The sequence below is a fragment of the Rhinolophus sinicus genome, chromosome 14 (assembly GCF_057876585.1).
Source record: "Rhinolophus sinicus isolate RSI-liver-muscle chromosome 14, RSI-T2T, whole genome shotgun sequence".
In the NCBI taxonomy this organism is placed as follows: Eukaryota; Metazoa; Chordata; class Mammalia; order Chiroptera; family Rhinolophidae; genus Rhinolophus; species Rhinolophus sinicus.
In genome coordinates this window covers 62,166,426-62,238,514 of record NC_142514.1, presented here as the reverse complement: position 1 = coordinate 62,238,514, position 72,089 = coordinate 62,166,426, and positions in this window count along the sequence as shown.

Sequence of the window (72,089 nt, the reverse complement as noted above, 5' to 3'; positions counted from 1 at the left end):
TCAGAATTGTACATAAGCCCACGAGTGAAGGTGTACCTGAGTATACGATACCATTGACTTCATGCAAAATTAAAGATGTTAGTTTTTTAAATCATAGAAGGACTGGAAGTACAGAATCATTAAAAGTGAACTTCCTAAATCCCTTAAAACATAGATGAAACTGTGGTGAATACAAATATTAATTGGACTTCAGTAAACTGAGGAAATAAATCCCATTCTATATAGACTGATTTCCTTATGTCACAAGTCAATTTAGAAATTATGCACAGGATAAATCTCTTTTCTCTCATTGCACCAATGTATTTAGCTTAATCATGAGCATCAGTGGAGACAGAGATTGAAAAATAAATTGTTCACTGTCTCCAAGACAAACCCCAAATCGGAAACTTGATATTCTGCATTAACTCTATCACTAGAATATGCTTTTGAAAGGCATGGTATAATTATATGTAGCATTATGGAGACTCTTATGTTTATAAATATTTTCAAAAGCCTTTGAAATTTGTTTGTAAATCCAAAGTTTATAAATGACTTACGAAATCCACAAATTTGCTAAATATATTTCTGCATTTCTGTATTATGCTCTGTAATTTTTCTTTCTCTGTGGTGTAAGTCAAAGAAAATGATATACAATATGGCTAAATGAAACTCAAATTTCCAAACAAAAGAAGCATCTGTTTTTCTAATTTAGTTTTTGAATTATGTTGGTTTCACAATTGGTTACACTGCAAACAATGTGGTTCAAATGACAATGACATTGATTACAATTCTACTTTGCACTAAGAGCAATTTTTATTCATGATTGTCAACTCCCTTCACTAGCAATAACTAAGCCTTTCAGTACCTCTGTACCTTGGGTATTGTTTTACCCAATATGAAGCAGATTGAACTGTAACTTAGCAGTTGGCTGACACAGTTTTCATAAAGCCAGAGATGAGTAGAATTTCAAAGACTGGGTTGCAATAGCTTATCTTTTGATGTACATTTAAAAATTTTAAAGCAAGCTATTTATAACTGTGGTTTCTTCACTATACTCATCTTTCCGGTACTTCTAAATGATTCTCAATTCAAGGACCACCAGCCAAGTGATCTTTGCTTCATGTTAATTCCTACTTTCTTTATGTTTCTATGCAATGTGTTCCTGCTTCCTCTCTTAGCCAGTGGAAGAGGCTATATTATACGTAGGTAACATGCCTTCAGAATATCATCCCACTATAAAGATTTTTGATTCATGAAGTGGTTTCCATCAATTGCTTTAGTCCAAAATTTCACTTTGCAGATCATCTAAACATTCATGTCTACATCTCAATTTCTTAAAAATTGTTTTTTGTGTTTTTTTTTTGTCTATGCTGTATCCAAATAGACTGTGAGTCCTTTAAAAGGGACAAATTTGCACTTCCTGTATCTTCACCCAGTCATTTGCTCATTCAGCAAGTACTTGCAGAGTAACTACTGTGTTTCAAATAGTATGCTCAGTGCCTTTTCATAGAAGCAACTGAACAGTCTCCTGGTTAAGACACTGTTTCAATAAGGTGAGAACTCTAAGAAAAACCCTTTGGAAACTGAGTTGACCAGTAGACTCTATTGTAATGTTTTCATACTGTAATTTGTATCTATAATATTAGAACATATGCATTATAAAATTTCTATAGTTACAACCTCTTATTCCTGGTGACTACCACTTTGTACTTTCACTATAGAGTGGGAATCATATTACTCTATGAACTGGAAATGGAAAACTCTGAATCATCTCCCAGGGGTTTTGCTTTTATTATGATGCCTTCAGTGGTTTTATTAGTTTTCAGTTGTACATTAAAATACTACTTTTGCCTTATAAGTAAGATAAACTTAATGGCCTTTTTAAAAATGACAAGAACAAGATGTTATCAGGCATTAACTGTAAATCGTTTTTCAACACTGAAACCAGACTGGCTTTAATGTACAATTTATCAAATGGTGTTTTCTACAACAGCAAGGAGAAATTGCCAGCTAAACTGTTTAATTGATACCTCACTGGGAGCCAAAAATGGCCTACTATTTGATTCCTTTTCATTCCTTTTCATTTTGACATTACCCTGACATGTAAACCTTACTTGATGGTCTTATAATACAGTAGATAATTGACCCAATTCTGGAATCAGGCAAACTTGAGTATAAAAGCTGCATTTGCTTCTCATGAACTGTATAATTGTGGGGAAATAATTTCGTCCTCTGTAGAACTCAGTTTTGCCATCTGGGAATTGGAATAACAAAGTAACTATTTTTATGAGTTAATGCATAGGACACTTAGAAAAGAGTCTAGTACAAAGCAATCACTCAAAAAATGTTAGTTAATGGTTTTATAATGGGTTTCAAATAAATCAAATTTGTGCAAAATTTACTGGGGACCGTTGAATCAGATAAGATCACAGATAAACTAGTAAATTTTTATTAACTGGTTAGGAAATAACGGCTACTTTTGGTGATTCTCAATCTATCATTACTATGGAGAGCTTCAGCACGTAGTTTTATTGAAGTGACTATAGAGTGACTTCTGTCAGAGATATTTAATCATCACATCATCATGACACCACTATGGCATAGGTCATATGGTATCCATATTACAAATGAGGAAACAGGGTCAGCATGAGAAAATGATTTTTCAGGATAAAACCACTGTGAAAGGGGAAGGCCTTGACTTTAGGTGTATTAACTTTTACATGTTGCACTCTTTCCAATAGCCTGCCATTCTAGTTAGCATTACTTAAATATAATCAGCACTTAGTTTTTGTCAAAAGAGTCAAATCATCACTGCTGATCTAATAATTAAATGTCTATTGCTTGCTAAACACTGTGCAACAGACTTTAGTACATATTTTTATAACATAATCCTTCAATCATTATCTATACTTGCTGGGCATCAACTCTGCTGCTGTACTAGCTACCAGGGATATTCCAAAGAAGAAACATTCCTCACCGTAATGAGCTTACAATGTCATAAAGGAAAGACACAAATAATCGCACTACTACAGAACGATATAATAAGTGTCACCACAATGGATTTTTATCCCATTATCTCCATGTTAAAGATGAAGAAACAGAGGCTTAGTGAGAAACAGAAGCTGCTCTCAGACAATGATTAATATGAGAAACTGCCTGGATTTAAACTCAAATCATTTTATCACTTATCCTTTTTAAAATTTTCAGTATAGCATACCCATAGTCATAGCCAGCAATGGGTTCCTGATGCTTAGAGACACAACTCTGTGTAGCTGCATCTTAATTGATGGTTCTAGACCTGTCTGGCTCTGACCAAAGAGACTGTTTTACAACAAACAATGAATATAAAATATGGAAGACACTGTCATTTGCCTACTAACCACCATTTCCCACCTTGTTCTTTATTAAAAATACCAATTTTGTTCAGGTATCTCATACTAGGAATTTCTGGATTGTCCCTACTTCCAGGAAGTAAATTATAATTAGTCAAAAGAACCAGTGCAAGCCCATTCTCCTGGACAGTTTTGGCTTACTAATATCGTGCAGCTCTGGCAAATAGATTGAGAAGAGACATCTGCTGAGAATCATCTGTATAAAGTCTATGAAATAAATACACAGAGGGAAAGACTCCATTTTATGCTCCTCTACATTTTGTAGCCATCTTGGTTGCACAAAATTCAAACCAAGTTACTGAGGATGACAGATCATAAAGAGAGAACAAAGTTAGGTCCTTGATGATGTCAGTACACCACTAAACTGTTCAACTCTCAAACCACTTTACTGCCAGACTTTTAATTGTGTGAAAAAATGAATTTTGCTTATGGCTTAAGTAATTTTTGCTGGATTTTCTGATTTTTTGTAGGAAAGAAGTATAAAATATATTTTTTGTGGGATTCCTCACATAAGATTTTAAACAAGATATTCTTTTTCCTTATTTGAATTTTTTCTTATGTTCCCTCCTCTTTCTAATATGATATTTTAATGCCATGCATGTCTTACAGTCATATTGAAGGGCCTACGGTGAAGTTTAAATTCTCTGATTGGGCCCAACTTTGGATATCAAACCTTGGTGGTTACTGGGCACATATGAGACACTCAAAGATACTTATGGATTGTTTGGCTTAAAAAAGACATAATCCAGAAATATGTCTTCCTAAAAGTACAGAGTAGGAGCAAGACAATAAAGCCAGTTACAATATATGAATTTTGATCATATCAAAAAATTTTGCAATCAATTTTGATGGCAAATCAATCAAAAAATTATTCGTTCTTGCTCAGTTTTATTGCAGGCAATTTTATTACAAACGTAACTGAGAGGAAGAAAAAAAAAATTCAAGAGAAATACCATGATCTTTTGCTATGCAGATGTGCTAAGCTCTACTGTTCTGATTTCAGTCAAGGTGTAGCAGTACTGGAGGAGAGGTGGCCGGAAATGAATGTGTTTTGCTATAATTCTTTTTATTCTATAACAGATATTTATATACAAAAAGAGGAATGGTAACATAATCTTTGCCTACAGAGTGGCTACCACATGGAGATGGCAACTAACTGAACATTTACAATTTACTGCCATAAGTGCTAAATAAAGAAGTGCCAGGCAGTACTTCCAGGATGCCGAACTGTCTGAGAATTGATGGCAGAGGATTTCAAGTGGGTTAGAGAAAAGACATTCCACAGAGGAGGAAGCACTTGCTCTGAATCTTAAAAGAAGACACTCAAGGAACTGTAAATAGCTTAGCATAGCTAGAATGCATCCTTCATGTGGAAGTGTGGCAGGAAATTAAGCTGGAGAGGTAGATAGGAAACAGAGTGTGAACAGAGAAAAAATAATGAGAAACTCAGCTAAGGTAGTAGGTAATGGATAGTGGAATTAGCTAATTGGTAGGGCGGATATTTAACTTATTAATTGTATCACCCAAACTGGAGTAATTTTTAGAGTAAAGGGGAGCACAATTCGTAATTATGATGGATAACAGGTACAATGGGAACTGTTTTGGGTAAACTAGGGTGCATAGACAGCCTAGTCAATTTTAAATATATTCAAGAGCTCTTTATTTGACAGAATTAACAGTACATAGTGGCTAATCTCTTCTGAAGGTGGTGAGTACAGACAAAAACCATAGGATCACTCTCAGGCTTCTGATGTAGGCAAGACTGATGGTAATTACTTCACTATGATAAGAAATATGGAAGAAAGATGAGGATTTCAGGGAAAGAACATGAGTTATGTTTCAGATATGTGGAGTTTGAGATGCTTGTAGGGTATTTAAGTAGCCATGTCTATACAAACCTGAAGTGTTTCAACAGAAAGATGGAAATCAACAGAGAGCTGTTCAGTACTAAGATAAAAAAATTGACAATCATTAAAATCAGATGGGAGTTGAAGCTCTAGTGAGAGTTACTTTCGCTTTCTTGTCTCACTATATATAGTGAAAGAAGATAACAAAAGAAAGAATTCTCACAAAAAAAATGTGTCATATGAAAGAAGAGAATCCCATGGAGGAAATTGAAAAAAGTAATCAAAGAGACGGAAAAAACAAACAGTGGTGTAATGGAAGAAGAGGTGAGAGTTATTTCAGGAAGGGTGTTGGATGGGCATCTATAATTTTGCCTATGTACCTTTTCCTTTATCTCGTAACAAAGCTCCTTTCTCTGTGTGAACCCCATCTGTTGTGCTCCCTGTCTGCACACACACACACACACACACACACACACACACACACACACACACACACACACTTCAAGTCAAGGTTGATCATTTGATGCCAGTTATTGCAGCCCATCCTTCTAAGATAGTGACAATCAATTCAAAGGAATTGATTCAAAGGTAGTCACATGACTTACATCTATTTCTTACAGGTATTTTAATGTTTATTGAATTGGCAATGGAAACATGGTGGTGGGAAGTGTTCCAATAACATGGTTCAAAAAATACTGTCCATGACATCCTGACTCAGATCTACGACTCGACCCCAGTTCCTGTACTTCATAAACCCTGTTATTCTCTTTCCTTAGATTCTGTGAGTTAAAATAAACTTCCTTTTTCTAAGTTATCTAGAATTTGTTTCTGTTGTTTGCAATCAAAGAACTGCAAATGATGTTAAAATTGGTGACTGGAAGTAGAGTGTTCATGTAATGGTATCTAACAAATTGTTGGTTGAGTGGAGTGAGGGGTGGAGGACATTTAAGTTTCCTCTTCCAGAAACTATGGCAGACTAGTTAAAATACAGTAAATCCTCCAATTAACATATGCTTATTATTAATTTCGGGTATATGAAACAACATAATGATTAGACATTTACACCCCTTACAAAGTGATAACCCCAACAAGTCTACTACCCATCTGACACAGTAGATAGTTATTACAATACCATTGACTATGTTCCCTATGATTAACATATTATCTGTTGTGTTTTGTGAATCAGACCATGTGCTAATGAAGTTTGATCATTTGTGTACTTGGTATCAAAAATGTCAGAATGTTGAAATGTGTAAGCCTCTTTGTGTAGTCTTCAACGTGGTTCTTTAAAAAAAAAAAAAATTAAGTCTGAGCTGGTTCATGTAGAAGTAGAGAAGTAAGGTTATTCAGCCTGCCCATGGGAGGTCATTCATGACTTTGCCTAGCAGTTCAAGATACTTGAATGTTTGCTAATCATTTCCCTTGTTAAGTGGAAGAGTCAGATTCCTTCCTTTGCTAAAATTAACGTGAACCTAAGCAGGAGCAAGACATGGTGATAGATGCATTTGGGAATGAAAAGGAGCTAAAGAAGGTGGTAGGGCAAACTGATGACCTAGTCTTCTACCACAGACCTCCTGCTGTGAATCTTCTGCCTGATAAATGAAAATTATTATCGCTGATGTAAGAGGGAAAAAAATACACTCATGTATGGAGAAGTGGCAAGTGGGAAGATTAGATTAATGGTGTTTTACAATTGCTGCCTTTTGCTTGGTATCCCCCTGACTCCCCACCCCAGGAAGATAGAACATAGAGCTCAGGCTCATAGAGCTTGACTTATCAAAACTTCTGAGTTTGGTTACTAACCAAGAATTCACCAAAATACAAACAACCCAGCAGTTGTCTAAAATCGTAAGGAAGTTATAGAGCCAAGGAATCCCCAAACCTGGCAAATGGAGACTTATTGTTCACTCAGTGCTTACCATATCTTTTTTTCTAAACCCCAGTCACCTGAAATTGGTCTGCAAAAAACAGATGTCTACAAACAAACAAACAAATGACACATTTCCATTTTCCCTATTTTATGGGGCACTAGAAGGCAATGGATAAGGAGACGCCTCCTATGGAGCTAAACTGCAGCCAGGTCAATCGAGCAAGGAGCTCATTCCTCTGCAGGGCAGAGAGGCTTTGCTTTCCTTGACCTTTAGAACATGCTGTATGTCCTCACCCATTTCCTCAAATACTATACCTCACTATCTCTTTTGCATCTAAACCTTTGTATACTCCATTCCCTTCCCCTGCCTGAATCCTCAGCCATCTCTGTGCTCTGCTGCAGCTAGCGCTCTCCTGTACTTGCATAACATTTTGTTTGTTTGTTTGTTTTGGCTATGTGGGCCTTCTCTTTGTCGTGAAACTATACATCACTTTAGGTCAGAGTAAGTTGCATTGCCCTTTGTTTTTCCAAAGCTTAGTCCAACATCTGCCTTTAAAATTGCATATTATTAATATTATTAAGAGCTCAACAAATGCTCATTGAAAACATGAAGAAATCAATCAGTGTAGGCTACTGCTCAAGAAGCTTTTCTGTGAAAGAAATTAGTGTAAATTAAGGACTCAAAAATTAATGTGAACATTAATTAAGCTCTACGTCTTAGGTACTCCTTTATGGGATTTGTATTTTATTACTTATCGAATTTTCAAAACAATCTTTCTTTAAAGTAACTACAATTACTATTCCTTTTTTTTTTTTTTTTTTTACTGATAAGGAAACTGAAGAATGGAGAAAGGTAAATAACTTACTCTAAATTATACAATAGTGTCAGCGCAGAATTTAGTCCCAGGTAGCCTGACTTCTTCTCTCTCTCTCTCTTTCTCTATGTATATATATATATATATGTATATGTATATGTATATGTATATGTATATGTATATGTATATGTATATGTATGTATATGTATATATATACGTATATATGCATATGTGTATATATACGTATATATGCATATATACATATGTATATGCATGTGTGTATATATATATATATGTATTACAATTGACATTCAATATTATTTTATAATAGTTTCAGGTGTACTGCATACTTTACCCACTTCTATTAACCACTACTTTATGCTGTCTTTCTTGAACACAAGGAAACTAGATACAAAGTTAATTTCTTTAAAAATGTTTATTTAAATGTTTGTATGCTATACAGAAAAAAAAAATCAAACCAGCAGGTTGCTTGACTTTATCCAACTTGTTTTTTTTTATACTATCTAGACAACCTATTTATACTAACCCAGTGATTATAATCTATAAGACCAAAAGTGTCTTTTGTATTCTGCCTGACATAAAAGAAAATGTCCAAATAAATCAACTTATATGTCAAGCAAATATTGTCATAAACACTTATGTAAAGTTAATGATTTTTGAATATGTCAGAAGTATTTCAACAGCAATTACATAGACATTTTTTCATGATAATAGCACTGGTGGTTCTTCAGAATTAAGTAAACTTGGCTATGTTAACTTGTTATTGAGTCTTTTGACTGAACTTTTGATTAAGTAATAAAAAAAACAACTAAAGGTTTGTATATTTTCAAAGTAAACCAAATTAATTTGAATTTACTGGTTGGGTTCAACTGACTAGTTAATTACTGTCATTTACTTTCTGATTTTATAGTTCTCTAGAACTTGCCTTACTCTCAGCATCATTTTAAACTAATATTTTTTTGTCTCTTACATTGTAAAAGAATTATGTATCTTCATTGTCGATAACTATAATGTAAATAAGAAGTGACATTTTGCAATGCTTTCTTCCAATTTTTAATTTTGTAAATTTAAAAGTATATGTACATTAATGAGTAAATGTATTTAGATAGACATAATGTAAGTATCTGCTTTTAGACATCTTCAATTTTTGCTTAAAGTAAAAATTCCCCATATTATAAAATACCTTTTACAGCTATCGAGTAGAATATTGTATGGGTTTGTCTTAATTAACTATACCATTCCTCTATTGCTATACATTCATCATATTCAGGATTTATTTTTATAACCAGATAAATGATAAAATCACTATGTATAAAGCTTTGTTCACATTTTTTTATTATTACTTAAAGATTATTTTCTATAAATAGAATTACTGGGTCAAAACATGTAGAGGTTTTAAAGCTTTATTTATAAGTATTTTAAAACTGCTTTTCAGAAAGTTTGTACTAAATTGCTCTCTCACTAAGAGAGTATGTGAATGTCCATTTTATACCGTAGTCTACAATGAGAAATAGAATTTTTAAAAATTGCTAATTTGGAGAGTAAATATTTTATCACACTCATACTTTAATTTACACTTGTTTATTTGTGAGTTGAAATTTTTTACATATTTATTGAACATTTGCATCTTTCCTTTAACTTGTATCTTTTATTCATTTCATTTATGGTGTGCTTTTCATATTGATTTATGTGGGCTCTTTAGGTACTATGGCTATTAACACTTTGTTCATTATTTTTGTGACCACTATTCTTATGACTTATTATTTTAATTTCATGTATATATTTGGTGTTTCCTTTAGTCATCCCGTGCTAAATGTTTTGACTATATTGATATTTAATGAGATAAAGCCCCTGAGTTATGCCACAGAGATTGTGCTAATTATATGCCAAATAAGTTTAAACATTGGCAAATAACTGAACAGATGACTGAATATTTCATTTTTATTAGTAGTAATATCAGCTTCTAAGTTCTCACTTTAATATTTAGAATATAAGTGCTTAGAAAGTGTAAATACTGATTTAAAATTAAAGAAATTGAGCAAGTGTGCTCTTTTCTGACTTTGTATTACAAACATTCTGCTAAATACAGAGACAAAAATAAGATCTGGCCTTCAGTTTTCTGTTCTAATCATTGGCTTTATTCAAAGAATGTCCCAAGGAATTAAAATGCTAGATACAATATAAGCAAATCCTGTGGCTCTGATTTATTTGCTATTCATTTAAGGGTGTGACTTTGCTCTCAAAGAGATTCACACTTGCCAGAACATTTGCAAATCTCTAATGTTCAACCTACAGAAATTACTTTCAAATGTGCAAAATATAGCTGTTTTTGAATATTACAGAGAATTAAGTTTGATTGTATAAGCTCTTAAAATTATATTGTAAACTGGGCAATAATTTAATTAGTCTGTTACAGAGACATTTTAATAAATGACAACACTCACTATATTATAATCTAAGTAAATATTACTTAACTGCCCCAATATTCATATTTGTTGCTCTTACATCTTGTTCTTGTTTATATGTCACATGTATCATGTCATTGTACAATTGAAAAGTTATCTGGTCTAATTTAAATACCTGGTCTAACTTAAATACCTTTAAGTGCCAAGTATTTTTGACTACCTGCTTATTTTCAGTGTATACAAAAGATGTTTGAATCCAAACTTTATATTGTGTTTATCATCTCACCTTTCAGTTAGACTCACATGACAACAATCTTGGAGGAGAATATTGGAAAAGGTGTTGAGAAGGCTTATGAATACTGTCAAACCTTTTTTCACTGGAATGTTAATGTAATGTATGCTACCCTAATAGTAATACACTATGGAATATGAGAGTTGGGCCAGACAAAATACTTCATGTTCTAACAATACAAATAATATAATGTCAACATATAGAATTTGTAAACACATTATATTTATCTACTTACCATAATAATTTTATTGCAATTATGTTTAGAACCAAATGAATATAATCTCTAAAGCAGGAAAAATGCTCAAAGCATGTGCCATGCTGTGCTCAGTACGTAGTTGGTGAACCAGTACACAAACGACACAGTGATGGTATAAATGCTGGAAAGTTGGGGGCTACATTTGTTAGTACTGAACATTTCAGATGTGAGGACAATAGCCTTAATCACCTAAACCTGCTTTTCTTAGGTAATCAGGCTGGTTGGGCTGATACTCATCCCATGTGTTCATACCTCCGAGTCACATTCCCAACGCTGCACCCGTGAAGGCAGTAAATGACCTTCACTTATTCAGCAGAGTTGTTCTTCCTCTAAGATTCATCTTCTCCATTTAAATCAGCACCACTTATCTAGGTCCACGTCTTAGTTGCCCTCACCTAGATTATTGCAGCAGCTTTCTAAATTGTCACTTTATTTCCAATCTCATTTCTACTAAATACCAGATTTGTTGATTTAAAGCACAAATCCAGCCAGAGCACTCTCCAGGAAAAACTGGACTGTCATACATTACTGGTGGGGTTGTAAAATAATGTAGCTACTTTGGAAAATGGCTTGGCAGTTTCTTAAAAAGTTAAACATAAATTTACCATGTGACCCAGGAATTCTCCCCCTGAGTATCTACCCAAGAGAAATGAAAACATATGTCTATATAAAGACTTGGATGTGAATATTTATAGCAGTATTATTCAGAATAACCGAAAAAAACAACACATGCAAAAACGGTAACAATCCAAATGTCCATCAGCTGGTGAATAGATAAACAAATTATGGTATATCCATACCATGGAATACTATTTGACAATACAAAGGAATAAACGATTGACACATGTTACAACATGGGTGAACTTCAAAAACCTTAAGCTAAAGGAAAAAAAGACAGATGCAAATGACTGCATATTGTGTGATTGCATCTATGTGAAAAATCCAGAAATGGCAAGTCTATAAATACAGAAAGCAGACTAATGTTTGTCTGGGTCTGGGGGCAGCAAAGAGGAGTGACTACAAATAGGTATGAGGGATATTTTGTGGTGAGGGAAATTGTCTAAAAATAGGATTATGTTGATGATTGTACAACTCTATAAATTTAGTAAAAATCATTGAATTGTACACTTAAAACAAGTGAAATCTAAAGTATGTAAATTGTACCTTGGCATAACTATTTAAAAACAAACAAGGGGAAGTCTATGCATGTGTGGGAACAGGGGACATGTGGGAATTCTCTTTATATTCTCTTCAATTTTATTCTGAACCTAAACTGCTCTAAAAATAGTCTTAAGTTAAAAGCATAAAATAAAAAGGAATATGGGGAACTTTTTAAAAAAATAAAATAAAAGCAGAGACTCTTGGAGAAAAATTAATAATGGGAAACTGTCTAAACAAACAAATAAAATTCAATAGCAACAAACTTTTCAGGAGCTCCTGACCCCAGGATCCAGCCTGGGCTCCTACATATTATTTACAGGGTGTTCTCCACGCTTATCTCTTGCCTGCCTCTCAACTCATATCTTGTGGGCCCTGACATCACTAAATAAACTTGTGTAGTACTGCTGGTAAGCCCTTGCACATTCTAGGCTGTGTCTTAAATCTATAACTTTACTCATTAACCTGTACATGAAATGTCATTCCCACTATCCCCTGGCCCCAATTCCTTTCCCAAGCATACATTTTTTTTATGCTCTAAGCCTCAGTTCATGCCACATCTCCAAAGAAACTTGCCTTGGTCTTCATGTTTTCCCTCCAGCCACCTAACCTCAGAATGAAATACTCTTCCTAATACTCCCATAATACCTCTAAATACTGAACAATATGCATTTATATAGCTGTTTATTTATGAGTTTGCCTCCTTCTTTAGACTCTAGGTTTATCATTGTTTTTATTTTTAGTGTCTTTTAGAATCTAGTACAGTGCCTAGGACCAGATAAGTGCTCAAGATGTTTGTGGAACAATGAACTCATTTATCTATCTATCTATCTATCTATCTATCTATCTATCTATCTGTCTGTCTGTCTGTCTGTCTGTCTGTCTGTCTGTCTGTCTGTCTGTCTATCTATCTATCTATCGATATAGATATAGATTAGATATGGATATGGATATGGATATGGATATAGATATAGATATAGATATAGATATAGATAGATATAGATAGATATAGATATAGATTCAGAATCAGTATTTATGGGGCATTCCCATCCAGCCTAACATGAGCTACTTCTTCAACCATCTGGGTTTTTTGGGGGGGAGGCGGGCAGCTGAATTCCAGGAGAGATGACATAGTGACACCTACATGAGATCACAGGTTAAAATATTTCATCTATGAACTCACATCAGTTTATGTTTTCCAAAATGTGAAATGGCAATCTTTTGACCAAATCCATCACTTGCACGTAAGATGGATCAAGTGTGTGCATGTTGTGACTGGTGGCTCACAATGATGATAGATCACACTGCCTCACAGGCTGTCATTTCCTGACATGATTTACAGTTCACAGTAGAGACCACCAGGGGAGATAGATGACCACTTGGGGACCACCTGTTATAGGTGAGGAATGCAGTATCATTTTCAGTCCTTATGAAATCACCTCATCAGGAGGATTTGGGAGCTAGTCAATAGGCAGTAAGTAAACAAATAAGCCAGGTAAACTAAATACCACCAAATGACAGATTTCAGACATGGGAGTTCAGATAAAGCTAGGAGTTTCGCATGGCTTAATTTAGTATTGCTAGAACTATACAGGGAATTTTGACATTACTAAATTCTGCTGTACATTGAAATGAAGCCACAAAAATGAACACTATTTCCTGGAGCAATAATACCAAGCTGATATTCTATACAGTGTAAGTGATTTGTTTGTTTCAATGCTCTAGGGATTATGATTGAGAACAAAACACATAGCAAATGTTCTAATACAAACTGTGAGGAGAGACATGCTATTTATTTATAACCATACAAGAAAATATAATAAAATCTTTTAGAAAAGGGTAGAAGGAACAATGTGCAGCCCTATGAATTTTTGGTGTAGACTCACAGATTGTTGAGAGCAGCATTCCATGCACCCTGTAGGGCTATTTCAGATATGTGGAGAGGACAGTGATGTCTTACTAAAATGGCATGGAATTTCCTAAAAATGCTGAGACAGTCTGGCTACACAAGGAATTGCAGCTTTTATTGGTGGTAGCATGCAAGTTAAATTGTCCTTGCTATACTTTTAACTTTAAAATGTATTAAAGAATACAGGGAGCAATTAAAGAAACCAGAGTAAAAACATTCCTGCCCTGTTCTTTGAAACTAACTTAAAACCAAACCCAGAACAAAGAAACAGAAATGAAAACTTGGAGGTCGGCCAAAGTGTTGTGCAATTTATATTTAGGTGAAATGAGGGAAGCAGCAAGGAGTGTGTGACTCCATGTTTGTAGGAAGCAGGCAGAATTATTCAGACGTAAGTGCATTTTCAGATAGATCAAGTCAGTGACCTCTTCTTTGGAACGAACAACAAGGGCTCAGTTGCTCTGTGGGACGTTGGACCATCACTAACTCTGTAGGGCAGAACAGAATGATAGGAAAGATACAGCTAAGTAAAAAAAAATATAGTAATAAACCAATCAGCCTTGGTGGGTGGAAGGGAAAACATGGGTGGAAGGCAATCTTTTAGTTGATTACTTAGTACACAAAAGTAATACAAACTCCAAATCACTACTCAAAAGCTGGTGGCATACTTTGTGAAATACGGAAAGTGTATGCTAACCCACAAAAGAGTCAAAATCTTACGAGAGGCTTTTGTTGGGAGATATTTCAAGACAAGGGATCTGAATTCAAGCTACCAGAATATCCAACTCACTCTGCTGATGCTCTTTCTAACTTTATCCTGTAATGCATAGTTGGCTTTGGGAAAAACAACAACAAAGATAAACAGAAAGAAAGCACATGAGAGATGCATTAAAATAGAAAAAAGTAAGAACACATCAAAAATATTCTGTCATAAAAGACATGAAAATTATGAGAAAGCTCTTTCCTGATATTTCAAAGATAATTTTAAAATACAGTCTTGTGATATAGAATCAAGGTAACAAGAAACCTAAAAGCAGATTACATGCTTTCCAAATTACAAGACTAAAACATACACATACAAGAAACATAGACATATAGTAAAAATAAGTAAATAAAAAATAACCATTAAACTACAAAGTATAACATGAAATGAAATGTCAAAGCTAATTGTTATATGAGTAAATATAAGTGGGATAAAACCACTTATTAAAAGACCCACAACTGGATCAAAAAAGTAACACAGGTGCTGTATATGATATTCATCTAAAACTGAAATAAGGACTAGATGAAAAGTATAGGTGAACAAGTTCAAACTAAAAGCAAGTAGGGGTCATTTTATTAAAATTATACAAGGTCTAATTTTAGGAAAAACACATTAAACTATCAAAGGGAAGTTACTTAATGAAAAAATCAAAACCCACATTAAGTTTCATTATGACATTTTCATAAACTAAATAGAATAGCATCAAAATTCAAAATGTTAAAGTTTCAGCAAATATAAGCTGTAGTCAGAAATACAATAATAGGAGGAAACTTAATTAACCTTTCTCAACCCTTGACAGATGTACTAAACAAATATTAGGTAATGTTTAAAGGAAATCAATAACATAGCTAAAATAATTATTCTTGATAAAGAACAAAATTTATACCTACAATTAGAATTCAGCCTTTTTCCAATTGCCATTGAAAATTTATGGGTTGATCATGTTTCATGCCACAGAAAGAAAAACCTCAATAAATTCTACTAAGTAGATATTATACACACCACATTCATAAATCATAATAAAATAATGTCAGAAACCTGTAAGAAATATATAAAACAAACCCTAAACCTCATAGAAATTAAAATACATATTAAAACAACACTTGGGTAGAGAAATCAATTTTATACTGTAGAATAAGAATACTAATTATAAAACTTTATAACTCTGTAAGATCTTATAAAACAGGTATAGTTCCAATGCTCCAAGTAAAATATACTGCACTAAATACTCATGTTACTAAAGTAGTAAATAAATGCATTAGAAGTTTAGTATAAATACAATAAAGTCCAATAAAAGTACTAAATAAGCAGAAGGAATAAATAAATAAATGAAGGTATATAGGGTAAGACAATAAGCAGGAACTATACTAAATTAATATGTACTATGGTAATATAATAAAATAAAAAAAACAATGCATAAACTAATAGCTGTTTCTTTGGTATGAAAAGCTCATTTTAACAAAATATAGTTATCTATTAGATAAGTTAATTATGCAAAAAAGGAAAAAGCCACATTCTCAAAATATGAGCTAAAAATGAGTATAAAATCACAGATACAGAATTATAAAATAGTAAGTTTCTAAATACATAAATGATTTTTTTAAAACTTGAATGAAATAAATGATCTTCTGGGAAAATATAAATTACCAAATCTGATGCCAGAGGATTTAGAAAGTCTAAAAGGTTGATTATTTTCTAAAAGAACACCAAACTAGAGAGCCTCACAGGCAAATTTTATAAAAAGCATCAAGAAGAAGGAAAGTTATTAGAGGGGAGAGAGTGCTAGCAAGAGCAAGAGGGAGGGAGCATGAAAGGAAAAGAAGTTTCCTAATTCCTTCTGTGAAACCACCATAACCTTGATGCTAAAACTTGGCAAACAAAACACCCACACACCCCAAAACTAACAAATAGCACATATGAATAATGCCTCAAAAATCCTAAAAACTACATTAGCAAATAGAATCCAAAAGCACTTTAGAAGAATCATATATCATTACCAAGAAATGTTTTTTCCCTAGGAATGCAAAATGGTTCAATAGTGGGAAATCTCTATATATAATTTAGGTGTGGGGGAAGTCTGGTTACTTCTATAGATTGTGAAAACATATATAATAAACTTCATTTTCTATTACAAGTTTATTTTTAAAAAATCTTATAATAAAATATTAGTTGATACATGGAAATTTTCTTGACACACAGACACATGCACACACAAAATCACAAACCCATATCATCCTTACTGATGAAATACTAGAAACATTCCATTAAACTTAAGGTAAATGCAGAACCCAGAACCATGAAAAAACAGGTTATTAAATTCAAGTATTCAAATATCATGTGATCATATCAATTTAGGCAGCAAAAGTATTTGACAAAATGCAACACCCATTCATGATCAAAACTCTTAACAGGTTAGCAATAGAAGACACCTACCTTGACTTGATAAAGACCATCTACAAAAACTCTATAACTAATATAATTAACAGTGAAAGACTGAATGCTTTCTTTCTTAGATTAGAGAAATAAGATGAGAGTATCCATTTCCATCTCACAACTCTTATTCAACATGGCACTGGAAGTTCTAAACAGTGCAATTAGGCAAGAAAAATAAACAAAAGGCATACAGATACTAAATTTAAAAAAAAACAAACAGTCCTTATTATCATGATTATGTGAAAAGTCAAAAGGAATCTACAAAAACTTTTAAAAATACTTCTAGAATTAAATTGAATTCAGCAAGTTTTCAGAATACAAAACCAAAATGCAAAATTCAACTTTATTTTTATATATTAACAATACATATGTGAAAAAATTAAAAACAATATTATTTACTCCAAATACCATAATATTCCAAAGATAATGAAATATTTAACTAAAAATTTAAGAAAATATGTGCAGAATCTGTATGCTGAAAAAAACTAAAATGCTGATGAAAGAAATCAGAGAATTCCTAGAGAGATACATTGTGTCTAAGGATGGGAAGACTTCAACATATTAAATATATTATTTCCCTCCATATTGATATACAGCTTCAGCATAATTACTGTAAAAATCTTTGCAAGTTTTGTAAATGGAGACAAGGTCATTCTAAAATTTATACAGAAATGCAAAGGAACTAAAATAGCCAAAACCATTTTGAAAAAGAAGAATAGCATCGGAGAAATCAGTCTTATTATATAGCTACAATAAACAAGATGTTGTGATGTTGACAAAGGAATAAATACATAGATCAGTGGAACAGAATTGATAACCCTCAATAGAAACATATAAATATGTCCTACTGATCTGTGGAAAAGGTACAAAAACAATTCAATGGAAGAAGGATAACTTTTCAGTGAAGCAAATGTCCTCCACAGGCAAAAATTGAACCTTAATCTAAACCTTACCCCATGTAAAAAAAATTAACTCAAAATGAATAAAAGACTTAAATGTAAAACATAAAACTCATAAAATGTGTAGGAAAAAACGATAGAAGAAAAACCTTCGGAATTTATGCCTTGGCAAAATGTTCTGAAACTTGATCCCAAAAGCATGATTTATAAAAAGAAAAATAGATCAATTAGGTTGAAATTATAATTTTTTGCTCTGTGAAGAGTATGAAAAGACTAGCTGAATATTGGGAGAAAATATTTGACAATATTATAATCAACAAAGGAGTAGTATCTAAAACATAGAAAGAACTCTCAAAATACCACAGTAAGTAAAACGAATTAGAAACAATTAGAAAATGCTCAAAAGATTTGAAGACAATTTTATTGAAGTGGATATAGAGATGGCAATAAGTACATGAACACTTGTTCAAGTTCACTGGCCATAAGGAAGATGCAAATTAAAACCACAATGAGATATTACTGCATACCTATTAATAAAAATAAAACACCACGTGCTGGCAGGTACGCCAAGTAGCTGTTTCACTCAGACATTGCTGATAGGAATGTCATTCTGGAAAAGTGTCCGGTAGTTTCTTACAAAGCTAAGCATGTGCTTACTATATGACTCAGCAATTTGCACTGTTGAGTATTATCCCAGAGAAATGGAGAATTATGTTAGTGCAAAAACCTGGACATAATTGCTCCTATCAGCTTTATTTGTAATAATCCCCAACTGAACACAACCTAAATGTTCCTCAATGAGTGAATGGCTCATAACAAAGCAAAAAACGAAAAAAAAAAACAGACCGAAAAAAAACCCAAAAAATCCTCAAACATCCATACCGTGTAATATTACTCAGCAATACAAAAGAATGAACTGTTCATACACACTTGGAAGGATCTCAAGAGAATTACACTGAATGAGAAAAGGCAATCTCAAAAGATTTCATACTGTATGGTTCCATTTTGAAAATGGCCACATTATGGCGATGAAGAACGGATTTGTGATTTTCAGGGGTTAGGGAAGGGCAGAAGGAGGAAAGCAGCTAGGACTACAAAAGGATAGCAGGAAGATCCTTGAGGTGGAACTATTTTATGTCTTGACTATAGTGGTGTTCACACACATCTACATGTGATAAAATTCCATAGAACCACATGCACACACATACATGTAGAATTGGTGAAATCTGAATAAGGTTGATGAATTATATCAGTGTCAATTTCCTAGTTGTGATATTGTACTATAGTTATGCAAAATGTTACCAGTGAGGAAAACTAGGTGAAGGGCATATGGAATGTCTCTGTATCATTTCATATAACTGAATATGATCTTTTAGTAACCTCAAAATAAAAAGTTTTAAAAAATGTCATCATGGTTAGTAAAACCAAAAATAAAATTGAAAGAAAAATAACACACTGAAAAACCTATAAGACATATGACAAATGGGCTCATTGTTTCTAATGTATTAATTTTAAAAACAGTAGAAAATTGGGCCAAGATTATGGACAGATAATTCATAGAAAGGAAGACACAAAGAACTTTTAAACACATGGAAATATACTCATATTTGCGCATAATAAAACCAATGAAATTCAAACTACAATGAAATATCTCTTTTCATTATTAGATTTGGAAGGTTCAAAAGGTTTGATAATAAATGACATTGGCAGGAGGTATGGGGACTAAAGCACTTTTGTGCACTGTTGGACAGAATATAAATGGATGTATCACTTTGAACGCTATTTGGCAATATCTATCAAAATTAGAAATTTACTTGCGTTTCACAGAAGTTTCTCTTCCAGAAATTTGTCTGAGATACTAACTCATGTATAAAACACACTATATATAAACATTGTATGCAATAAAGAAGAACTGGAAATTGCATAAATGTTCATTAAAGTGATTCAATGAATTATAGGTCAATCATACAATAAAATATTCTATTAAGAAAAATGAGGTAGCTCAGCTCTCTATGTTCTGATATAGAGTAATCTCCAAATTACTGTTGACGTAAAATCACAAGATCATGACTGGTGTATATAACATATCCTTAATTGTGTGAGATTAAAAAATATGTAATATGGGTATGTGTATACAACAACATATATACATATATGTATATATATATATATATATATATATATATATATATATATATATATACACACACACATATATACATATGCATAAACACACAGAGGCACTTTCATGTACACATGTTTCTGGGAGTTCACAAGTAATAGCGGCTGCCTCCATGAAGGCAGCAGGGATCTCAGTTTGGAGAACTGTGTACATTCTCTTTTAAGCCCATTTATCTGGCTTGACATAGTTAATGTATAAGTCTGTTTTCATTATTGAGGTGTTACCCCAGAGCCTAATACTGGCTTAGTACATTGTAGTTGCTAAATTAACATTTGTTAAGTTGAATTGAACACTTCCTGTGATGTTATTCACTCTAGAGGAGTAACTCTTAACCTTTGTAACCACTGATTACTTCTATTTGTAGAAAGTTCTGTACTTTTCATGAACCTTTACTATTATATGATATTATTTGTTCCTCAAATGTTTTTCAAATTATACAAAGTATCTGTAAGTTTTACCTATGCCCATATTTCAATTACATCTTGCAGTTAAGTCATTGGTAATTCTACAACCATTGTATTCCTTTAATAAACTCTATATTCTTATTTTGTTGCTTTTTCCCATTTGCTTGACAGTTCTCTCTTCTATAATGTGTTTCATGCTTCTGACCAATTCTTCTCTTTACTCTTATACTTTCATGACCTAACACACTCTTTATTACATTTATGATTTATTATTCTTTTTTTCTGCTTTCATTTTATTTACAAAACTCTTTACAAAAAAACCCAGCAACATATTTCAGCTAGTTCTTTGTGTCCTTCAAGTATTCCTTTGAAATCTGTTTAGAAACTGTTTCAGTTGCTCCTTCCCAGCCCCACGCCCACCCAGCTTTCTACAGAGAAACAATTCCTTCTGCAGCCTAAGAATTATTGGCTCAGGCCAGCAGTTTGTCATAAAATATTCTACATGACATCCATGCTTTGTCCTCGCTCTTCTATTTCCTGCAGACTCTTAAAGATCTTTTTTAATATCCTTATTCTCAAATCCATCAATTTCCATGTTATACGGAGAAAAGGCCTTTGCAATTACTCTGTGTAATACTTTCCTGACTTCTTTTTTAAGGACCTCATCCTGTATCCCTCTTTCTACTTCATGTATTCTTAAAAAAAAAAAAAAAAAAAAAAAAAAAAAAAATAGCCTTTTCTTTAGGTCCATTTAATAGTACCACTTACACGACTGTTTCCATTTTCTGGACCTTTAATCTTTCTCCTAAATTCTTTAAAAACCTGGGTACCCCACATCTCCAAAATATGATCATACTGCATCCATTTCCAGGAAAATTCATTTTTCTTGCTTGTTTATGGAAATGAACAACTTTGTACTTTTATCTATTTAATTTTTTACTTTTGAAATAGTTTCATTAAAAAAAGAAAAACTCAAGAAAACCCAAAAGATCTTTGATCATTTGTGATTTCTCTTTACACATTATCTTGATCTGGCTGTCCATTTTTATCTCTTAGGCTCATTGCTCCAGTTTTCCTAACCACTCTAGGAGGTGTCTAGAAATATTTCAATCTTTCTTCTTCTCTCAGTTCTTTGGGTTTTCAAGGGTTTGTTTACAGTTTTCTCATTGTTTGTTTTCTGTTTCTCTAGCAATTGTTCCTGTTGATATCTCCTCTTTCTTTAGTAATCATGCTCAGATGACATCTCCAAAATTTCTATTTTGAGCTGTGGCAACTAGAATAGGTCTAGCTGCTTTATTGGCTTTGACACTGGATAACAAACCACCTTGACATGTAATGGTTTATAAAAACATGCATTTATTTTTCTTAGTCTTGTGCCTGTAGGTCAGTGGGGGCATTTCTGTTCTAGGCTGAGTATTGGCTGACCTTGGGCCCAGACTTCAGATTGGCTTTCGGTATGCTCTACACCCCTCATTTTCCTTCACTGACATGCGTCATGTCCTTCTCATGGTGAGGCACGAAGGCCCATGCAAACATGTTTAAAGTCTCTGCTCATGTCCCCTCCTCTTGCTTTCCACTGGCCAAGGCAAATCACAGGTATCTTCTGTTTCCTCTGCTCTACTGTACAGGAGGAGTGAAGATTGAGAACAAGTATGCAATTGACCACAAGTTTATATAGTCTGCTCCTCGGATACCCTATGTCTATGCACTCACTTCTTCCTCTTTGAGCAGTAAAACCCTGATGTCTCCCCTGTAGCCACTGCATCCTGCTCATAGTTCATCTGTCTGAATGACGCGCAGTCTCCTTCATTGGGTTTTGATTTAGCTCCCTACGGTTCAGTTAACTAGATACATTTGCTAGTGTAAAGATGCCAATAATCTCTCTGGTGCACAAATCTTGCTGAGCAGAAATGCTGATGGCTCCCTGCCCTGGCTGTGGAGTGAGCTTGTCAGTTTGTCCGTCTCGTAGCCCCAGGTTCTGCTCTTCAGTAAGAACTCCCTTGTCCATTTTACTTGATGGTACTTGACTGTGACCTTTGGGAGATTCTTCTTTCTCCATTAACCTGTGGCCCCATGTGAAGTGGTCCTTCAGGAACACGTCTTTCCTAAGGATCACACATCTAGAGCAAATCACTTCCTGATAGTATGAGTTCAGGATCCAGTGAATTATTTTTGAACAATAAATTATCCTTAAGAAAATAGCAGGCTTTTAGCATAGTTGCTTTTTGGTCATTTCCAAGTGTGAGTAAACACAGCCAAAGATCTTGGATAAATGGAATTTTTAAACTTGAGGACTCTGGTCTTTTATTTATAGACCCCTGTGCTCTGCCCATCCAAATAATTCTCAGCTTGCTGTCTGCTGCATTGAAGACATGTGAAATAATGCGCTATTTTTGCCAGTAGGCTCACAACCTTGTATAGTGGGACACCAGTCATATTTATGGCTAAAATTGTAATTTACAGGCACTTCTTTTAACTGCTTCAATTTGGGGTATAAACAGTTGGCTTTATAATTTGAAAACCTGAAAGTTTTCAAATTACCAGACTTTCAGTCAGCTGAGATTGCTGGTTGTAGGCAGAATGCCTCTCTTAGCAAAGATTCATGTCTTTCCATTTCAACTCTCAAACCGGCCAACTAGTTCCATTTTGAATTCATCATTCTTTTGGGATTTTGCTGACAACGCATGCCAACATTCTGCACGAACTGTACTATTTCTCCTAATACTATATATAGCCTTTATCAGCATATGGTTGGCTTTCTAATGTGTGATAGGTGAGGATTTGACTAAATACTTTGTCGATGTATAATAGTGGTCCAGACATTTTCAGCTTTCATTAGTACCTGCCCAACTCTGCTTCTGATCCAGTGCCACATTTTAGTTTCTATTACTTGAAACACATCACTTCAGGTACTAAATTAGTTGGACGAAGTTTCAAAGACGTGTAATTTGAAAAAGAACTAACAGTGAAAATGACAGGCTTAATCAACGCAGAAATTTATTTCTCTCTCATGTAAAAGAGAAGTTTATAATAAAAGGCTGCTTTGGGGGATCCCATGGTGTTACCAGGGACTAGCCTGTTTTTTTCCTGCTACTCTATTTTTAGCATAGGGCTTCCTTCTTTGAGGGCAACTCATAGTCTAAAATGGCTACTGTTGCTCTAGTCATCACTCCTGTGGTAGCAGAATGCGATGGAGAAGGGTAAAACAGTATCTCTCTAGTTTGAATACATTAACTCCCTTTAAGCAACCTCCTGAGAAGACCATATAAAATCCTAGGTTTACATCTCATTAGCCAGGACTTAGACATAAAATCTCATGTTGCTACAAGGGCTGATGGGAAGTACAGTATTTTATTTAACTAAAAAAATGAGATTTGGTTATTAAGGAAGAAGATGATCATAGGTATTGGGATTCTCCAATTAATAGTCTGTACCAGAGAATTTGCCTTCAAATTTTTATTTTTGTGTTTTTTTTTTAAACAGGTTCTGTTAAGCTTTGACATCTTGAACAGACAGAAAATATTTCCTCTTCTTTATCATCTTCATATCATAATTTAAGTCATCCCTATTATAACAGCAATATCAGTCATCCTCCATATACATATTCCACATGTCCAACCTTTGTAAAAATTAATTTCAGTCATTAGTCTAGTCTTATTTAAAAAAGTCAGAATCTTTTCATTTATATAGCACAATAATAATTGCCATACATAGATCTTGTTAACCTGACTGCCCCATTTTCTTTTCTTTGAACTACATTCCAGACTGGTACTCTGTTTATCTAAATAGAGTTGTTTTTTCAATTGGAAATCACTTTGAGATCACTTGATTTACTCCTCTTATTTTGCAGATGAGGACACTGAGGCCTCAAAAGAGTATAGTAAGCTGTTCATGTCACACAGTGAGGAATTAACAGGCAGTCTTTATGCCTATTATTCTTGGCTTTGTTTGCAATTAAGTGTGTTCACATACTCCTTTTTGGTTTTTTCCCCCAAATTTTCTTCTACTTTTTTTAGTTATGCAATTAAAAATGTCCTTCCCATCAATTTTATTATACGCAGGAGAAAAGTCATGGCCCCAAATAATATTTCCTTTTCAAATTTCTCTTATAGATGGGGATGGAGTGTAGCACATTCATAAATATGATATTTCCTCTCACTGAGGAAATCACACATTTGATCATATATCTTCCACTTCAAATCTCATATATCTTTGAGCATTTACATTTCTATGATTGGCAATCCTTTTCCCTTTATGATCCGCCCCCCCCCCCCCCCCCCGCCCCATTTTGGCCAGTGTAAAGAACCCTGAACTAGGTTCCTAGCTATGCAAAAGCAAATTCCCCTCTTGGTCCTTCTAAAACGAATTTCATCCCCTCCTCTTATTCATTTTATTTATAATTAAGTTAACAACATTTACAGAGTATATTGGACATGAAGGGAGCCAAGAAACCTACAACTTACAGTGGGAGCATGCAGCACAAATACCATGAAATCATGTATTTTGGTTGATCCCAGGAAGTTTCCTTTCAACCCTCAAATCTCTTTTCCTACTGTGATTTTCCTTCTACTGCTTCTCTTTATTGCCAGAACACAGCAATTAGTAAGTAGCTATAAATGTTTTCTTGCGCTGTGTTGAACCTCAAATTCTGCTATGGCACTGTCCCTTTCTGCTTTCTTCTTGATCCTTCAGCGTCTCTCTTGCAGCATATACACTGCTTGTAGTGGTTGCTTTGTTGGGAGATGGAAGTTTGGGTTGGGTGTGCATTATAGTATGAATTCAAAAGTAAGCATGTACACACTTATGGGTTATGTTTTTTGTATTATTGCTATTGCAATTTTGATTTTTTTAAATGTTAAATTCCACTTGACCTTGTTTACACCATATTTTCATCTTTTAATCTTTCTCTCAGAAGGTATTCTTGACCTTGAACCTGTCCTGCTGTGTTCACTTTCCGAATTCTTTCCCCTATTCAAGTCCCATGCCACTTCTCCTTTCCCCAAGGCAGCAGCATTGAATTCCTTCCAAACTGCACTACTGCTTTCTGCAACAGAGATAATCGTGAATAGAGATCCTAATATGATGGCCAACACTCAATAAATGAAAATTGTTCTTCTTATAAAGTGATCTTCTGCATGGTGGATATGACTCGCACGGAATGAATATTATACCAAAGTATAATATATTGATATGGCCAGTTAAATACTATCCAGCAAATTGTTATTATAATAAGGAAAAACAGATTTAAAATCTCCCGCATTGACTTAGACTAAGTGACTTTATTTTTGAAAATTACACTGTTTACAGAACTCTGTTCCTCTTTAGTTTTCAGTGTGTTAATGTGAGACAGAAGAAGAGGCAAGGAGATTACAATAAGACAGACACATCTGAGTTTAAGACTAAGCTCTATCAGAAACCATTATGTGAAATTGGAAAGATACTTGAACTCTTTGGTGCTCTCAGTATTGTGGGGGTGTCAATTGGGGAATATAAACCTACGTCATTGGGATGGTATGAGCATTAAATTGGAAAAAAACACGTCCAACTTGTCTGGTGCATGATGAAAATGCCACAAAAGTTAGCGCTCTTTTTTATGGCACTCAGTGGACACTAAACCAGTGGCATTTTTTGGATACTGTTCTTAAGGTTTTTATGTGTATCTTCTGTTTTTCTTTCCCATATTCATCCATAAATGTATCATTAATTTTTAATTATATTCTTAAGAGTCTGTAAATGGAAGTGTGTTCTTTCCCATTTTTCAAAAAAAAATCAAGGAAACAGAAGGTAAACTAGTAATTTGGGTAAGAAAATCTAGCTTTTAGCCTCGATGAAAACTATTGCTGGGCATACCTCTTTCCTTGAAAGTCTGAGGTAAGATATATGATTCCTAGTGGGAAAGAATTGATCTGATTTTGTTTTGAATAAGATTTGAGGGGGGAAAGCCATATTTCTTCAGCATTTTCTCATCTATATCAAATAGTAACTGATTTAGGTAAAAGTTCTTCAGGAGCTAGTCTTGTAAACATAGCTCTAATAAACTAAATGTCAATGTGATTTTTTTAAAAAAAAAATCCTTACTAAAGGAATAAAAAAATCTACTTCATTGCCATTTCTATAAAATGTGGTCTGCTGGAGCTCTGAGAAGATTTTTGATATACTCTTGGGGTCCATTTACTTACTTTTCACACAGCACAAACTTCCAGGGAGAGGTCGGTGAAATAGCCACAGTATTTCTCTCAGTTGATGGTGGCAACGATGCACAAGAAAGTTTTGTATTCATTTTACTTCTTGATGAACCCCTTTTCTTCAGAAGATCCAACTTGGGCAAATCTGTGGAAGAAGGTCTCCTGCTCATCACATTCAGAGGTGATGAGAATTCATGATCTACATTTGACAAAGAGATAACAATGGGCTGATCCAATAAAACGACACTTTACAGAGAAAAAAATGTAAGATTATTTACTTAAAGGTTAAAAATGAACTATACAGGATAGTTGAGATTTGTCTTAATAGGTGCAACCATTGGAAGAAAACACGCCTTCTATTTTGTTACTACTCCAGTTTCTTCTTGAGCCCTTCCACTGCTCAGCACCTTGTGGCTGAGCGCCTCTTTAACTGTGATTTGCCATTTTGTCTTCCATTTTGCTCTGGTGGGTTCCACTCCCATCACAATCAACTTCTCTTAGTTCCTGGAATATTTCCTGTGCTCTGATTTGACTGTGGAACATCACATGTTATTTCCTCTTTCTGGAACTTTCTTTGTCCTCTTTTTTTGCATGGGTAACTCCTCTCTATCCTTAATCAAGTCTTAGATTCAATGCCAGAGAACACTACAGGCCTCCACACCCCCACTGGTTTATTTGCTTACAGAGTATCCTCAACTTCAGCTATTATGACCAGGGCTTGCTGGTCATAATATGACCATTATATGCGGGTCTCAGTACAAAATGAAAATGCAGGGCCATAGTTGCAGCAGGAGAAATCATTCTCTCTTTCTCGTGGGCCACCATCTCCAGACACAGTAGACATGTGACCCCTACAAAATTGCAATCTCTGCCCTGGGACAGTCTTGATGGAGGGTGGATTGGAGGTACCTAACAAGTCGCCTGCTAAACCTGCTATGGCACTGTCAGCCCAAGACAGGGATTCATACCACACACACACACACACACACACACACACACCCCTACCCCTCCTCGTCAAGATGCCTTTGAGGTGTGCATCAACTGACTCTCTATCTGCTCATACACAGGCGCCCCCTGGAGGTGATGGCAGAACACAGGCCTCTCGCTCCCGTTGAGACGCGGTTACCACTCCAGCGCAGGATAGCAGTGATTGGGGCACCAGAGAGAAAGAAGCAGGGAGTTAAGAAACCTTCTGAAGAGGTGGGGAAGGTGGTGAGAGGTCAGACTGAGTGTGAGTGGACACAAGCTCCATTGTCCCACTGAATTTTATTTACAAAACACAAATTCAAAGAGAAGCGTTAAACATTTCAAGACAGCCACTGCAGGGCTTTAAACTTCAAGAGTTTGTCTCTTCTGAGCATTTGGCCCTGTGTAACTGTCCTGGCTGTGTGCCTATGAAGCAGGCTCTGTTTATAACTGACCCCACTTTATTTTTATTCTTATTAAATTGTACTCTTTCCCCCCTCCAGACTGTTTGCTTCACGAGGACAGGGATCATATCTATAATAAACATTTAATAAATATTTGTTGAATGTGTGTATGAATCCATTAATAAAGTCCTTTCAGTACGTGGTGTGTGTTGCTAATCTATGCAGAAGGTTCATGCAGCACACTAAACCTATTAATACTACTCTCGTCTTTGTTTATGCCAATTATCTTTGCATGTCTCCCCTCAGGACACCAACACTCTTGTTCAGGTACTCATCGGTTTTCTTCAGGACAACTATAAAACACTTATAATAGGTTTCTTAGTTTCCATGATCATATTCTCAACTATAGTTATGATCATTCAACTTTTCTTCTTAGAAAGTTTTGCTGGCTACCATTGTCCAAGGACTTAAATCCTGACTTCTTCTTGTTATATCTAAAACATTCCATGATAGGGTCCTAATGTATTTTGAAGGGTTAATCTCTTATTATTTCTGCTTTACATGGAAACGTATGATCTTTTCAATTCCAGGTTAAATAACTGATGACCTGTCACCTCTCATGTTAAATTTGTTTAGGTTCTACCATCAGCTTTGGAGGGCAGTATCTCCCTCTCCTTCACACATCAAAAGCCTTTTGATATACCAGGGCATTGATTGAATAAATGATCAAATTGAGCTGTACCCTGTTTTGCTCTAGACACTTAATTTCTTTTTTTAAAATCAACTTTTTTGAATGTTGCTTAATAACATTAAATTCAAGTTACGTTTTAGCTTACTAGTTGAACATGTTATATATTAAGCGTTTGTTTTTATGCATCAAGATCTGTGTTAGGTCCCAGGGAAACAAACAAAGGTGATTGTTGTGAACTCCACAATCCCCTCCCTCCGGCCGGGAGACGTGCATAATCTAATAAGAGAGATACATAAGTAAACACAAAATTTAAAACAATACGATAAGCACTGTACTAGACATAATTAAAAAGGTTATCTTTGACAGTTAATTTATTTCCAGAGTTAGAAAAATCATGATGATGAGGTGACTAGGAACTGAAAACTCTAAGTATTTTAGAAAGAATTAGTTTCTACAAAACAGACAAGACTATAGAGTAACTTGAAAACCACTCAGTTGAAAAAGAAATTTTATTTATTTTGCACATTTTTAGAGAATAGAAATAGAATAACAATAAGTGAAAGTTTTGAAGAGGTAGATTTTTGGGTCAAGGTGGAGACCTTTCTAAAATTGACAGTGTTGAAAAATAGAAGGAATTTTCTGAGGAGGTGAGAATTCCCCCATTGCTGGAGTTATTCCAGTAGTCGTGGAATGACTAACATCCCTTGTTGACTCTGTGAAGTAGAATGAATCAAGAATATTTATGATGAAATGATTTGGTATAGTAGATAGTGATGTGGAACATCAGCAAATCAGAATTTTGGTCCCAGCACTTCATTTTTCTGATCATATGACATGGTTGCTGACCTCTTTGACTCCATTTTCTCATCTGAAAAATGGAGACAATAAAATCTGCTGCAGAGGGTGGCTGAGCAATTAAATGGGATAAAACAGTTGAAGTTACTTTTAAACTGTTTAGTGCTACTTTATGAGTTATTCTTTATGTTGATAATAGGAAAAATAATACCCGTCACATGCATTATTTCAGTGTCTGTAGTCCTAGAACACAGACAAAATGATTATCTTCTCTTCTTAAACATATGAAAAGAAAAGTGTCAGATTACAAATGACCTTCCCAGAGAGACATAGCTGGTCAATGAGTGGCAGGACAGGTAGCTATGGCTTCTCCCATAAGAGCTGTAATTATTTCCCTGTGGAACACTTCCTTTATGATGAAATAGAGTCTGTGACATTTTACAGTTCCCAAAGTACTTTGGGCTGAAGTCACTCAAGCAATAATTGACTCTATGTAGACATCATTCTCTAAGTGATATGCTTATGTGATTTTTCACTTAGGGTCCTAGGATAAAAATAACAAATGTTGGATAAATCAACCCTTTCTTTAATAAACAATACTTTCCTTTAATAAATATTGACAGATTTTTTTTTTTAATAGGAGCTTTAAAAAGACATAATAAGAAATTAAGACGAACTGAATACCCACTCTGGAATAATTATATATATATGGATTAATTGTATATATTCATACATATATGAATATATATATATGAAATTATAAATGATATGCAGATCAGCTACTATTACTTTTGGTGTTACCATTATTCTGGTGACTGACTGGATCATATATCTGCTCTTGTCCTTTTCATCCACTATCCTTGTCTTGCATGTTCTCTCATTTCAATGTTCTAGTTCTTGATCCCATGGTGGCACCTGATGAACGAATTCTTTCTTTGTGACAAGGGAAATTTGCTATCTACAGAATGTTCTCAGTAATGATTCAGTGTTCAGGCATACGAATACAGGTGCTTTCTACCAAAACTATTCACAACTTAGAAACTATTTTGATACATATCCCCAATTGCTGTTACATAAATGTTTCAAGGAAGGAAATTTAGGAGATGCGACTTTCTTTGTTCTCTGTAAAAACACCAATGTTCTTTGTAAAAATTTTCTAGGGCTTCAATGGCAAGTGTTTTTTTTTATGGTTTTCCTTGCATGTAAGTGTAGAAAATGAATATTTCCTAGGCTGAGTCCTGCTTTGTATACCCTCTGCTATTACTTAAACATTCTTTCTTCCTTCGTTTCCCATTTCTTACCATGAAAACCTCCTTCCACCTCCACCCATTTAAAGAATTTGGATTAAAAGTTCTTTTGCAGCAACAAAATGTTTTCTCAATAGAACTGTGCCGCTTAACTGTTTGAAGAACACCATACGAGTTGCACTTTTATATATTTAATCTCATAAACATACACCAGAAAAATTGAGGAAGTTGTTGTATACAACCAATCCTTTGAAAAAGTGCTTCTTTTGAATTTCTTTTTCTGTTAAAAGCTTACAATTCACTGGCAAAGTAATTTGTGAATATTTTTGTATTCTTTTCATCTGTCAAAATGTACAATTTTCAAGGACTGATTAATTTTTTAATCACATGGAGTTTTAATGACAATTTTCTGTGCTGGTGTGCAGTAGCTTAAGAATTAGGTCATTAATGAAGCTTTGCTCCACCTACAATTCAAAAATCTCAGTAACTTAAGAAAATGCCCCTTCCCAGGGTCCTTCATCAGTTTTATACCTATTAGGTATTTTTATGTTGTATTTTATGTTATAATGGAATTTATAAATCCAAATGGAAATATACACGTATTTCCTAGCAATGAATCTTGTCATAGCCTTTGACGTTAGGGTAGAAAATAGGAGAAAACAAAATTCTTCTATTTCATTTAGCCTGGAAGGAAAGAAATGAAAATGGCACCAATCTCAAGGTCATTTCTCTTCTTTTGTGAAAACATCTGGACATGTCAAAAAAGACCCACTTTCCCCTCCAGGCGGCAGTGTTGTACATGTGCCACGATTTTCACTTCCACGCTTAGGGGCCATTACAAGCACTATCCACTTATAGTCCATTACAATTGATTGAACATTATACATCAAAAAGTGGAGAGAAAATGCTTAAGATTTTATGAGTGCAAGTAAAATGATTAGAGCTCACAAAAGCTTTGAATTCTGCAGCTTGGCTTCTATCTTGTCCTTACATAAGCATCTTTGATCTTCTCTTCACCCAGTTTTTTAGATGACTTTTATGTGGTCTTATGATTGTTTTATTATTTTAGGAGAATTAGTCATGTCGACTTTTTTTTTTCTATAGAAATTCATTTTTTAAAAAGGCCCATTCCATTACAAGTCAGGGGATTTCACAGAGCAGACGGGATTAGTACTTACTCTTCTCTGTGTTATAAGGAATAGAAATTGGAAGAACTAGGTTCTAATCTTGGGTCTTCCATAAAATAATGTTATGATATCGGTCATATCATTCATCTGATCTGCTTTTTTGTTTTCCGTTTTTGCAAGGGGCTACATGACACCATTTTTAGAATTAATGGAGGTACTCAATTTGGAAGACTTGAAAATTATCTTACAAATGTGAGGCATTACTAATATAAAATCCAAATTTTATGGTTAGGTTTATAATAAACATTCCTAAATAAGCACGAAGACACTTCACAAAGGACACTCAGCTTCCTTTCAAATTGTGTTGTTTTCCCATTAATAACCACCCTCATCTGTGCCTTCATGTACAATGGCAGTTTGCCAAAGCTGTACAAACTTTTCCTGTGGAGAACCCCTTAAGTGTAATCTCTCAGAATAGAGACAGGATTAGGAAACACCTGGAAGTCTTGGTTTCTGCACGTAGGCCACCACTGGAAAGTCTCCAAATGAGATAATTTTAGTTATTGTGGTTCTAGCATCATTGATTTTCTATTTGATAAATAATTGTTGAATACTTTCCCTGTGATGGACACAATTCTACACACTGGAGATACAATGGCAAACCAGAGACAAGGACCTTCTACTTTGAAAAGAAACTGGAAACAAGAGACATTTTGGTGAAGCAAGTAGCAATTACACAGAAAGTCAGGAGTATGCTCTATTTGCAATGCAGAAAAATTCTGCTCTGGTTGCACACCTCAGCTAGGCTTTCATCCCATTATAGCTTTTCAATTTTCCTAACTGGAGAGATGTAATCTGTCCCCAACCATGTAATTCCCTGTCACATCCATGTTGATCTCTGCTATGTTTTGTCAGGTGTCTTTTCTGATTCTTTGAGAAAGGCAAGAGTTTCCTAAAGTATTTGCCATGAAAACAAATCCATTAAAGGCTATGATAAGTCCTAGATTAAATAACTCTTTAACTTAGTTTAACACAGGGTTTTCCCAACTTATTTTGACCACAAATTGCTCTTCACCCTTTCAGCCATCACTTCCCTAACACTATGCCTTATTATCTGAGCATCACATTTTGGAAGCTGCTAATTAAACAATCTTTAAAACGCCTACCAGCCTCTTTCCTATAATTCTTTCTCAAAAGTTAGGTTATGATTAAATTATTCCCCATGGAATAAGATTCCAAATTTTAAAAAAACATCATGTAGTAAAACTATAACCATTCGATTATTTGTTTTAGTTACCGAAAGATAAGAAATACAATGCATCATTTTTTTCTTTAAAGATTAGCACATGCATTCAAAATAAATGGAGAATGGAATTAAACAGATCAGTAATCACTATAGTATTAGAATGTGCTGATGGGTTGAAAGAAAAAAGGTTAATTGTATGAGGAAGGTGCTAGCATGATAACGGCTATAGAATTATATAGCTAGGTGAATATAATAATATTTTTATAACTTTGAAGATACCACCTTTAGATAAAATATTATCATTATTTAGCAGATAAACTAAAACTTTTGTGGGACTCAATACATTCTTAATGTCCCACAAGTGATGGTTTGATATACACATACATTGTGGAATAATAACCAAGATCAAGGTAAGTAATACATCTATCACATCACATAGTTCTCTCTCTTTGTGAGTGTGTGTGTGTGTGTGTGTGTGTGTGTGTGTGTGTGTGTGTGGTGAGAATGCTTAAGATTTTCTCTCAGCAATTTTCAAGTATGTAATATCACATTATTAACTATAGTCACTATGCTGTACATTATATCCTCAGAATTTATTCTAACTGAAACTTTGTATCCTTTTACTTATATCACCCATTTCCCCTCTCTCCCAGTCCCTGGCAACCATTTCATTTCCTATTTCTCTCAAATCAACTTGTGTTTACTTATTTTATTTGTTTGTTTGTTTATATTCCACATATAAGTGACACTATAAAGTGTTTGTCTTTATCTGACTTATCTCATTTAACATAATGCCTTCAAGATCCACTCTCATCACAAATAGCAGAATTTCCTTTTTTCTCATGGCTGAATAATACTCCATTGTGTGTGTGTGTGTGTGTGTGTGTGTGTCTGTGTGTGTGTGTGTGTGTGTGTGTGTAATATATATTACATTTTTTTATCCATTCATCCATGAAGGACATCTCTTGTTCATTCATCTGTTGTTTTTTGTTTTCTCATTTGCTTTGATAAAAATCCTCTAAAATTGTCTCATTGGAATGACAGTTCAGTAAGTTTTCTTAACAGTATTGTGAATAGATTTTATTCAATTATTTTCCAGCATGTGTTTCTATTATAAAGCTGCTTGCAAGGTGAGGATTGATGAAAACTACCCTCTCAATCACAGATGAGGATGTCCTCTGCGAGGATGGCATCTATGCCTGTCTTCATCCCTTCCTGTTCCTTGCCTCTGCAGTCCCTCCACGTTCTGCCTTCCTTGGGTCATCTCCCTTTTTCCTCTAGACAGTCTCCCTGGGAAATCCATCTTCTCATGGCTTCAAATGATATCTACATACATTTTACTCTAACATTATGTCTCTAAGCAAGATGTTTCCCTTCAACTCAAGGTCTAAATATCTTTGTGGCCATGACCCTTCCCTGTGCCACCAATCAACTCAGTCATAGCATATTGAAACTGAACCTTTCATCTTTTACATCAACCCACCCTGATACCAAGCAAATAACACAGACCGGGTTTTATTTATGTTTCACTCCATCTTTTACAGACCTCTATCTCAGCAGCTGCAGTATTTTTTTCTTCTCCTCATCTGTTCAATAACAGTCTTCCTTTATAGTCTAACCTTCTCAAGAGCAGCAATTAAAAAAGTAGTTTTGTTTATGTATATACTTTATCCTTAGAGCATAGCATAAGACCTGGCACGTAGAAAGTTCTCAATGCTTGTTTGCATTGAGTGTATGAGACCAAGGAAAAGATGAAAGTAGTGATGTGTTGTAGGGAAGGTATAGCACTGTGGCCTGAGGAGGTATGTCATCCTGACAAGATACACCTTCGGTACAGGGTGAGTCCCAGGAAAAAACAACAGGATCCCAGTTATGCGATAAGAATGGGTGAGAGTGAGGTTAATAGCCTGCTACTGAATATAAGAGTCCGGCTGCTATAGTGCAAAGAGCCAGAGAGCTCTGCCCTTACTGGCCTAGGCCACTAAGTGTATATTAACATTATATGTTGCCTTTCTCTCTTCCCAGGCACCCTAGCATAGTCATTTGTGTGTCCATGATACTTAACTTCATCCCTAGAACATAATAAACACTTAATGAATACTGTTACATAAAGAAATGACTGAGTGAGTAAACTTTTTGAGTCTCACTTTTCTGATATGTAGCATAGAGACAGTAATAACTGCTTTAATTGTTATCTTAATGATTAAATTAAAGCATGTAGAAAACAATCACAATGATTGCTTGGACAGGACTATACAAATATGTGATTTGCTCAGATGTTTGCTCCTCTAAGACCAGGATTGTTTCAAAAGTTTTGGGGAGAGGGGAAGGAATAAAGAAATGATAAGCTTTTGCATATTTATTTCAGGGACTCTTCTCAACATTGTGAAGGAGGTAGACCATTTCCCAAGAAAGAAAACTGATGCTTCATAAAAGTAAGTGACCAGCCAAATCAGATAGATAAATGTAGCTGCAATGGGATTGAAAACTATTGCTTCTGAATCTGTCTCATGAGCTGTTTTCATTGCAAGGAGTTAAGAATTACATTTTGTCAGTGGTAGTGGGTAGGTGGGTTCAGACATGGGGTGTCAGATAGGAAGTTTATGTTTAGCTACATATAAGATAAACTGTTAATGGTAATTGTCCAGAAAGGCTATTACAGCCACAACCAAGAATTTCAGAGAAAGTAATATGAATTAATACTTAACAAATGTCTTCTTCGCAAATCACAGCTTATTTAAATGTTTCTATGCTTCCAAGAACCTCTCTGGGCCTTTTAATCGTATGTCTTTCTAATATTAATCACAGGAAGGAAGAGGTGGTATTGTGAAGAAGTGTCGATATGTAAAATCCTTTCTCTTGGGATCTATGCATGATGACTAGCGTATTTTTTTCCAATTTAATGAACATTTTATTCTATGTCTTTGTATGTGAATGACTCCGTTTTTGTGGATGATGATAAATTGATCTTTTATCACTCCCATTCTTACTCCTGCCTTCTCTTTTTCCTCTCACATTTGCTTTCAGGTCTTTTAAGTTTTTCTTCTTGACTTCATTCTTCCATAATAACAGATTTAGCAGAGCAGCTTGGAACCCCCCTGGGAACAGAAAACCACATATTTAAATGTTTACTGCAGCTGGGGGAATTATAGCTATACACGCTCGTATGCACTCTCAAAGATGACAGGGATGTCACACTGAAGGAAAGCTTAAGGGGTTTTAATGCATAGTCTTTCTTCACTTAGGTCCAAAAGACTTACATGTATCTAATGTCCCAAGTTAAATTGCATGATGGACTAGTCCTGTTAGCATATGAAATAGAGTCACATTTGATACTTTAGAGTCTAGATGGTCTTACTGTCACACATGGGTTTTTCCTGAATGATTTTATCGGTAATAATTTAGCCATGAATTATTTAGACCCAGGAAATAATCTCCTCCTTACTGATTTTTAGAGGAAACTTAGATTGTCATATGGTAAAACTGCTTCATATGTCTTTGGAACAATGAAATGTGAAGACTTTTATTTGTTTGTTCTGGTAATTAAAACTTTACATGAAACATATATCATCTTCTTATAGGATAAAATTTGTAATGAAAATATTGACTTCCTTAGAAATGCTTACTATAGTGTATGTTCTTTATTACTTTAACATAGTTTGAAAATAAGAAGTGGTTTTGGGGAGCATACATATAAAAGTGTAATGATTATATAATCACTAAGAGACCACCAACAGACAAAAATATCATTGGATGCATGGCATGATATAGACATTGTCTCCATTCTATTTAAAAGTGGAAGCAAGTATTCTTATTGCTGGGCTTTAAAAGAACACAACAAACTGAAAGCTCCATGAAAACAAAATCATTTTTTTGTAATTTCCTTCGATTTATAGCCCCATAATAACTTGGAGTTTTGGGTAGTGTTTAAAAGCTCCAGCTTCTAGAGCCTGGTTGCCAGTTGAAAGACAGACTCTTCCACTTAAGCATGACATTGGACAAGTCATGTTACCTTCTTGTGCTTTGATTTCCTTGTCAGTAACATTGAGAGACTAATAAGTACCTACTTCATATGCAGTTTGAAGGAGATAATACACCATGAGTGCTTATAACAGTGCTTAGCACACAGTAAGACCTATACATTCAATAATGATCATTAGTATTATTGATACAGTGTTTTACAATTAACTGATGGCAATTAATGTTGAGAAATAAATTCATGTATGTATCCCAACATGCATTTTTTAATTTTAATTTTTTATTTTTTGTCTTCACTTAAAAAAATAAAAACCAAAGAAAACTTTCATTACAATGTCGGGTAAGAGAGTATTATTACATTCTTATTCAACAACATTTCTGGTTAAGAGAGAAACACTGTCACTCCCTGTCCCATCCTAGTTCTAGGGAAATAAGGCTAGCAGGCTAGCAGTGGCCTTCTCCCCACTGTAGTCTCAAGACTGAAGTGTGGGAGGGTAATTAATCATCCCTCCACCTTACAAAATTTGATTTTAGAAAAGCCTGCCTGGTGTTTTCTTCCTCCTGATGCCTGTATGTCTTGGGTATTTTATCAGTTGAGATGCTTTCTACAGCAAATAAGAGAATGCCAAACTTAAACTAGCTCAATCTACAAAGGTATTTATTGCTTGCCTAACGGGAAGTCTAAAGAGGGTGTGACACAGAGTTGACTTCTTCTCGTGATGAGTCTCCTTTTCCTTTCAATTCCCTTGGCTCTCTTTCCTCAGAATGCTGGCTTCATCCTAAGGTGATAGCCAATTTCTAATCTCACATGTGACAATTAAGTTCACGAACTCATCCTAGAAAAAGTGCTACATGCCTCATTGCTGAATAACACTACAGTCACCTTCAAAGTACTCCTCTTGGGAAGCTATACATGAATGCCAGCACCTAGTCCACCCTTCAAAGAAATTTTGGAACTCGTTTTCTGGAATGGCCATCAGAGCTGTCATCATATTAACCTTGATATCATGAATGTCACCAAAATGTCTTCCTTTCAATATTTCCTTCATCTTTGGATAAAGAAAGAAGTCATTGGGGGCCAGATCAGGTGAGTAGGGAGGGTGTTCCAATACAGTGATTTGTTTACTGGCTAGAAACTCCCTCACAGACAGTGCCATGTGAGCTGGTCCATTGTGATGCAAGAACCATGAATTGTTGGCAAAAAGTTCAGGTGGTCTGACTTTTTCACAAAGGTTTTTCAGCACTTCCAAATAGTAACCTTGGTTAATTATTTGTTCAGTTGGTACAAATTCATGATGAATAATCCCTCTGACATAAAAAAAAAGTTTAGCAACATCGTTGCATCAAGTTCGCAAACTTAATTGTCACACCTCGTACACATTGCAAATTCTAGGAGAAATGTATTATCTCTTCCTGTGTTCCTCATTTAGTAATCAGAAAACATTTTCTAGGATACCCCCAAATTTCCACTTGCATTTGATTGGCCTGCATAAGGTTTCATGCTCTTTCCTTTGCCAATCCCTGTGGCTTATGTGGGAGAACTTGAGGGATCACCGCCAGCAGTTTAGGCTGATGTGGGTCTACCATCTGAGCTGAACTCAACCCCAGACTCCTGGACTGCAAGGATTGTGTATTAGCGAGTCGACTACAACACCCACCATAAGCACCTTAGATTCCTCAATTGTCCTGGCAACTTCAGGAACTGAGAACAGATCCTCATCTGGAGAGGGGCTACTTTTTCCAACCATGGTATTTTTTCCAAAGTGTTCCCAGGGACTCTCCCTAATTCTGACTTACCTTGACCTAAATTGAATACACATCTTGGATTTCACAACCTGATTAAACTGATTTTGAGCAGGATTTTTGGCATTATTTCAAACGTAGTGTTTTATGGCTATCCTAAAATACTTGGTTAGATGTTCCAATACATTAAAACATGTCCAAACCTAATTTTTCTGATTTGTTGGGTTTGACTTTCTGTGGATTGCTGTATCTCCTTTATTTTTACTTTTGTCCCCAGAGTTGCCCACAGGACAGTTCTTTTCTACTTTCTCTCTGCTTTGATTTCCCTTTAGTCTCAAACTACTCTATCATTTTTATCAAATAGCCTAACTTATCTTGTGAACTAACACTGGTTTATCATTCATATAGATTATCAAAATTTATGCAACACTTAGCCTATCTTTCTTTAATGATTTTGGAGGCAGAGACTGCAAGATTTTTTGTTGCCCAGTAAATTGTTAGGCAATGGTTATATGATTATTAACTAAACACGTGTGATTGTTAAAACACACACACACACACACGCACATACATACACACACAGAACAAAAAACACAAGCAAACAAACAAAAACAGATAGGAACCTAAAGCCTCATGGAGCTTACATTTTAGCAGCTAATCAATCCTTAAACAAGAAAGCATGTGCACACATATGTTGTGGTAAGTTCTATGATGGAAAAAAATGGATAATATGATGTAGACTAGAAGGGAGTGGGTGAGAATCTAATTTGAATTGGATTATTAGGAAAGGCCCCTCTGGGAAATTGACATTTAAGATGGTACCTGGAGGATGAATAGATGCCAGAATGTGATGAGTTAAGGAAAGATCTTTCTAGGTGATGGTAACAGCATGTGTGGAGACTCGTGATGAAGTCTGCTGGGGCCAAGTGAGTGTAGATAACAAGAGAAAAAGAAGAGGTCAGCAGGGCCAGGTCACTCAGGAACTCGGAGGTGAGTGAAGGAGAGGGAATTTTATTACATGTACAATAAGAAACTTCTGAAGAATTATAAACCAGACAATGACATTCTCATTCTCAGGGTTTAATATTTAAAAGCTCATTCTAGATAACAAAATGGAGTAGGTAAGATCAGAAGAACAACTTCAAAAACTATTGCCATATTCCAGGCCAGAGAAGACAGTATGTAGACTAGAGTGGTAACAGTGAAACATGAAAAACAAAACAACAGTGAATTGATGTTGTACATGGGAGGTTAAAGTGACCTGCTACTGAAGCATTTCATGGAGACACTGAAAGAAAATAAATCAAGGACTCTTACGTTTCTGATGTGCACAATTGTGGGGGTAATGATTCCCCAAGATGAAAAAACTGAGTAAGACAAAGGTGGTTGGGTTGTTTGAATTTGGTTTTATTCAAGTTAAATCCAAGTGGAGCTGTCAAGAAATCAATTAGATATAAAGTCTTGTGTCCAGAAAGAGGAATCTTAGCTAGAGATATGACTTTGGAAATTGTAAGCAAATAGATGGCATTTAAAACCATGAAGCTGGGTGAGATCGTTTACAGCTAGGAGTATCTAGAGAAGAGATGAGAAGATGAGTGAGGAAAAAAAATCTCTGGAAAATATGTACATTTACAGGTCAGGTGGCAGCAATCACACTGTGGGGAAGAGAATGAGAATGTGTAGTTACAAAGAGAGGCGGGAAATCTAAAAGAGTGTGAAGTCGTGGAAATGTGCTATTTCATTAAAAAAGAAGTGAATGCTTTGAATGCTGCTGAAAATTCTAGTAAGACAAGAATTGAAAAATACTCTTTAGTTTGTTATGTGTAGGTCATTTGTGATTTGGCAAAAAACAGTTTTATTGGAGCAGTAAGAGAAGACACCCAATTGAATTGCTCAAAGTTGACAAGTAGGAGAGAATTGGAGACACTGGTGGCAGACATTTGTATTTATGGAAATCAGTCTTCCTTGATTTCTAAACAAAAGTTTAATAGTAATGTAATTAGAATCATGCTGAAGAAAGCATTTATTAAACCTATGATAAGTGTTCTAAATCTTTTTTTTTTTTTTTCCATTAGAGACTCTCATCTCTCCTGTTGTCTCACATTCTCCCTCCAACAAAAAAGATATATATCAGAATTGCCATATGGTGAGAAGAAGCAGGCAGATAGAAAGATGTTTATAAAAACAAAATAAAACCCTGGAGAGACAATGTAAGCCAAAAGAAAAGGGGCAGATGGATAAGCTTACACAGAAGAATTAGCCCTTAGCCTCTGCACAATCAATAAATGTTGACTGGCTATTGACAAGAAAGGGGACAGGAGAGCAAGAAAAGCACATTGTGGGGAAAGGCATTTCTTTATAACAGCTGCTGTTGCCACCACCACGCAGCTGTTCTGGTCCACAGCTCAGAACTTTCTGCTCCCCTTACAACTCTCCTCAGGGGCCCTGGCTCACACCCTGATGCTGCAATCTTACAAGAGATGTCATATGTGATTTATATTGTATTGAGCCAGAAAATGTTAAATCACTGGGTAGGCCAGGAGCAAAGTTTGCCTATGTAATGAGTGAATGAATTTTACACTCTCCACTCTCCACACCCTGGGCTTTGGCGATCCTCAATGCCAAATGGTAATATGTGGTCAAATAGAGTTACAGCCTTTCCAGCTATAAAGAGAGAACCATAGTTTAGAGATTTAAAGGGGAACACTCATTTATCTCCTCAGTGGAAAGAGGTTTAGAATGATTAAGCTTAGGTTAGGTTTAGCTTATTGTACCCTAAATTCACCCATTCATGTCTGTTGAAAATGATGTTCTTATAGGTGCACAATCTTAGAGTATTTTACCCGTGTTTTTCTGTGACCCACATAAAGAAGCTCTTTTACTGCCTATTTACATAGTTCACGTGAGAATAATTTTTCCTTTCACCCTCAAGGAATTGACATTTTAAAAAATTCCTATTATTTTTAAAATAAGAATATTAATTTGTTAATTCCTTAGGGGTATCGTGAATGGAAGCAAGAATATTTTCATAACTAGAAAAGCATATATCTCAAAATCAAGTACCCAAACAACTACAGTAGTAACCATATATCTGCTTGGTAAATATGTGTAGTGGGCTGCTTCTTTCTAGCTGTAGGAAAGAATGAGCTGCTACTCAACCCCACTGTAGAATATACCTCTATAGATATAACAATGACTGTCCTTTGGGTACGGTTGTTGATTTCAGTATCAGAGAAAAATGACAGCACAAAATATTTTTGGTCTTTTTGGATGCAGTACAAAAATATCAGCAGCATGCTAGTATTTGGTAACAAGCATTCAGAATCTACAAAATTAAAAAAAATACTGAAAATAAGTACGTATTAAATTTTCACACAACCATTTCACCACATTAATCTGGTGTTATGTGGTGGAGGAGGGGCAAAGGGAGATGGCAGGAGGTCAACAGCTTGTAGGAGATGAATGAGAAAGAAGTTGGAGAGGTCTAGTTGAGGACATCAGAGTTGCGTGAGGGTGATTGGAAGACAGAGAAGGAGTTGAATGGGAACATTGATGAGAGAGTCAAAAAAGGGTGAACAAAACTGCTGAAAAATGTCTGAAACAATAGTATTACACATACAAAAATATTTCCATTTCGATTCTGAAAAGCACAGGATAGCAGTATTATATTTATTAAAGAAGTCAGGGGAAATTCTGACAAACATTGGCTTTTTGCTTTCCTTTCTTCAAGATTTAAAGAAGACCACCCAGCAAACTCCTTTTTATTCACAGTCTATAATTACTAGGTTTCATCTTTACTTATTGCTTCTGACAAATAAAAACATATGTGAACATGCGCTAGTCTCAATACTAGTGTTCAGCACTAATGATTTAATTACCATGGCATGCAATCTATGTACACATTTATTCTGTTCATTTCCTGCATTAAGTAAATCTTCCATGACCCAGGCTTATTTGGAAAGTAACAGTGAAGTGTAAGAAACTAATCCAAAACATTGAATGTTTCATCTGGGGGAATTGGACCATGTAGAGAACAAAAGCTGAAAAAGATGGGATTAATTTGCTCCATGTATATTTATTGAGCACTATACTAAACATGAGGGAAACAAACATAAATGAGTGCAGTTTTTGCCATCAAGGAACTTACCTTTTAATAGTAGCAGGGGAGGAGGGACTGTAATACAAAAATTAAATCAGGTGTGACAGGTATTAGGAAAAGAGTGAGAAGAAGGAAGCATTTAGGAAAAGCTTTTATTCCAGACTAGAGGGGGAGAAGGGAGAAACCACAAAAGGCCGGAAGGAATAAGTCCCAAGCTGAGGCTTGGACAAGACAGAGGTGTGTTAATATTCCAGGCAAAGAGCCATGAGCAGTGGCCTGAAGTTGAAGTTTCAGAAAAGCAAGATTAGTTGTTCATGTGGCAAGGTATCCGGAGGAAGCACATAGGAATGGATGGAAAGAAAATCAGGAGCAAAACAATTAAAGGCCTGGTTTTGAAGTTTGGACTTTAACTGGAAAACCAGGCTGAGTCATTGGAAAAAAATTAAGAAGGGAGGGACATAAACATATTTGCACCCAAAAAGATGTCTCTGACAACATTAAGGAGAATGAATCAGAGGAAGTGAGGCCAGAGGAAGTTAGGAGACAATTGTATACTTTAGAAAAAAAAAAATTCAGAATTTGAAGTCAAAATGATTCACTGTTGTGGGGAAGGAAGTAGACTCGGGTTTCCAATGTGCCAAGTGCTTGGAGACTAGAGTGATTCCTTGAGCTAAGACACCTCAAGTCCTTCAATCAGCCAAAATTCACTGAGTGCCTACCATGTGCCAAGCACTATTAAGGGTGCCAGGGACAGAACAATTGGAAAATGGACAATATCCTTTTGTTCATCGAACTTTAGCTCTAGTGGTAAGAATGGAATCAAGTTTGTTGGCAGGGAGGAGGCTCATGGGTCTCTACTTGAACACAATAAGCATGAGGTATGTCGAAAAATATCCAGATAGGGTTTGTCAGGAAGGTGGAGATTGTGGTTTGAGATATTGAGATAGAGTAAACAGCACGTAAGTGGTTCTTGAAAAAATGAGAACGAACATGAATAGTTGGGAGAATGAATAGAGCAGGACCCATGAATAAACATTAGAAAACTGGTAAAAAATCCCCTACATTGTATGTAAAAATCATCGCATTTGTATGTTTTCCTGGCATATCTTAGGCTTTTAACAGATTCTAAAGTGATTAGAAACCAACAGTTTAGAGTTAGAAGATAAAAACATAAAGAAATGAACTTGAGCTACAAAATCAAATGGATAAATATAGGGGAAAGGGAGCTGAATAGGAAAGTGAGGAAAGTAGCAAACGAATTATTAGAAAAAATAAAATTATTGCATGAAGTGTTCCAATGAGCAGTCTCAAGAAGAAGGAAATGATTAATAATTTCAAATGCTGCAAAAGTCAAGAAAGATAAGGGATTAAATAACTGGATTTAATAGCAAGGGCCAGTGATGACTTTGGTGAGAACAATTTTCATGGAAGGATAAACGAAAGCTATATCAGTGAGTTGAAAATAAGTGAGAGTTAAGAAAGTGAAGACAGTGAGTAAACTCAGTACTTCAAAGAAATTAGGGTGTAAGTGAAAGACAAGAAAAGACAGTAGAGAGCTAAGCACACAGGACAGAAGAAGCTTATTTATTTGTTCTAATATGGAAGAGAGACTTGAATATGTTTAAACATTAACAAGAAAGACCAGGAGACAAGGGGGTATGGGAAATACTAGAGGAGATAATAACTGATAGATCCAAGTCCTTGAGGACTCAGGAGGGAACAGGAACAACCCAGGATGCCACATTAGGGTGGAATATGGGTACCACTTCAGTGATAGAAGAGGTGGAAGGTGAAATGTTTGCAGAGACAGATGATTTTGTAGGTTCAAGGTCAGAACATAGATCTGCTTCCCATATTATAGCCTCCATTTTCTCCTAAAGTGGGTGAAGGGGTGATGGGACTCAGGAATTGAATCACAACAATGTGACACATATGCTGTGTGGATGGGGATATATTTACTAGAAAGGATTCGTGTTTGGAAGCCTCAGTGTTTTAGTGGCATCAGTTTGCACAGATGTGATTTTCTCTTTCAGTTTTCAGCAGCAAATTTATTGAAAGACGGTTTGTTCCATGAAGAATTGGAGACACCTGGATTAAAAATATTAATCTTAGTTGTATATTGATTAGAATGATGGACTATGAGTTTTAAGCTGAAAGGACAAAGAAGAGAATAGTGTGACTGAATGATTAGGAGAGAATCAGGGGAACCATCAATTATGCAGAAGCTCAAAGAACAGATATTGTAGAATAAGGGAGAGGATGTGAGTGTCGTGAGGGAAAGATGGTGGAGTCATGGGAGGAGTGGAGTAAGGCTGAGACAAGACAGTGAAGGGTAAGGCCTGTGAAAACTGAGAATATGGAAGAATTTATGTGCTTTAGAATAGGGATCTTAAAGGAACAATTTCAGAGCAAGGAGAAAGCTAGGGTTAGAAGTTTGATGAAAGGAAGCTCAGCAGAGTATGGGGGCGATGCTCATGGGTAAGGACAGATGGCCAGAGGAGTGTAATTCTGGCTATGACAAAAAAAAAAATGACAGAGACATGAGCATCTCAAATTCTCTTACATGGCACATAAATGGTGAGCCAGAGAACTCGTTGTAATTTATTGCTTTCTTTCTTAATTTCAGTCCTGGTCTCCTTCCAGGTTTGTCTTTATAAGCTTTTTTTAAAATATATGTTTTTAGTTTCAGGATTTATCATAATAAGGCAAACACATTTCTTTGGAAAAGATAAATCTGGAACCTAGTGAAAAGTTTTCACTGTCATTTTCTAAATAGGGATATATGTGTGTGTATATATATATATATATATATATATATATATATATATATATATATATTTAATTAAATGTAGCTGTTTTTCTCCCAAATCCAAACACTTTCAAGATAACTAATTACTATACACTAAAGAAACTAAAAAGGAAAGAAGTTCCTTCAAATATTACATGTATATGTGCATATATATATGTGTGTGTATATATTTGTGTGTGTGTGTGTGTGTGTGTGTGTGTGTGTGTGTGTGTGTGTGTATCAAAATAGCTGACAGGCTTCTAAAGCATTTTATTTTAAACAGTACAATTGGTTTTAATAATTGAATTGCTTTAAAAAGTTTATGGGAAAATGTTTTGTAGACTTCCAGGTAATGGTTAGATTATGGACAGAAATTCAATTTATAATGACAAACAATATTGAAATAAAGAAAACCTGGCATGTGAACTGGAAACTAGAGAAGACTGCCTTCCTTATATATACACTTCAAGAAACATCTACTAAGTGTATGTAGATGGTGTCAACTGAATGCTGGAGTAAAGGAGTGACACATGCCACCTCCCACGGTAAGGCAACTGCTTTACCAAAAGTTAAATGCAGAAACCCTCACTCTTGATCTATATGTATACTCTGCATGTTCACCTTTTGTGTTTACTTATTTTCCCTCTTCCTTATAAAATATATTTGTAGCCAGTAGCCATATTTGTAAGTAATATGTGATATGTAACTAATGTGTAGTATCCATATTTGTAAGCAGTTCTATAATGTCAACAAGGACGTAGGCTCCCCTCTATCTTTTTATTTTGTTATTCTTAGTACATGGCTTCCATTTTCAAGGTTGCCTCATGTTTCAAATGGTTGCTGGAGTTCCTCCCATCACTTCTGCGTTCCAGTTAGAGGTAGGTCCATGTGTGTCTATGGAGTGCTTAACAGCTATTTTCACCTATCTAAGGAGTGTTCTCTGAAGTGGCACCCAACAGTGCTTCCTTAAATTATTAGACCTACGAGGCTACAAGATGGAATCTTTATTCTGGGCCCTTTGTAGCCTGAAAAAAAAAGAAAAAAAAGAAGTGGGACTCTGTTTCTAAGTAAACAAAGAACGGACATTGAGGAGGCTAACAGATCCCACACCATTTATTGAACAACCATGCCTCCTAATTCTCATTTTGTAAAGTTAGATGAGTTTATACTCTGGCAAAATGAGAAATAAAAAGGCATAACAGGAAACCATAGTGCAATGAAGAGAAATCTCAGGATGACAATGGTCTATCAGGCCTAAAGGCACTGTTCTAGAGTACGGTCAGAGACTAGTGGGGTCTGACAGGGAGGTCTCTGAAGGTAAAAGATTACTTGAAAGGTATTGTATGATTCAGGGAACGGACCAAAGTTGAGGCATGATAAAACTTGTTATTCAAGATAAAAGAAAAGGCGATATGAAGTTCCAGAAAAAAATCAATTATATGTAAACAAGTAGTTTCAAGCAATTCTTCGAATGTAAGAAAATTAATCTTGTCTTGATGCTCCTAATATTTTCTTCTAAGTGGATCAGGAGTTATGGTATTGTTCACACAGAAAAGGGAATGTAATGCTAGCACTTATTCATAATAATATAATGTTTCAATTGTTTTCACCTTTAGTTAACCCATGGATAAATTGTGTAAGACTTAGTTGTGAATGCAGAATGAATGTAAATATTAACAAAAAGGCAGTATAAACTTAAAGTAATAGCATACAGACAATGGGAAGTGGAAGGGCAGAGGAATTGTGGAGGGAAATATAGTGGCACAGATATTTAAAATGCTAAATATAATCGAATAGCAAATGGAAGAATCACAGTAAGCAGTGAGAAGTAGAAGAGCTTAAAGGTTTACTTGTTTTCTTTGTTTGTTTGTGTTTTTTTTTTAGGAAATCAATCAATACTTATTTGGAGTGTTGAAATTAAGTATTTGTTAAGTGTTTTGAAGGTAACAGAAGGTAAAACAGGTTGCTCCTGAGAAGTGGGACTACAGTTTTGAATAGGAATGGATGGGGAGATATGAAAATTGTGATAGGCTAACATTTTTTGATTTATTCACATGTGCATACATTATTTTAACAACCATAAATATTACAAAAATCAAAACAGCAATACGGGAAAGCTTCGAGTTTTCTTGGCAGTTTTACAAGCACAAATCTCAGTAGGGAAACAGGGGCCTGGTACTAGTGCAATATGGTCTTCTCTGTGTAGTAGGCATGAGGTAGAGTACAGATACGGCATGAAACTATTCCAGCCAAACCAGAACTGGATATGAAAATGTGACTTCTGGTGAAGAAGCTTTACTAAACACAGAAGGGAGGGAGCATAGAAAACATTCCTCTGATGAGACTACACTCACCTAGGGCTCTTTCCTCTCAGGCTGTTGCATAACTTAATTGTTGGTATGAATTTAGATCTACCAGCTTTTTTAGCATGTTTGAATTTTTTAAAATTAAAGTTTATTGGAGTGACAATTGTTAGTAAAGTTACATAGATTTCAGGTGTACAATTCTGTATTATATCATCTATAAATCACATTGTGTGTTCACCACCCAGAGTCAGTTCTCCTTTCATCACCATATATTTGATCCCCTTTACCCTCATCTACCAACCCCCCACCTTTACCCTCTGATAACCACTAAACTATTGTCTGTGTCTATGAGTTTTTGTTCTCATTTGTTTATCTTGTTCTTTTGTTGTTTTTGGTTTATATACCACATATCAGTGAAATCATATGGTTCTCTGCTTTTTCTGTCTGACTTATTTCGTTTAGCATTATAATCTCAAGATCCATCCATGTTGTAACAAATGGTCCTATTTCATCTTTTCTTACTGCCGAATAGTATTTCATTGTTTATATATACCACAACTTCTTTATCCATTCATCTGTCAAAGGACATTTTGGTTGTTTCCTTGTCTTGGCCCCGTAAACAAAGCTACAATGAACATTGGAGCATACTTGTCTTTATGTATAAATGTTTTCAGTTTTTTTGGGTAGATACCCAGAAGAGGGATTGCTGAGTTATATGGTAATTCTATTTGTAATTTTTTGAGGAACCTCCACACTGCCTTCCATAGCGGCTGTACCAATCTGCATTCCCACCAACAGTGTCTGATGGTTCCTTTTTCTCCACAGCTTCTCCAACACGTGTTGCTATTTGTCTTGTTGATGATAGCCATTCTAACTGGGGTGAAGTGATATCTCATTGTGGTTTTCATTTGCATTTCTCTGATTATTAGTGATGTTGAGCATTTTTTCATATGTCTATTTGCCATTTGTATGTCCTCTTTGAAGAAATGTATCTTCAGGTCCTCTGCCCATTTTTCAATTGGGTTGTTTGTTTTTCTGTTATGGAGATGTATGAGTTCCTTGTATATGTTGGATATTAGCCCCTTATCGGAGGCACTGTTTGCAAAAATCTTCTCCTATTTAGTTGGTTGCATCTTTATTTTGTCAATGGTTTCTTTTGCTGTGCAGAAGCTTTTAATCAAAACAGCATGGTAGTGGCAGAAAAACAGACACATAGACCAATGGAATAGAATTGAGGAGCCAGAAATAAAACCACATAAATATGGACAGATAATTTTTGACAAAGAAGCAAAAAACATACAATGGAGAAAAGACAGCCTCTTCAATAAATGGTGCTGGCAGAATTGGAAAGCCATGTGCAAAAGAATGAAACTGGACTGCTATCTGTTACCATGTACCAAAATCAATTCAAAATGGATTAAAGACTTAAGCATAAGACCTGAAACAATAAACTGCATAGAAGAAAATATAGGTACTAAACTTATGGATCTTGGGTTCAAAGAACATTTTATGAATTTGACCCCAAAGGCAAGGGAAATAAAAGCTAAAATAAATGAATGGGAAAATTCTAATAGTAACCAGGTATTCAGTAAAGGGAGACAAAGACATTCTCTGTTGTATATATTAGGACATATACATCTTAGATAAACATCACATGCAGCACATGAAAAGATTCACAATATAAGAAAATAGATACTAATGATTATTATAAATAGATTGCAATTTTAGATTATGACAGTAAACAGAAGTAAAGTGTACACATTATTTGTTGAAATATTAACAAGAGATTAGGAATGGTGTATTAGTCAGGATAAGCAAGGTATTGCTGCAGTAGAAAAACTTCCATCCAAAATCAGAGTGGCTTAAAACAGGATGATTTAATTTCTTGTTTCTGTCACATATCTCACATGAGATGACAACAAGCTTTGTTCCAAGTTGTTTTCACTCTAGGACCTGGATAATGACGCAACCACTATCTGGAGTAATGCTGACCACAGAGGCACAGGGATTATGCAGAAGAGTATGGAAAAGATCACATGACTCTTAAAGCCCTGTAAGCATGTGAGATCCACATTTGTCTACCATTTACATTTCCTAGGTCAAACCATGTCACATGGCCGTGACTGATTTTAAGGGGAAAACTATAAACTCTGTGACCTGAAAGAAAGAAAACTAAATTTGTGCAAAAAGCCTTAATGACAACCACATTAGGAAATCAAAAAAATAAGTTCAGAATGAAAATCACCAGTAGAAATTCAGAGGCAAATTGAGAATTCAGAAAATCAAATGACTGATTAGAAAGACACATAGTAATTACTCCCAAAGTGCAGCAGAAATATTCAAATACGTAAAGACAATAAGAATGAATACATTGGCTATTGAAGCCCAGACACAGTATATCCAATGAAACATGTAATTTTTTTTTTTTTTTTTTTAATTATTAAAAAAGAGAGAAAAAATACTGAAGAAGCTTTTCTGGTCTGAGAAAGGCCTAAGTGTACAGATCAAAATGCTCACTGAAGAGTAGGAAAAGTTAATGAAAATATAAAAAAGCCTAGATATATTCTGGTTCAGTTTTTAAACCTCAAGAATAATAAAAAGAATCCTGGGTATCCAGAAATGGAAAGAAAAAACAAACAAACTTTTTTCTTGAAATTGAAATATAACCTACGTAAAGAAAAGTGTACAAATTGCAATTGAACAGCTCGGTAAATTATCCCCTAAGAATACAGTTGTGTGACCATGACTCAGGCCACGAAATGGAACATTCCCTTTCCCCTAGAGATGTTTCTATGCATTCTCCCCAAAGATATTACTATCCTACTTCTAAACCTCTATTATTTTTTCTGCTGTATTTTTTATATAAAGGGAACCCCGTAACATAGGTTCTCTTACCTGACCTTTTTCCTCTTATTATGTTGCTGAGATTCCAAGATGTTGCTTTACTGAAGCAGTAGTAGATTCAGATTCATTGTTGTATATAATTCTATTATGTGAATATACTAAAATTTGTATTTATTCTACTGTTGATGCAGTTGATAGAGTTGTTTCAAGATGTTTACTATTACAATTAATGATTCTATAAACATTCTTGTATATGTTTTGGGGGGCATGCATACATATTTCTATTGGGTGTGAAACTGTGAAATTTAGTACTCCACTGTTACCTTTATTCGAGGTCATCTCTGGTTGCCAGGTTTAAAACCACAGTCCTCCAGGCTCCTCTTAGAATTCACATTCTCCTTTCTTTGCTTTATTTTCTTCATAGCACTCAATCCTCATCTAATAAACTATGTTCTACTCATTTATTTTGTTTACTGTCCATAGTTTGCTCATTGGAATATAAGCTCTATTAGGGCTGACATTTGTTTTTATTTTGTTAATGACTGTTTTCTAGAGGTGTTCAGTAATTTTTACTGAGCAAATTATTTTATTGTTATATGTGAGGCTCAGTATCCTTTCATATGTTATTACACATTTGTATTTCCTTTCTTCATGCTGCCTGTTGGTAGCTCTTGCTGATTCTTCTTCAAATTTTTATATGTGAATTTTGAAAATTTGGAAAATTTGCTGTTTATTGCAAAATTTTTCTGCAGTTTGCTGTTGGCCTTTTGGCTTAATTTACGGTAATTTTTAAAATATATGTTTTATCTTTATATAGTCACTGTTACCTATCCTTTTTTCTTTAAGACTTCTAAGTTTTATGACCAATTTAAAAAGGCCTTTCTCATTTCAATATTATAAATAAATTCACAGCGATTTCTTTATAGAACTTTTGTGCTTACTTTAAATTTGTCATCCATCAGAAATTATTTTGTTTTAGGAATCAGGTGAGGACCCAACTTTACTTTTATCTAACATGATTTATAGAATTATCCTGTCTTCCTCACTAATCTGAAATGACATCATTACCACAAAGTAAAGCCAATCATGTTTGAATCTATTTATTTTTCTTCTACTCTGTTTCATTGTTTAGTCTAACTTATCTCCAGTGCTGTTATAAATACATATTCATCTCTAGTGCTAATGTTTCAAAATTATTTTATATTTTAATATGTTTTAAACTTGTAACTATCCATCCTTATTATTATTAGTTTGTCTAATTTTCTCCATTGTTAGAAAATTTTCTAGCTATATTTACATATTTATTGTACATGTTGGGTTTATAACTTTGTTTAATTTCATACAGACATACAAAATCAAGACACAAACTAAAAACTACAAAGAAAGAAACATGCAAACAACAAAATCCATTTGACATATTAATTAGGGTTGTGTTGAATACATAGATTAGTTTAGTGAGAAGTGACATAACCATATCTTCTTATCCCAAAGCATAAGACATCTTTGCAGTTATTCAAATCCTCTTTTATGCTTCTTTATAGATTAAAAAAAAATTAGATTAGGTCTAATGAAATATTTGTAAAACTTATATCTATGTATTTTATCACGTTTCATTGTTTTTTGAAACAATATACTTTTTCTAATAGTCTGTTCTACCACCTTATTCTAACAGGTTCATAACCAATTATCATGGCACATATGCATTATTTTCTATAACTGTGATAAGTTTATCTAAGAGAAATGAGTTGATAAAAGAAGAATTTGATTAATTACAAAAGAGAAAAATTATAGATTATAAACCTAAGATTTCAGACTATTGAGAACCCAAATAATTAAAAAAATACTTATAAAGTGGGCACATATTAGGAAGTCTCTCAAAAGAGAAATATGGAGAGAGGAAAAATAAGAAATATATACTAAGAGATTTAAAATATCATTAAAATGTTTAAAATTTTTTAATTGATTTTTGATGCAGGTGTCAGTGCATATCAATATAGGAAAAATAGTATTTTTAAGCATGATGCTGCATCAATTGGATATCCCTATAGAAAAAAAAATGAACTTTGACCCTTACTTCAAACTATATGCAAAAATTAACTCAGCATGGATTATAGACCTAGATATAAAAGGTAAAAGTATAAAAGAGTTTGGGTTGAGGCATGAGGAGGGATCTTGATGACACTGGCATAGGCAGATATTCAATAAAAAAGAAAATAATTGAAAAATTGAATTAGACCAAATGCATAAACTTCTGCTCATTGAAAGACATTTAAGAAAATAAAATGGAAAGGCAAAGACTTAAGAGACAGTATCAAAAATACATTTTACAAAGGACTTTTTATATACACACTCATACACACAATATGTGTTTTTACATTTTATTAACGATGACAATAAAAAGCAATTAAAATGGGCAAAAATTTTAACATATATATTATGAAAATTGATATATGCTTGACCAACTATGTGAAAAGATGCCTAACACAGTAGTTAGGAAAATGCAAATTGAAATCAACACTATATTGAGACAGCACTATATACCACTAGATGGCTAAAATTTTAAAGTCAAGGACTTATTTCCTAATCTAACAAACACTTCAAGTCCTAGCTTACTTTCTCTCTCCACAGTTCTTCTCATAGTCACCCCCTTCTTTTTAAAAATTCTTTCCTCTTGGTTCCTGTATTAAGCTGCTATAGCTGCCATAATACAATGTCATAGACTAGGTCATTTAAACAATACAATTTATTTCTTATAGTTCAGAAGCCTGGAAGTCCAAGATCAAAAGTTTGGCAGGTTTGGTTTCCCCTGAAGCCTGTTCCTTTGGCTGTCAGATAGCCATCATCTCAGTGAGTCCTCGCGTGGCCTCTTCTCTGTGCCTGTGGATCACTGGAGTCTCTTCCTATTATTATAAAACATCAATCCTATTGGAAAAAGGCCCCACCGTTACGACCTCATTTAACCATAACTGCTTCTTTAAAATCGCTATCTCTAAATACAGTCATATTGGAGGTCAGAGCTTCGACATATTAAACTTTGTGAGGAACACAACTCATTCTAGAACAGTTTCCAGCCCAAGGAGTTTTTTCTTCCTATCTTCTTTAACAGTTCTCCTTTTCTTCCATCTTTTAAATATAGGCATACCTCGTTTTACTGTGCTTCACTTTATTGTACTTAACAAATATTGTGTTTTTCACAAATTACAGTTTTGTGGAAACTCCATGTTGATTACGTCCATCAGCACCATTTTTTTCCAAAAGCAATTGTTTACTTCATGTTTCTGAGTCGCATTTCATAATATTTCAAACTTTTTAATTATTGTTATACTTGTTATGATGATCTGCAATCACTGATTTTTTTTTGAAATTACTATTGTCATTTTTTGCAGGTGCTGCTAAACTACACCCATATAAGATGGCAAACTTAATCAATAAATGTGTGTGTTCTGATTGCTCTACCTGTCTCTCTTCCTATCCTTGGGAATCCCTATTCCCTGAGACACAACAATATTGAAATTAGGTCAATTGAAACCCTACAATGGCCTCTAAGTGTTCAAGTGAAAGGGAGAGTTGCACATCTCTCCCTTTAAATCAAAAGCTAGGAATCATTAAGCTTAGTGAGGAAAGCATGTCAAAAGGCCAGATAGACCAAAAGTTAGGTCTCATATACCAAACAGTTTGTCAAATTGTGAGTGTAAAGGAATAGTTCTTGAAGGAAATTAAATCTGCTACTTCAGTGAACACATAAATGATAAGAAAGTGAAACAACCTTATTGCTGATATGGAGAAAGTTTTAATGGCCTGCATAAAAGATCAAACCAGCCACAACATTCCCTTAAGCCAAAGCCTAATCCAGAGCAAGGCCCTAACTCTTCAATTCTATGAAGACTGAGAGAGGTGAAGAAGCTGCAGAAGAAAAGTTTGAAACTAACAGAGGTGGGTTCATGAGGTTTAAGGAAAGAAGCCATCTCCACAACATAAAAGTACAAGGTGAAACAGCCAGTGCTGATGTAGAAGCTGCAGAAAATTATCCAGAAGATCTAGCCAAGGTAATTAATGAAGGTGGCTACACTAAACAACAGAATTTCAGTGTAGATAAATCAGCCTTATATTGGAAGAGGATGGCATCAGAACTTTTATAGTTATAGAGTCGGTGCCTGGCTTCAAAGCTTCAAAGGATAGGCTGACTCTTTTGTGAGAGGCTAATGAAGCCAGTGACTTTAAGTTGAAGCCAATCCTCATTTACCATTCTGAAACTCCTGCGGCCCTTAAGAATTATGCTAAGTCTACTCTGCCTGTGCTCTATAAATGGAAAAACAAAGCCTGATGACAGCACATCTGTTTAAAACATGGTTTACTGAATATTGAAACCCACTGTTGAGACCTACTGCTCAGAGAAAAAGAAAGATTCATTTCAAAATATTGCTGCTCATTGATAATGCACCTGGTCACCCAAGATGTGGATGTACACGCACTGAAATAGATATACAATGGGATTAATGTCTTCATATCTGCTTACACAACATCCATTCTGTAACCTATGAATCAAAAAGTAATTTTCACTTTCAAATATTATCACTTAAGAAATACATTTCATAAGGTTATAGATGCCATAGATAGTAATTCCTCTGATGGATCTGGGGAAAGTAAATTGAGAATCTTCGGGGAAGGATGAACCATTTTAGATGCCATTAAGAACATGGGAAGAGGTAAAAACATCAACATTAAAAGGAGTCTGAAAGAAGTTGATTCCAACCCTCATCTATAACTTTATGTGGTTCAAGACTTCAGTGGAGAAAGTAACTGTATATGTGATAGAAAAAGCAAGAGAACTAGAATTAAAAGTGAAGCCTGAAAATGTAAATGTATTACTTCAATTTCATGATAAAATTTTAACAGATGAGGGGTTGCTTCTTATAGATGAGTAAAGTGGTTTCTTGAGATGGAATTTACTCTTGGTGAAGATTCTGTAAAGATTGCTGAAATGGCAACAAAGGATTACATAAATTTAGTAGATAAAACAGTGGCAGGATTTGAGAGGATTGACTCCAATTTTGAAAGAAGTTCTACTGTGGGTAAAATGCTATCAAACAGCATTGTGTGTTACAGAAAAATCACTCATGATGGGATGAGTTAACCAATGTGACAAATGTCATTGCTCTTATTTTAAGAAATTGCCACACCCACCCTGTCCTTCAGCAACCACCACCGTGATCAGTCAGCAACCATCAACATCCAGGCAAGACCCTCCAACAGAAAAAAAATTATGACTTGTTAAAAGCTCAGATAATGATTAGAATTTTTTAGCAATAAAGTATTTTTTTAATTAAGGCATGTAGGCATGTACATTGTTTTTTTAGATATAATGCTATTGCATACTTAATAAATCACAGTATAGTGTAAACATAACTTTTATATGCACTGGGAAACAAAAAATTTGTGCGATTACCTTTATTGTGATTCGCTTTATTCTGGTGGTCTGGAACAGAACCCACAATATCTCCAAAGTATGCCCATACAAAAATAATTTAGGGCTGAGTATCAAGCCCTCTTTGTTTCTCCTTTTCATCCTAAGTCTTCTCTAATGTTCTAATTATTTCATATTCTGCCTACAAGCCATTGGTTTCTAAACTTATAACTTCGTTTACTGTCTTCCTTTAACCATAGGAGACACAAAGCAAGTTTTCCAAGTGGTAACATCATATCAAAGTAAAGGGTCACATCTCATTGAGGCAGAAGGTAGACATGGGACTCTCTTCAAAGTGAACTGTGGGGTAGTGCTTAACAACCAAAAATGCTCATCTGAAATTGTGTTAGTATTTTATTTTATGTCCTATTACACAACAACAATGACTAACAATTATTATTTACTATATATTAAGTACCATTCTGTGAGCTATATACATATTAATTCATCTTCGTAATCCTCAAGAAAGTTTTATCCTCACATTATTCCAATTTTACAGATTAGGAAAATAAGAGAGTAGTTAAATAAATTGCTTAAGGTCACACAGCTTCTTGGTGCCTGTAATTACCTTGTAGTCTGACTCCAGGGCTCACACTCTCTACCCCTATGCTAAAACTATGATTATATATATACATATACATATACATATACATATACATATACATATACATATACATATACATATACATATACATATATATGTGTGTGTCTATATATATGCATATATATATGTGTATATATATATATATATATATATATATATATGACACTTATTTTATGATAAAGGTGGCATTTTAAATCAGGATAAGGAAGTTTTAGTTAAAAAATTTAGCATAACTGGAATATTATTTAAGAAAAAATATGGTATTGTTAGATTGTTTTCTTCATAGTGTATGTCAAATGAACTAAAAACTTGGGTATAGAATGAACTTTCTTATAAAGTAGAAAACATAATCTTTTAAAATATTTTCAGTGGGGGAAAGCTATTCCTGTACATGAACTTACAAACTGAAACAAAGATAAATCTAGCAGATTTGACTGACTACTTATTTAAGAAAATCCTATGACACCAAATACCACAAACAAATGAAAAAAGATGTAAAACAGGGAGAAATTTATTATGGATTAACAGGAAAAACAAACAAATGCTACAATTGAAAAATAGGAAATGACAAATATTTCATAGAAGGATACATATACATATATAATGAACATATGAAATTACCATATAAATAAAAATTAAAACAACATTATTTTTCCCTCTCAAGTTGGTCAATGTATTTTTTAATGATAATTCCCAGTGTGGATAAGCATGTGAGATAATTAACATGTTTACATTGCTGAGTTGGTGGGTGTATATATAACTGGTAAAGCTTTCTGGAGAAAAATTTTGCAATAGATATTTTGCCTTAAAAATGGTTAATTTGTCTTTCAAACTGTTACTTTTAAACATAACATTTCTACAGTGAGAAAGTTACTCTAATAGAATATTTGCATGTCTACATACTCATTTTGTAAGGAGATTTTCTGGAGTTAATTATAGCAATGAAATATGGGTAACAATTTAAATATGCCTTATGAAAAGGTTGCCAGAGTGAGACAGAAAATTAATTTTGTTACTTTATCCTCAAATACATAATACTTCATTGCAGGGTTCAAAGTTGCTTTTAGAAGTAGAATCTCTACACTGCAAAGTCAAGACTTGAATTGAGAGCATAGATAGTAGAAAATTCTGAAGTCTATGGAAACACGCAAATTGGACTCCCAGGCTGTATTTGGGAATCCTATGGCTTTTGCTATGATGTGATTTTATCATATCACATAACTTGAACTCTGTCACGCAGTGATTTAGTTTAACATATGCTGAGTAAAGTAAAAACTCCTCTTTATGTCTGTCAGAACTTCCATGAAGGAATAGCCTCCCTTGAGAAAACACCATCATCATCAACATCATCGGGATGATTTACACTGTGACGTTTTGGTTAAACTGGGATCTAAAGCCCCCAGAACTCCCTTCTCTATATAGTTCTGGGTTACTGTTGGCCAAAAGAGATACTTGCATGAGATTTGGAGGATGGAAGTAAAGCAGCAGCCGTTATCTTTTGAAGATTCTCTTAGTCAGATATAGTGATGGACAGATGGAGGGGTGGGTTCCTGTTTCTTCTTGCTCTCCTCTGCTCTACTTTTCTAATTTCTGAACCTGTTGACCAAGAATTGCTCCAGGCCTACTTCTAAATGCGTCTGTGGACTTTTAATGGTGAAACCTACAAAGAGAAGATATTAGGTTGGTGCAAAAGTAATTGCGGGTTTTGCATTTATTTTTAACCTTTCAATCCACAATTACTTTTGCACCAACCTAATAACTTCCCATAGATCTCCATAAGAGCCCTCCTTTTATTGTTTAAGGTTGTCAGGTAAAATATAAGACTCTCATTTAAATTCAGATAAACAACAGATACTGTTTTATATACATATATCCTCAGTACTGTGAGAGTTAGTTATAGCAGTGAAATATTGGTTACAATCTAATATCCCACAATGAAGGATAGTCCTGAATAGATTGGAGAATTAATCTTGACACTTTATCCTCAAAACCACAGTCCTCCACTGCAAGGAAAAAAAAAAAAAAAAAAAAGAAAAAAAAAAAAAATATATATATATATATATATATATATATATATATATGTAATTTTTTTACCTGAAATTTTAATTTGACTTGGCATCCTGTAATTTTCACTTGCTGGATTTGACTCTTCTAGCTTTAGTGGATTGATGTGCTTAGTTGTTAGATTAACTGACAAATTACCCTTTCTCTAGTCCTCTTCCAAGCATCATCTCTGGCAGCTCCTTCTACAATTCTGTAAGGTCTACTTAGAGTAATTGCCTTCCCTAAAATACTCATACTGACTCAGTTCCTCTAATTTCTAGCTTTTGTAATAGTAGTAACAATGGCAATATAAACAATAATAAAAGTTAAGGGTTACTGAAGATAACTATATGCCGAATCCTGTATTAAGCACTTTGCAATAACTATGTATTAGTTACTTTTATATACTCCCATTTAAATCCCATTTAAATACGTCTTAGATTTTAATGAAGACATGGAATCTATTAACCAACTTTCATTGATCTCATATTCCATACTCCTCTTTTTTCCTTCTCTATTTCTCCTTAAAGGAAGTGTGAAATAAGTTAGTTATTTCAGACATCTGTATCTGATAAGAAAAGAAACTGGGGTACCAAAGGTTTTAAAGTAACTTTCAAGGTCATATATTGAGTTAATGGAGCACTTGGGAGTAGAATTTACCATCTCTGAGATTCCAAGCTGCTGTCTTGACTTTTGTGCTGAACAACACAAAAGAGAAAGAAAAATAAATCTCCATATTTCAAAGAAATCAGTCTCCATTAAGTTTCTATATCCTGTGCAGAGGTATTTATTCTTAGATCAAAATGTCCAAATGTAACTTACTCCATAAGTTTTAATATTTATTTTTAATCCATGAAGCTTTCATGTCCCTTTGTTGTTCTTATGAAATCAAATTTTATATTCTTTATCAAACATGTGTTTGAATTCATTTTCTAAATATAAGCATGATTTTTATGTAAGTGCCCCAAAAGACTTGAGCAATGAGTTTCATATGTAACCCAGAAAATATATTTTAAATAATCTCTTGGAATTTCTTACTTTATCAGATGTTCTTTCTTTGAGATGGGATTTAGATGAGGAGAGTTTCAGACAAAAATCAAAGAAAAGAATGAAAAAGGCAAATATTTAAGGAGATGAAATGAACTAGGTTAATATAAAAAAATGTCAATGAAAGGGCAATACCAACAACTTATCCTTAACAAGTCAAACCTACAAACTATCTTGTGGAGAATAATGTGATTTCAATGTAATTCCAAGCATTGCTATAAAATCTCTAAGCATGATAGAGATGCTTTTTATTTGTTCTATAATTGATTCAATGCAGGATTTCCAACAATAGGTTTTCACTTTCCTCTCCTATTGTTATTTGGCAAAAAAAAAAAAAAAAAAAAAAAAGTCATTTCCTCCTAGAGGTCAAACTCCCATATACCTCTTCTTACTGTCTATATATTATACAATATTTGTTTTGAAAAAGAATTAGTGTTCTGATAGTACCACATCTAATGTCCAGGATGGAATCAGAGGAGAAGACAGAGGAGAAACTTGCCTAGACCAGTCAGACTGATATCAGGACCTGGTTTTAGTTTCCTGAATTACTGTTTATTTTCATAGTACTCATAAGCACATTCCTTAGCTTAAATTAGGTGTAGTAATTTCTAAAACCTATCTTCTAATTGTCGTAACAAGGTTATCTTGCAAATTGCCCAAATATGCCAACAAGATAATCAATTACAACTATACAGTGTAGTGACTTAGAGCAGTTTTTTGAACTTCCTATGATGGAAGATGTTATTCTTTCTGATCCATGGCAAACCAACATTTTGTAAAATATAATAACAAAGATTACTATAAAATGGTCATGTACCTGTATATTGAGGCAATATCAAATAGCTATAAAAGTTTTCAAATCCTTATGCTTAATTTCTGCATTTATCTCGTTGTAGACATGCACCAGTTGATGGACCACTCTCTGAGTAGCATTGCTTTAGAGTATAGTCTTTAATATTCAATTGACTGGGTTCAAATTCTGGCTCTGCTATAGTCCACTTGCTTTGTAACCATGTTTAAGTTACTTAAATAGAAAATGAAAATCATATTAGTCCCTCCTTAAAAGTTTGCTGAGGATTTAATGAGGTACAATTGACCCTTGAACAACATGGGTGGTAGGGGTGCTGACTTCCTGTGCGGTTGAAATCCGTGTGTAACTTTTGGTCCCCCACAAACTTAACTACATATAATAGCCTACTGTTGACCAGAAGCCTTACCAATAACATATTTACTTAACACATTTTTATTTGTTATATGTATTATATACTGTATTCTTACAATGAGGTAAGCTAGAGAAAAATATTATTAAAAAATCATAAGGAAGAGAAAGTATGTTTACAGTATTTATTGAAGAAAATCTGCATGTAAGTGGAGTTCAAAGCCATGTTGTTCAAGGGTCAACTGTACCGTATGTGAAACACTGGGCAGAATGTCTAGCACACACTACAGAGTCAATAAAAGTAAGTCATTATAATTACTGTCTGCTGTTATACAATATGTAAAGTGCTTTCCCATACATCATTTCATTTATTTCCCACAAAATCTCTGTGGGGGGAGGCTAAAGAAGTTGTGATTATCCTTCACCGTACAGTTGAGAAAGCCAAGGGTCAAGTGTTTAAATGGTTACTCGAGTGTTTAAATGGTTGCGCAGCTGGCAAATGATAAAGCCAGGAATTAAATTCAATGCTAGTTTTCCCTTATTCTATACTCCCCTTCAAGGCATGTCAGTAGTTTTCTTCATACAAAACAGTCTTCCTTCTGTTTTCTTGAGCCTCTTGGTTTCATGACATAGCTTGACAAAAAACAGGACCATCCTAGCAATACCCGGATCTCTTGATCACCTGCCATTTAGTAGACTTCTTTTATAGGAGAGGTTCTTGTTAACCCTGAACTTCCTTTTCCTTTTCATAGTTATTGAAGAGCAAGTTGTGTGCAATTTAGGCTTTCATCACAGAGTTCTCTATATCTGGTTAATGTGATGGCAGCTATATTTTAGATGTGGAAACGTCGATTCAAAAGTAATTGCCAACTCTAAGACAAGAGAAATGACCATCTCTTTTCATGTTTTACTGGGTGGTCTTGCTTACCTTTTCTTCTTGAGTGCAATGATATGAAGATTGCTTTGGTCGAGTTTTGGATATTTTACTTTTACGAGTCCAAAAAAATATTTAATTCTTCCTAAGGTTAAATCATGCATGTGAATTCTTAGAGGGTAAGGCATATAAGAAATTCTTATGGGACATTACATTTTCTAGTTATTATGATCTCTATTTGATTCAGAGACAAAAAAGAAAGAAACTAAACCCAAGATGTATTAACAGAATAAAATTTCCCTGTGTTAGTAAATTAAAAAGGGAGTTACAGAAAACAAATACTGCAGGTGAATTTTTTCCAATAATGCCTTCAGAGAAACTTACATTCAGGAAAGAAAACTCTTCAATCATACAGCAGCACAAAATGAGCTTAGTGTAAACAAACCATTGTCCACTACTCTAAATAAGAGAATGAACTTCCTGTTAGCTAATTGAAAAACCAAATGATAAAATAAGTTTAAATATTGTGTAGGATTAAAAAAAAAGAGTGGGTAAAGGTAAACCCAAAGCATTCAGAATTATGTCTAAGTGCTACATTGTGTATATCAAACCTCTACAGCAATGAGTCCTTTAGGATGAAACACTCTCTCTTCTGTCAAAAGTGTCAAGTAAACAAAATAACTCAACTGCCCTTGTTTAGGAGTAGCCCTGTGTTCTCAAAATTCTGGGCTGAGGTCAGGAGTGTTATAGCAACCCTGATGAAATGTAAGATACCACTGTGCCCTTGTTTACTGCACATAAAGGCCTTTACATTAGAAAAATATAGAGAATTCCAGGCATTGCACTGCTAGTGGCCAAAAAGCAAATAACCTTTACTTTGAAAGTAAATCTGTCCCAGACCTAATAGTCAGGGATTGAGAGCAGACTGCAGTGAACATGGTAGAAACTCAATTTTATTAAAGGTGAAGGGAGATTACCATGGCAGATACAATATTGCTTGCGATCTGCTTAGATATTCTCTTTGCTATACATTCTCAATAGGTGATCCAAAGTTTTGAAGCCAGAATAAAGCCATGGACATATATGAGAAATAAGAATTCTAGTGAGAAAGAAAAAAATCCATGATTAATTTGAGTTCACTCAGAGGTACACCCTGAGGCTAGGATTTGAGAAGTAGTAGGTTATTTGGCAGGTGATCTCAGAAAACATTGTTAGGAGAGTGAAGAAATGAGACAGGAAAGGGAAAACACAAAATAAAGGGTACATTTTCAAGCCAGTTTCCACTGGGGCGAATTGGAAGGTAATCCTAAGTAACAATGCTGAGGTTCCAATAGGGCAGGTGCCTCAGAGTTAGCTCAACCCAGGAGCCAACTAGCTAGGGTAATTATATACTAATTCTACCACTGGTTGGGGAAAGGAGGAGATTACATTTTAACAACTATGATCTAATGTGTTAGTACCTCCAGGCAACTGGATGTCCGGTAGGGCCTTAAAATTGTGAGGTCTCAGGAGATATAGTTGGGTATCTGCTACAATTTGTGAAGCCAGATTTCTTTTGGATTTTGTAGTCTTTGGTGCTGTATCCTTAGGGATTTATGCACACTTATACACACATATGTGACTTAGGAATTATTTTCATTTCCTTTTAGACATAGAAAAGTCACTGGAAGAAAGGCAGAAAACTCCAGTAGACTGATGCACAAGATGATTAAAGTGAAAAGAAGAAATGTTTTGTAGCTAGGGAGACCAAATTTTGGATCCTAGCCTTACCAGACTAGTGAATTTGAATGAGTAATTTAATGTGTTTCATCTTTGTTTTCTTCAATGGCAAAATGAGTAATAATGTGCATTTTATACCGTTGTGGTAATAGAGTACAAGCTCCTGGGCCAATGCTTGGAATATAGTAGTATGTCAGTGAAGATTAGCTGTGATCACCAACATTTCCCAGGGTCTACCACAACCACCAGTAACAGTATCCTCCTCCTCCTCCTCATCATCATCATCATCATCACCATCATCATCATCTATCTACATCATCTACGTCATCTTTGTCATTTATTCTTGCTCAAAATACTTGGAGGTCAAGAGTGTTCAAAATACTTGGAGGTTTCTCTGCAAAAAAGAAATATGCCTCTTTTAAACATTTTAAACTAAATTTTATGGGAATAAAATCAGAACAATCTTCAATCTTTAAAAATATGTGAGAAGGACTCAAGACTCTTCTGAAATGAAATGTGTCATATTTTTATTGCATTTAATATTGGATATAGAGCTGCTTGTGTTAGAATACTTGGGCAGCTACTAATTAGCAGACACTAGTAGCTTCAAGAGAAAAGAATCATGTAAATATTTATTTAAAAGATATTTAAAGTAGTCATTACAAAGATTCTCCAAATTACCATGTATTTTATGACAATCTATTTTCTAAAATAAATCAACAGGATTAAACCATTCAGTTAAAATGCCATTTCGTAACATCTCCATACAACTGGATGCACCATTATATGGCTTCAGATACAGATTTAACACAGTAATTCCTTTTCTCTCTTCTGAAAACTATAGCATTAAAGAAAATACCATTCACTTACATAATGTAACTATACTAACTAGTTATCGCTGACTAAGTTTACATACATGAAGAATTTAGATAACTTACATTCTCAAAGGCACAGTGACCTAAATATATTGTTAACTGAAAAGGCCAGTTTTGGTTTGATATCTCAGTGATTCTTATGTTAAAAAAAACAAACATAAAACAAACAAACAAACAAACAAACAAAAAACTAGAAATTGTTCTACCTTAACTGAGAAATCCAATGATCCTGATAATGATAACTAAACTCTTCCCTGTATTGATCTTATCTAGCTCCATGATTTAAAACTCCCAATTTTTTTATCATTAGTCCTGACATTTATTGTAATGTCATCCTTCGACCCACCCCCTGCCCCAATATCTTTGTTAAGATGATTAATAGATATCTCAACATTATGTAAACTAAAACAGTGTAGTTTATATCACCTCCTCTATACCAATGTGCAAATCCTCCAAGCAAATCTTTGGGAGCCATCTTTGATTCTACTCTTCTTCTCTTCCCTCATTTCCAATTTATCAGACAGTTCTAAAGGCTTTGCCTCTGAAATATTTCCTGACCCTCTCTATTCCCACTGTTCCCATCTATTCAACACCATCATCTTTTGTTGCAGGAACTACTTAAAGACCTACTCATTGAACTTTCTGTTCTAAACCCTACAATCCTTTATCAACCAATCAAGAAAGGCATCTTTAAAAAATAATAAAAATGAGTTAGAGCCTATCATTTTTCTTCTTAAAATTTTCCAGTGGTTTTAGCTCATTCTCCAAAAAAATGTAAAATTCTTATCAAACACACAAGGTCGTACATGACCCTTTGCTTGCCTCTTAGAACTCTTATTTGTAGCACGTTCCCTCTTATCTTCCAGGCATTATAGCTTTGTTTGTCAGGTGCATACTAAGTTTCTTCCTGACTGTGCACTTGCTTTCTTGCCATCTAGAATATTCTTCTTCCAAATCTTTTTATGACTAGCTCTATATAATTTAGATTTGAGCTCAACTATCATCCTTCAGAGGAGCTTCTTTAGCAACCATATTTAATACTTACCCCACATCCTCTTCAGTCACTCTATCCATAACTTATTTTTTTCTTTATGTCATTCACAAGTCTTTGAAATTGTCTTATCTATTTATTAGCTCGTGTATTGTCTATCTCATCCACTAGAATATAAGATCTATAAGAGAATCTGGTGACTGGAACTCCATGACAAATAATGGAACTCTTGGGTTGGTTTAACGTGTTCCTTCAGGTTGTTCTTTCCTATGTAGATAAGTAATATTTCCCCATCTGCTTCAGGAGATGTTGACATGCTGCCCAGAACTGGTTATCCAGCCACTCTGAGTTTTTCAGAACTTGTTTTCAGGTCTCAAATAAACTATCTTCCTGAAGAGAAGTGGTGATAGTTGATACCCCATAACCTCAGACATGTTTTATTCCCATACAAGGATGAATGAAATGACGACAATATGGAATGTATCAATCGTGTTAAGTCAAATATGCCCAATTAGATAGCCTGGGACTTGGAGGCACTGTTAACTACCATATACTCTTTGGTCAGAGTACTTTTATATAATAAAATGATTTTTGAATGTTAGCCACCTAAAGAGGTACTCCACTCTGACTAGCATCATTTTTTATATAGATCATTACCAAGTAGAAAAGTAAAACAATCTTTGTTGTGAAGGTAATAACTGGCAGGATGGTTGTCTAAGGCACAACTGTCTGGATTTTAATAAGAATTCTTTGAATAAGAATCCTGTCACCACTTCTTTTGGTCAGCTCAGGGCTCCTGCAATCTGATATAGTTGAAGGCTTCAGGTGTGATTCTTTGAATTATTTCTTCTCCTATTTACTTCATAGTCTATTATAACCTTATTTGTGACTAGCATTATAACTATCGTGTTGAAATTGTACAAGTTGCTGACATATTAGTATGTAATCTATAAAATCCCCCTTTTATGATCAAAGGCGTTATAAACTGAAAATCAAAGGTTAATTTGTCCAAGAATTTTCTGCAAATTGACCTCCTACAAAATTCCATGAAAACTGGCCACAGCTGAATGCTTTAAGCCATCCATTTTGGTAGAGAGGTGAGGTAGTAAATCAAATCACCTATTTATCATGCCATATAAGCTGCAAATACAAGGCTTGAAACCCAGCTCTCTGATCATGCTAGGTGTACAAGCTATCGATTGCTGCATAACAAATTATTCCAGAATTTAGCAATTTAAAACAATAAACATTTATTATCTCACAGTTATTGTGATTCAAAAATCCAGAAGTGGTTGATCTGGGTGGTTATGGTTCAGTGTCTTATGAGGATATAATCAAGGAATGGTACCAGGCTGGAAGGGAGGATTCACTTCCAAGTTCACACAGGTGGACTTCGTCAAGATTCAAAAGATCTGTTTCCAAGCTCATTTGGGCCTCTCCACAGGGCTGCCCCATGACATGGTAGCTGGCTTCCCCTAGAGTAAGGAATCCAGGAGACAGTGAGAGACAGAACCAGAGATGGAAGCCATAGTCTTCTCATAATTTAATCTAGAAGTGACATTCTAGTGTATTTTATTCTTTATAAATAAGTCAATAAGTCCAGCATATGCTCAATAGGGAGGTAATTAAACAAAGGTGTTAATACCAGAAAGTGCGGATCTTTAGTGTCCTGCTCAGAAGCTGCCTACAACTCTTTCGAGAGGTAGGTGATCACAGTCCAGTGTGCATATATTAATAGGGTTGGTTTCTGTGTCCTATTGCTGTTTTATCCCAGCCACTGATAATACCAATTAAATGCCAGTGTTTCCTTAATTATTCAATTTAGAAGTCCCTCTCCCACTTTGATTTCCAACTTCTATAAGTCCTGTGTGCTATCCAAGAATCCAATGAACAGTGAGGAATCTCAGCTTATACTACTGCTCTGCTTCCATGATTTTCATGATTTTGCCCTTCACTAAATACCATCCCTGTTAAGAGCGACTTGTTGTGATTTTAGCAGACATGGGATGTATTCTGTCTCATCATTTGCTTTTTTGGTGCATCACTTATTTTTGTGGCTGATGCCTTAGTATTTTACATATAGTCAGTATTTCAAACCCAAACTTTCCTACCTAAAGTTGTGTACATTTACTTTTACTACATTAAATCCTATATGGTTCTAATAGGCTTTAATAGGATTTTAATAGAATTTAATCGATTTTTAATAGTATTTATTGAACATTTCTTTAAAAACAAAATGTCTCCTGTAGATTTCTGACCTGCTGCATGGCAATTGAATTGGATTTTCCTTTACTATCACCTTGGGGATTACTTTAACATCCATTCTATGATGGATTCTCTATTTGTTGCATTCCTTATCTCCCTTTTTCTTGGTGTTTTTTTATTTTTCTTCCTTGTTTAAATTATTTAGTTCTATTCCTTAGTAGCTTCTTTTTTCTCTCTCTTTTAAAATTTTTTATTAGTTTCATGTATACAAAGCATTGTAATAGTTAGACATTTATCATTTATACCCCTCACCCAGTGATAACTCCCCTCCCCTTATCTATTACCCCTCTGACATCACATATAGCCATTACATTTCAACTGTCTGTATTCCTTATGCTGTACTCCACTTCTTGTGACTATATATATATATATATATATATATATATATATACACACATATATATGTATAAAATTATAGTTGACATTCATTATTATCCAGCTTCAGCTTCAGGTGTACATTGCAGTGATTAGGCATCTACAGCATCCCTGAAGTGGTCTTCCTATATTTTCTACTAGGAGTTTTATGGTTTCAGATCTTACATTTAAGTCTTTAAGCCATTTTGAATTTATTTTTCTATATGGTGTAAGGAGGTGGTGCAGCTTCATTTTTTTTGCAGGTGTCTATACAGGTTTCCCAGCACCATTTATTGAATAGACTGTTTTTACCCCAACATAAATTCTTGCTTCCATTGTCATAGATTAAATGACCATATCGTCATGGATTTATTTCTGGGCTCTCTATTCTGTTCCATTGATCTATGTGTCTGTTTTTATGCCAGTACCATGCTATTTTGATTACTGTAGGCTTGTAGTATAATTTGATGTCAGGTATTGTGATACCGCCCATTTTGTTCTTATTTCTCAAGATTGCCGAGGGTATACGGGGTCCTTTATGGTTCCACATAAATTTTAGGATTATATTTTCTATTTCTGTAAAACTGTCTTTGATAGTTTGATAGGAATTGCATTGAATCTGTATATTGCTTTAGGCAGTATGGACATTTTAACAATATTAATTCTTCCTCTCCATGAGCATGGAATGTGTTTCCATTTTTTGTATCTTCTTTAATTTATCTCTTCAGTGTCTTATCATTTTCGGAGTACAGCTCTTTTACTTCTTTGGTTAAATTTATTCCTAGGTATTTTATAGTCTTTGAAGCAATTGGAAATGGGACTGTTTTCTTAATTTCTCCTGATATTTTATTATTGGTTTATACAAATGCAACTGATTTCAGAATATTAACTTTGTATCCTGCTACTTTACTAAATTCATTTATCAGTTCTAATATTATTTTGGTGGAATCTTTCGGGTTCTCTATATATAGTATCATGTCATCTGCATATAATGACAATTTGACTTCCTTCTTACCAATTTGGATGCCTTTTATCTCTTTTTCTTGTCTGATTACTATGGCTAAAACTTCCAGAACTATGTTGAATAGAAGTGAAAAAAGTGGGAAAGCTTGCCTTGTTCCTGATCTTAAGGGGAATGGTTTTAGCTTTTCCCCATTGAGTATGATGTTAGCTATGGGTTTATCATATATGGCCTTTATTATTATGAGATATGATCCCTCTATTCACACTATCTTAAGAGTTTTTATCATAAATGGCTGCTGGATTTTGTCAAATGCTTTTTCTGCATTATTGATATGACTATGATTTTTATTTTTCATTTTGTTAATGTCGTATATCACTTTCATTGATTTGCGAGTGTTGAACCAATCTTGCATACCAGGAATGAATCCTACTTGATCATGGTGTATGGTCTTTTTAATGTATTGTTGAATTCTGTTTGCTAATATTTTGTTGAGGATTTTTACATCTATGTTCATTAGGGATATCGGCCTATAGTTTTCTTTTTTGTAATGTCTTTGTCTGATTTTGGGATCAGGGTGATAGTGGCCTCATAAAAAGTGTTTGGGAGCCTTCCCTTCTGGATTTTTTGGAATAATTTGAGGAGAATAGGTGATAATTCTTTTTTGAACATTTTGTAAAATTCTGCTTTAAAGCCATTTGGCCCAGGGCTTTTGTTTGTTGGGAGCTTGTTGCTTACTGATTCAATTTCCCTGGTAGTAATCAGTCTATTCAGGTTTTCTGTTTCTTCTTGAGTTAGCCATGGAAGGTTGTGTGCTTTTAGAAAATTGTCCATTTCTTCCAGATTGTCTAATTTGTTGGCATATAGGTGCTCATAGTAATTTCTTAGATTTTTTTTGTATTTCTGTGGCCTCTGTTGTCACTTCTTTTTCATTTCTGATTTATTAATTTGGGTTCTCTCTCTCTGTCTCGCTCTGTCTCTCTGTCTCTGTCTCTGTCTCTCTCTCTCTCTCTTTTGATGAGTCTGGCTAAAGGTTTGTCAATTTTGTTTATCTTCTTGCAAAACCAGCTCTTGGAGTCATTGATCTTTTGTATTGTTTTCTTTTGGTTTCTATTTCACTTATTTCCACTCTGATCTTTATTATCTCCTTCCTTGTACTCCCTTTGGGCTTATTTTGCTGTTCTTTTTCTAGATCTCTTAAGTGTAAGGTTAACCTGTTGATTTGTCATTTTTCTTGTTTCTTTAGTTAGGCCAGCATTGCTATGAATCTCCCTCTCAGGACCACTTTTTCTGCATCCCATTGATTTTGGGTCGTTATGTTTTCATTTTTATTTGTCTCGAGATATTTTTTAATTTCTTCCTTCATCTCATTGTTGATGCATTCATTATTTAGTAACATGTTATTCAGCCTCCCTGTATTTGTGTGTCTTCCAATTTTTTTTTTCCTGTAGTTGATTTCTAATTTCATAGCACTGTGGTCAGAGAAGACACTTGGTATGACTTCAATTTTCTTAAATTTACTGAGACTTGTTTTATGGTCTAGCATGTGGTCTATCTTGGAAAATATTCCACCTGCACTTTAAAAGAATGTGTATTCTGCAGCTTTGGGGTGCAGTGCTCTGAAAATATCTATTAAATCCAACTTGTCCAATGTGTCATTTAAGACCGCTGTTTTCATATTTATTATTTATCTGGAGGACCTGTTCCTTGTTGTCAGTGGTGTGTTGAAGCCCCTTTTTATGATAGTGTTACTGTTGATCTGTGTCTTTATGTCAGCCGATATCTTTTTTATATATTTAGATGCTCCTATGTTGGGTTCATAGATGTTTACTAGGTTTATGTCCTCTTGTTGGATCGATCCCTTTATTATTATATAGTGCCCATTTTTGTCTTTTAATATATTCTTCATTTTAAAGTCTATTTTGTCAGATATAAGTATTGCAACTCCAGCTTTTTTCTCATTTCCATTTGCATGAAATATCTTACTCCAGCCCTTCATTTTCAGCCTGTGTGTCTGATCTGAGGGGAGTCTCTTGTATACAGCATATGCAAGGGTCTTGTTTTCTTATCTACTTAGCCACCCTATGTCTCTTGATTGGAACATTTAATCCACTTACATTCAAAATGATTATTGCTAGTTACACTGTTATTGCTATTTTGTTATTTGTATCTGGTCTTCATTAGTTAGATAGGTTTCATCTTTCTTCTGTTTACAAAAGACTTTTTTAACATTTCCTACATTGCTGGCTTGGTGGTAATGAATTCTTTTCTGGGAAGCTCTTTATCTCTCCTTCAATTTTAAGTGATAGCCTTGTTGGATAAAGCAATCTAGGTTATAGGCCTTTGTTTTCCATCACTTTGAGTATCACCTGCCACTCCCTTCTCGCCTGCAAAGCTCCTGTAGAAAAGTCATTTGATAGTCTTATAGGAGTTCCCTTGTATGTAATCTGCTATCTTTTTCTTGCTGCTTTTAGGATTCTCTCTTTGTCTTTAACGTTTGCCATTTTAACTATAATGTGTCTTGGGTTAATCTTAGTTGGAACTCTCTGCCCTTCCTGGACTTGTATGTCGGTTTCCTTCAACAGGTTAGCAAAGTTTTCGGTCATTATTACTTCAAATATGTTCTCGATCCCTTGCTCCCTCTCCTCACCTTCTGGTATTCCTATGATGCACATGTTGTTGCACTTGATGT